Source organism: Passer domesticus, chromosome 7 (genome assembly GCF_036417665.1).
Source record: "Passer domesticus isolate bPasDom1 chromosome 7, bPasDom1.hap1, whole genome shotgun sequence".
Lineage (NCBI taxonomy): Eukaryota > Metazoa > Chordata > Aves > Passeriformes > Passeridae > Passer > Passer domesticus.
The window spans coordinates 429497-500971 of record NC_087480.1 but is presented as its reverse complement, the minus strand read 5'-3'; the positions used below and the strand labels follow the sequence as shown (position 1 = coordinate 500971).

The window sequence follows — 71475 nt, the reverse complement described above, 5'->3', positions numbered from 1 at the left end:
GCCCCTCTTGACCATGAGGAACACGATGGAGACCCCCCAAACCAGCCAGGCACCAGCTGGCCAGAGCTGGCCCTTGCAGGGGCTCAGCACTTTCATTTCCTTGGATGCACCCCGGGCACAGATTCATCTGGTTTTGTTACAATTTTGATTTTTCCTTCCTGGGGATTTTTATCAGTAAAACCCACAATTTGTAATATTGACAAGAAATCCGGACACAAACCACAGTGAAGGCAAAAGGTCACAAGAATATGGCTCTCCTCACTCACTTGGAAATGATGCAAAAGCACCAGTGGTGAAGTTTTCCACATCATTCCACTGGCACAATTAGTCAAAGTTTTAATGCTTCTCATTAATGGAAAACAACAAACAGCTCGTATGGAAATTGTAGTCTAAGAGCTACAAAATTAAGTTAAATCCAAATAACACTCTAACAAACAACTTCAAAAATCATGTTCATCCTTGTCTCTGAAATAATTACTGCACCAACCAATGGGAAACTCCTTCCCCTCAGTAACCATGGAAATATTTAAAGGTTGCCAAAGCCCTGCAATTATGGATTTCCCAATAGTTCCCCTTGTGATGTGGGAACTCAGTGTATTGCACACAGAAAATCAGGGCTTCCTGCCACAGTGTGAAAATGCACTTTAATTATCACAACAGAAAGTGATAGTTGGTCAAAAGACAGAAACCAGAATTACTCAAAATCAATATAAGACTGCCACCAGCTTGTAGGATGTGTGTTATCTGCCTTGTTAGGCTCACACAGAGCCACACACTGTGTCGATTAAAGGTTGTGAAGCCAGGCAATCCAATTTTTGGTGAGTGCAAAGCTACCACGGTTATGAATATGGATGAGGCTGTGGGCAGCAGGGCTCTGTGCAGCCCACCAAACCTTGCTGGAGCGAGTTCAGGGCAAGAGACTCCCCAAAAAACTCCCCCAAAATCCGCCTGGCCCTGCCCAGCTGCTGGAGCTGCTCCCCTGGGTGAACAGGATGAGCTGTGGAAAGCAGCTCCAGGTGACAGGAGGTGACACTGTGCCCAGCACAGAGCTGGCCCTGGGCTCCTCCTCCTCACCTTTCCCACTCTCTGGGGCTCCCTTCCTCCTCTGCCACACGCTGTCTCTAAGGGTTTTCCACCCCATTAACCTCTCTGTTTCCTTGTCCCTGGTGCCAGGGGTCCCTGGTGCCATGCCCACACTCTCTGGGCCCTGCAGGTGCCACTGTCTGCTCTAGGCTCACTCATTCCACCCCACATCAGCTCTGCCTGGAGGATTTACACGGGATCATGCTATTCCATCTGGTGAGAGCCTTCAGAGGAGCCCCTGCCTTCCCTTCCGAGCTGCTTTGCTTGCCCAGCAGAGCTCAGCCTCACACAGGGAGCCCTCCCTGCCCTGTGCTGCCCAAGCAGACCCCACCAGTTCTCTCAAGGAGGTGACTGAACCAGGACTAGCCCACAGCCCGACCAAAGAGCATGCTGAAGGAGCCTGCTGTCACCAGAGGAGCAGCCCAGCCCCGCCAGGGCTGCACAGAGCAGAGGAGCTCCCCACCAGCTCGGCTCTCCTGGCACCCCTGGCCTGGCTCCGTGGGGCACACGTGGTTTCTCAGCATTAAAACCCCCATCAGACTCACTGGTACCTTTAGAAAGCAATGCCAATCTATGTATTATTTATCTTTGACACTTCAGCTCGCTGGACTTAAAAGCTCTTCCCTCAATTTCCTTTTTTTCCTTGTGCTCCTATCATTATCCTTGGATCACTTTGAGTCTAATGGACTCTGCATGTGCCAAGTGAAAAAAAATCTCAAGCATGCTTGATATAAAAGTTGCCTCTCTGTCCTTATAGGAAACCATTGTTCCACAAATCCTTTCAGTGCTGGACTTCCTATCTCTAGGAATATTTCTGGAGGCAGTGCAGCTCATGTTAGGAAGTACATAGAGGCAGCATCGATCCTTTAGCTGCCAGTCCAGTCTCTTTCTTGGCTTCCCTCCCCACAAAAGGCTCCTCAAACATGACAGTGTTGAGCTACACACCAAAGGCAGAGAACACCTCCCACAGAGGCATCTCCTCCCTTTTCTGCACAGCTTCCAGTGCCTGAGCACTTTGCTCGCTGTTCTGGCCTTTTTCCCCACCTCAGAACTCCTGCTAGTGTGTACAGAAAAGCACACCCCAACCCCTTTCTCTCCAAGGAGCTCATTCCCTGTCTGGCTGATGCTCTAGAATACAGAGGTTTATAACAAAGCCACTCTCGAGGGAATCTGCTTGTGAAATGACCTTGCTGTCTTTTTACTTTTTGTGGTTTTTACAGCCAGATTCTGCCCGTACAGAAAAGCCCCACCAAGCTCAGCAGTTCCCAGTTGTTTCCCTGCCTCACTGGCTCTAGAGACACGAGACAAAAACACAATGTCCCTGATTCACAGTGGGCTTCTCCTGGGGACAAACCTCTCAGTGGCAAGGGAGCATGTGATGTGACCTGGCAGCACATTCCCCAAGCTCCCAAAGGGCTGGAATCATCCCAGAGGCTAAGTTCCTTCCAAACCCACCTGGACACCACCAAACACAGACCACCAGAGTCTGGAAACTCGGGGGAGGCTGACTTGCTTCACCTACTGCCTGGTCACATCTCTCTGCACACCCACAGACTGGTAAGATGCTTGCTAGCAGGGTTATTCCATGAAATGCCTTGGAAACATGAGAACCCCAGGTTTCCTGCAGAAGTGAGATGCCTCTGGGTGTGCAGGTCCTACACAGCAGCTCAGCCCTCAGCCTGCAGCTCTCACAGTTGTTTGTGCTCACACTCCAGGAAATGAAAAGACTTTCGTGCTTGACAGGAAACAGTGATTAGAGAGCTGGAAGCATCAGGGCTTGTAAGTGTGGAATTAAACCTTTATTGAATTTGAGATTATTCTGCAGTAGGAAATCGCATAGGCCTTTCATTCAATGTGCTGATTACAGGTGACTCACCTTTCCAGACAAATCAGGGTTTAATCAAATTATGACAGCCTGAAGCAGCAGCATTGCTGAGCTGAAAATGTGGAAGAGGCTGTGAGGGACAGACCCAGAGCAGCACCTCCCAGAGCACACAGGGAGCTCACGGGGACCTGCCCCTCCAGCCTCCCAGGGTTATGGGGAAAACCTGGGTTCACTTACAAATAACACAGATACGGCAAGCATTCCAAGAGAATAAATAAATAAATAAATGCGTAAATAAACTGAAGATATGTTAACACCACACCTCCTGTCTGTCTCAAAGCTCCCTTTACACAAGCAGGAAAAGGGGCTTTGATGGTTTAAGTACGAGCACCTACTGCATTGCCATCAATGCACGCTGACTTAGGTGGGCAAAGATACCCTGAGCAGGGATAATTACAGAAACTAACACTCCACAATGGCAATATAAATGAATTCTCACACTGGATTGGTATTTACCTTCCAGAGTAGAGATATTTTTGTGTAAGCACACGAATGCCTCCCTCTGTTTCAGCAGGACAGCCCGAGGCTTTGCAGGAAGCCTGTTGTGAAGGGTTTGCTTGCTTTGGTCCCAGCAAGTGTCATTTGACAGCTGAGACACCCCCAGGGCCCCCGAAGCAGCAGCCCCTGGGCTGCAGTGCTGCCGTGGCTGCCACCAGCCCTGCAGGGCACGCAGCAGCTCCAGGCTGCTCTCAGCCTGGAAACACTCCCAGGACATGCTGAGCATCTCAGCATCAGCGTGCCAGCCAGACAAACAGAGACATGCCTGGGGTCAGGCCAGGGCTGCTCTCCTTCAGCCCTCTGGGACTGGGGGCTCTGGCTGCCGGGAGCCTCTGGCACCTCGGGCAGCACCCGAATCAGGGACAGGAGCCGGGCTGTGCCCGCCAGCTGCTGCTCCTGTGCAGCTCTGCATCCTCATCCACACATTTACACACATTTCTAAGACAGATTTCCAGTTCTGATTGGCTAAAAATGCTCCTCTCCCACCAAAGCCACTCAGTACAACTCAGGATGGTGATTTTTCTCTTAGGAAAAGAGGGAACTAATTTTTCATGTTATATAAAAGAAAGATAAAAGGGATTTTCCTCAACAGCATTGAAGAGACCAAGCCTGATAAATAGAAGTAAACAAGTATGTGAAGTCTTAGAAACCAGTTGCCTGAAAACAAGGTAATGGGACTGTGTAAAACTCACTCAAAGTGAATCAAAAATTGAAAGAACATATTTCATTTACTCTTGTACAGGAACACAGCCAAGTTCCACCAACTGCTGTGCCAGTAAGTTCTTTGAGAGGGCACACTGGTTTCCAAGAACACTTATTTTTCCCCTTTTCTTTTATGGATGGGAATTCCACGATTTGGGGGACAACTGCAGAAGTGCAGATTTGGAGTGAATGGCTGTAATTTAGCTCTGACATCCCGGCAGCCCTGGTGGTTGAAGGGTGCCTGGGTCTCCCAGGATCCCACCTTTGCAGCCATGCACTGGGACAGAGGAGCTCAGCCGTGGCAGTTCAGAGGAAAGGAAGGAAACAGCCTCAAGGGATTTTACTGCTCCACAAACAAGTGTGAAAACACACAACTGGCTCTCTGCATGAGCCTGGCCAGTAAGGCAAGGGCAGGTTTCTCCATGGGACTGACCCCACTGAACCAGCAGAGCTGGAGAGGAGCAGCCACGAGCTAGCAAAGGCATGATGAGGAAACATCTTCCCTGCAGAGAGAAATGAGGAGGAGAGCAGGAGAGCCCTTCTCCCAGGTGAGAGCAGCCTGAAGGTGCATGCACAGCTCAGCTGTACCCAACAGCTCAGGCAAAACCCACCTGCCCTGCAAGTGAGGCTGCTCCTGCTCAGCTGGATTGCTCCACCACCAAATCCCTGAGGAGCCTGCCTCCAGCTTCCCAGGCAGGGGCTGATGCTGGGGAAGGGGAGGTCTCCCTGCAGCAACTGCCCTGGCTGTTTATGGAAAAGCAAAACAGCCATCAAAGCAACAAAACAGAAAACACCAGGGAGATTTTGAGACACTTGAAACAACAAAGGAGCTGCAGATAAAGAGAGAAAAGAGGGCTTGTCTTTTCAGTCACCCTCAGCACTAGAACAGTGAAGAACCACTAAAAGAGGTTGGAAACATTAATTTGGGGTCCATCAGCTCCATGGAATTAGGAGAGCTAGCAGGGCCAGCACAAGGGACTCATTCCAGGCTGCTGCCAGGGCTCCTCTCACCCTGAGCCACCCGAGGGGCACGAGGCATGCAGACCTCTCCTCACCTTCTGCTCACTTCTCCCACCAGCTGGCCCAGCCGGGGTGAGTCCTGCAGCCCCAGTGAGGAAAAGCCTGTTATTTATCCTGGGTGACACGGGAGTGACACTGCAGCTGGCCAGAGGGCAGGGACAGGAGTGTCCTGCTGTCTGCCCTCTAGAGAACCTGGGGATGCACATCTCGCTGCAGGCTAATTCAGCTGCCTGCCACTTGGCATCTAGCCCATTTTCTGGGAAATTTCACCTCTTGAAGTATTGGCTAGGCTGGTCAGTGCCAGAGCTGGTTTGGGGTCTGCACAAGGTGCAGAGAGCACCCCACAGCTGCAGCCTCGGGGAGCACTGCAGCCAGCCCGGGGCTGGTTCAGGGTGTCACAGGGTGCCACAGGGTGCCCCAGGGTGTCACAGGTGCCACAGGGTGCCACAGGGTGCCACAGGGTGTCCCAGGGTGCCCCAGCCCTCACACAGCTGCCTCTGGGCTGCATCCGGGCAGGGCAGGCTTTGCTCTGGCCACACACCACAGGGAGCCCTGCTCCTAGGTACACGATTATTTCATCTTCACAAAAAGATAAAAGTCTTATCAGGATATCCATAACAAGGACTGGGGCTTGTATGGCACACAAGGTAGAAGCTCTGTTGTTCTCAATTTTACACAAAGTTTTACTTCATGAAAATCAGGCACCAGAGAACTCAAAGTAGAGCCCGAGAATTTATGAACTTCATCTTTTTCTATTTAGTACTTATTAGTCAGAGTTGTAAACCAGTGGTGATATTTACACACTTTTTTATTATGTGTAAATCTCTTTCTTGACTTAAAATAACTTTTGAATGTTTTTGTGTTTTAGAATGATTGCCAAAGTTGTGGGGTTTGGCTTTACTGGCAGTTTTATATGCCTGTAGCAATATACAGTTTAAAAACCAACCTGTAAAGAAATTTATAAAAAGTCCTCCTAGAATGTAAGGTAATTGGAAAGCAATGTTCTCCTTACCGGGAAATAATTTTACAAATGGAACCCATATTTCTGTAAATAAACATCTGCCTTCTCATTAGCTTCACATCAACCTATACTGAAATATACATCAGAGGAGTCTGTCAAAGCAGTCACAAAGGAAAAGCAAGAGCAGAGTTTAAAAACAAAGCCTTCAAAAATCGTTATGCTTTTCAAGTCCAAGCAGTAAATAGGACAGGAGAATGACAGGAGAATTGGTAACAGAATCTCACAACTTAAAAAAACAATATTTTTTTTTAAGCACAAACCTTTTGTTTGGCCAACTGTCCACAAGTGGTTTGCAGGGAAAAGAGACAGACATGAGATTCTGACACACTGTACAATCACATCCCTAAAAAATGCAATCAAGAGTCCCAAACCAGCTGTCAGCCAGCAAACGAGCCCAGCAGACATGGCTGGGGGACCACGAGCAGCTCAGGCTCCAAATGTTTTCTTTTCTGCTTCTTAAGAGCAAAGGATGAATCTGGCTCCTAAAAGAGCACAGGATCAATACCAAAGAGAACATAATTAGAAGATATTAAAAAAAAAAAGCAGCAAAAAGTAGTGTACTTAGAGCAGAGAACAATCTGTCCTTGCCGAGCAGCCTCTCGTGTTGCAGTGCTGAGTCACTGCTGGGCCTGATGGCAGCAGGTGACATTTCTGAGATCTGTCAGATCTCAGAGGAGGCTCTGGAAACTCTGGGGCACGGAGAGGGGCTTGGCTCTGGGTCCAGGCTGGAACTGGGGGAACACTCCTTCCTCACAGAGCTGTGCCCGTGCTCCGTGGCATCCACATCTCGTCCCCTGCCCTGCTGGAGTCACTCCCATCCAATATCCCACTTTCCCTCTCCCCCTGGAGCTGGATGCTGGCTGGGGATCTCTGGAGCATTGGGCTCACACTGGAATTTACACTAGGGGGAACCACTGCCCCTTTAGAATCAGACGGGAGGATACGGGGGATGCTGTGCTCCACTTTCCAGGATAAATGACATTTGGTGATCTGCCCCCACAGCGCCCCAGGCAGTTCTCTCTGGGTGGAAAAGGAGCTTGCCAGAACAAACACAGAGTGCTCCAGCCTCATCCAAGAGTGACTGAGCAGATCTGTAGGACTCTGTGATGCTCTGTGACATCCTTCATGGTCTGGCTGGGAGAGACCAGAGAGCTCAGCTCTGAACTGAAAGGTCTGCCCTGGGTTAAGAACAAAACAGGTTGTAAAAAGCCCCAGGGACTCAGAAATGGTGAGCTTTCCCCAGGGTTTTGGGCTGTGCAGAGCCCCAGGGCAGGAGGAGCTGCTCCCCTCCTCAGGCAGCAGGCAGGGCTCGCTGCTCCCTGGAGGAAGGAGAGCAGCTCCGTGCACAGCCAGAGCCGCTCACCTCCTGCTGGCCCCACAGTGTCCCCGGGCTGCCAGAGGGCCTGGCTGATCCCTCCAGCTCGGGGGAGCTGGGCAGGCACCAAGGCCGAGCTCCAGATATCAAACATTCCTGTCCCATGGGATTCCAGTCCAAGCACTGCCCTGGAACTGGCAGCATCCCAACGCTCAGCAGAACATTTCCTGGAATCACATCTGCCTTGGGAGACTGGGAACTTCAGCACCTCACACTTCTGACACATCAGTCTCCATTTCATAGGAAATTAAGGTTGAATTTATCAGAATTTCTGAATTCCATAAAAAATATTGAATTAGGGAACAAACTCAGTGAATTAGTCTGGAGGGGCTTTTGTCCTTGGCCTGTTTGTTGAGGCAGGGACCACGACCAAGACTTTGTTTCTCAGGAGAGGAGCAGCAATCTTGGAGAGCATGTCCCCACTATGAGCTTTGTTTATGTCTGAAAGCCACCTGCAGACTCTCCTCGGAAGAGAAATTGGGATTTTTCCTTGCAGCTTGCTGAGCTGGGGTTTTCACCCTGCCCTGGCAGCACTACTGGGTTCCACGAGCAAAGCACACAGTGTGTGGAGAAGAATTGTGGCTTCACCAAGGTCCTCTCAAACCCTGTGTGCAGAAATCCCTGAACTCACCCTCTGTGAACCAGCAAGCACTTTGACTACCTCAGACTGGTACCTGTAAGGGACAAAACCCAGAAAAGCTTAATTCAAAGCAAAGTTAATTGCTCAGGAACCCTGCTTGATTTCCCAAGCAGCCTGGAAGAGGAAAACACGGGGTAAAGTTTCAGTGCAAACAGGACAGGACTTTATAGGGTGCTGGAAGTTATTTGGGAACTTGGCTGGCCCTGTGCCCACCATCAGCTATTATTGCACTGTACTTTTGCATAGATTTGAGTTGAACTCTTCAAAAAGCACACCCAAGGGAGCAGTTAGCCAAATTCTGCTCGTTTATGCCATTAATAAACAACATGTTACAATTATTCCCAAAGACAGGCAAGCAGTGCCTCTGGTGTGGGGCACATTCCCTCCCTGCTCGTGGGACAGCAGGGCAGTGCCTCCCGCAGCTCAGAACATCCCTGTGCTGGTGGACACTGCCCCAGGAGCTGCTCTGACACAACCCGAGAACACGTGAGTCAGTACACCTCGACTAAAGAACGCATTCCAATCCTGGCCTAATAAAACCAAAAGCTGCCTGGTTATGAAGGACCAAAAATAATTGTAGAGATGGGAAACCCTGAAGAATGTCCCCAGTGGAACACAGGGGAGAGGCACCTCACGGGTTTGCACCTCACTTCTTGCAGCTCTGTTTCCTGCTTATACCTTATAAAACCAGCTTTTTCCTCAAAACAAGTGTGCAATAAACACCATTTCTCCTCCCTGTATTTTCCCCCCTACTTGGAACAAAAGGCAGAAAGGCTTTTGCAATAGAAAGAGTTCCCTCCCATTTCAGCAGCCAAAGTTTTTAAACGAGAATGTTTCATGCCTCTTTACCCTTTGGGCAGTCCTTTAGCAGCTGCCCTCTGTGTCCCTTGCTGCACACACAGATCCCCTTCCATGAGTCACACCACACAATTTTTACCTGAAACACTTTTCCAGTACCACACATTTTTGCCTTGTTTTAATACCATATTTACTTTCTTTGATTGCCGCTGCTGATATTCTTTAAATTATCATTTTTATAAGCCCTGTGCTGGCTCACAAAGGCTGAAACTCCACTTGGGGGTGCACTGTTTGAGAGGAAGAGCAAACTGCAGCCCCACAGAGTGTCAGGAGGGGATGAATCACTGCACATACCAAAAATCAAAAACACAGCTCGCATAAGACTCACAAGTGATGCATAAAAGATGGAGTTCAAATCCAAAATTGACTAAGTAATCTGTGTTGATGCAGTGTAGTGAGACCAATCTGTTGCAGAGAAAGGAGGCAGCAGAGCTCACGAAGGCTGGGGTGGTCTGAGCCAGCAGGGAAAGGAGCTGGCCACCCAAAGCCCATCATTAGAGCCCATCTCCTGGACCACCCCGCGGGCTGAATGCATTACTGTCAGCAGAGGACAGCTTGGGAAAGGAGCAGCTGCTGGAGACACTGAGTGCAGCATGACCCACTACCTGGGGAATTCAGCAAGACTCAGGATCAAGGCCAGCTGCGCTGCTTAATCCTCTCTGCTGAATATTTTAAACATTTAAGCTGACTGGAGAGTAAAAGCAGAAAGCAGCAAACCAATGAGCTCTCCTTCCTTGGGCCTAAGCAAGGAATGTTTATATTATATATAACATAATATATTTTATTATATTATATATAGATAATATATTGTATATTATATATTATATAATATATATCTTATATAATATATATAATATATAAATATATATAATTTTATATTATATATAATATAAAAATATAATATACAAAAAATAATATTTTTGTCACCCAGAAGATTAAGAAGGGGATGCTTGAGAGTCCTGTGGCAAGTGGAACCTGTGAGGCTGGCCCAGGAGGAGCCTGGCCCAGGGTCTGTGCTTCAGCCTCCAGATGAAGCAGATGTTTTCCCACCAGCTGGCTTTATCAGTCCAGGCAGACTTGGGCACAGTTTTACAGAGCTACAGCAGCAGGGGAGCCTGCAGCTTGTCCAGGCTGAAATTGCACGGCTCACCCACAAGCATCCCTGCAGATGTGCTCCTTACTGGGAGCTGCTCCTGGCAAGGAGGGGATGGAAAGAGGGAAAAGTGGAACCTCTGGTGCTGCTCATGGCCACCAATAGATTTTTGTGGAGGCAGCAAGTGTCTGCTCCTCATTCACTCATTGTTTTACATGTCAGAGCAGCTGAACTGAGGAATACTGCAGCAGGATCTGGGGCAGAAGGAAGAACTCTTCTGTGTAAAAAGTTTCAAATATTAGACAGGACTTGGTAAAATCTCAAGCACTTCGCCAAAGAGCAGACCTTCCTGTAAAATACCACTGATCACACAGAGCTAGACCAGAAGAAGGCAATATGAAGATGCAGGAGGTGTTGGCAGCCAGCTGCCCTGTGGCAGCATCACACACCTCCCAGAGGGAAGGGACTGGTGTCCCGGGAGGCAGGAAGGCAACTGCTGCACTCCGGGGTGCTCTGCCCCTGTGGGCTGGCTGCAGCTGCAGGAAATCCCATCTCGTGCCTGATCAGATTCGAGGGGATTTGGGTTGGAAGTGGAAGGTGTGGAAGGATTTTGATACATGGACACTGTAAAGTATTAGTGATATTAGGAGTGCTGTTTGTTGGCAGTGTAAAGTACACAGCTCCTTTGCATAACTACATGAATTACTCCATTATTCATATTTTTACAGCTAGATAAATATTTTAATCCCTGTTTACTGCCAGTAGCTTTAACTAACTGCTTTCTGTAATCCTGTTATAAATCTCACTCCTAATACATCATATCTGATGGAAATTCTGAGCTTCCCACTGGCACCTCCAGCAATTCAGATTCCAGCTGCCTGCCATGCTCTGCAGCCCAGATCAGCCCTGGTGCTGCTCTTTTGAAGCCTCACTTGAGGTGACATTGTAGCCTGAGACTGCACAAGCATTTCGGGCAGAAATATTGCCAAGAACAGGCAACAGCAGCCTGCAGAGGCACCTCTGACTGCACAGCAAACACACAGAGCTCTTTGGAAGGTGCTTTGGCCACCAAAACACATAAATTACTCTAAGAGTTTGCAGCTCCCTAAAGAACTTTCTGCAGAATTTTTAAGTGGAATTTGAATTACTTCAAAAGAAACTAATATAGAAATATAGTATGTTTACATTCTTTGAGCAAGCAAATTCTCTCTTTTTTTTTTTTTTGAGCAGCTGTGGCCCCAGCAGCAGCTCAGGATAACAGCAGCAGGTGGCACCTGGGGTTTAGCAGAGTTTCACTCCAGGATGTCAGGACCAGCCTGTCCATCCACCCCACTACAGCACAGGGAACTGCAGAGCTTCAGCATTTTTCACAGCCTGCTCCAGCCATCCTGGATAATGGGATCTGCAAGGAGATGGATGCTCCAGAACTGCTGCACTCACCCCAGTGGAGCTCTTGCTCTGCAGCGTGCAGGACACATTCCCACAGCTGGTGACACCAACAGGCTCAGGGCAGCTGAAAGGAGCAAACCTCAGCCAGCATCGTGATGACAGCACCACCCCCAGGTCCCACGGCCTTTTTCCTGGCAGCAGTTTTCTTTAAAAGCCCCCAGGAATACTCAGAGGCTGCTGTGCTTTAGGGGTGTTCGTGCCCTTCCCACACAGGAGCTGAGCTGGTCCCCTCTCACTTCTGACACCTTTTCCCCTCCCCAGGCCACACCTCTGCAGGCATCTGAGACCACGAGGACCCTGGGAAAGAGCAGAATTGCCTGGGAACACCCCACACTGCAGCTCCCTCGTTGGCATCCTCGCCCCGTGTGGCTGCAGACCCCTGGCACGGGTGGTGGCACTGAAGGCACCCTGCTCCAGGATCCCAGCTCAGTTTGTCCCAGCTGAAGGAACCAGCCCTGGGTGGGAGAGCTCAGGTGACAGCCCTGGTGCCCAGCTCTCCCGTGGCACAGCAAGGAGGGCACAGGCAGCTGGGCTGCTCCCTGCACAGCAAGGAAGGAAGGGCAGGAGCCTCCTCTGCAGGCTTGCTTTGGACTGGCTGTGAGTGAGCAGAGCTGGCAAAGCTTTGAGGCACCGTGGCTGAGCACACATATTGGTTATATATATATATATTTTATATATAAAATATATAATTGGTTATCCTGGGTAAATCTAGACCTTCATCCTTTAGTTTGTTAAAGTAAGATGGATCCAAGTCCAGAGCTGGTCCTTCTGGGCCCACAGGAGTTTTCCCTGTGATGCCAGGAAGAGCATTTGCACCCTAATTCCCCAGTCAGGTGGGTGCTGCTGGAAGGGTCCCCATGGCACAGACACCCTGGACCAGAGACTGGTAAAACTGACACTGAATTAACAAACCATTTGCAATGCCTGTCAAGAGCAGAATGGCAATCTAGAACACAAGTCCTCTAAAGATGAAATATTTCTGTTACATAAGAAACGAGAAAATAGAGGAATTTTCTGTCACACTTTGATGCTTCACTTACCACCGTGATGAATCAAAATAATTGCCTGGTCCAGCATTTAGTATGACACTAAATTCAGAGCTGGATCTATTGATCCCTTACGTGAGCAGCTCTTTGAACCCTTTGAACGTGAGAGCCTTCTTGCATCTCCTCACTTCCTGCATTCTAAATCTAGGAGGAAAACACATTTAAATGTCACATTCTGCCAGGGGCTGCCGCTGCATGCAGTTTTTTTATTCATTTTCGCCATAGCACAGTGTCAGTGCTCAGGCTGGGTTTCTCTCACCATTTCAGTTACTGGTGGTGGTCTGGAGAATTTTTTAGCACATGAGAAAATTTTCCATGAGGCTGGATGGAAAGACTACTGAATTATTGAATGCCCCCAGCTCCAGAAAGCCTTTAGAGGGTTGGTAACCTCTGGCTGCTGGCAGCCCAGCACTGAATCCTCTCCATCAGGGCTTTTCCTGTGGAAAACGTGCTCCTGCAGGATCCCTGCTGTGCAGTCCAGCCCAGCCCTGGCACGCTCTGCCCTGCCCTCAGAGAGCCCTGCTGCAGCCAGGCAGCCCCAGCTCTGGCACCCTTTGGGTTCTCACCCCAAGCTCCACCGAGCGCGCGGCTGGGGGACTCTGGCTGTTCCTCTGTACCACGAGCAGGGATGGAGGTCTCTGAGTGTGGATTTTTGATGTGCTAGGACCTCATCAAAAACAAGAGATGAAAGTAAAATGATCTCTGAAGGCTTTGATTTTCCAAGTGTAATTTTCATAGCAATCACAGAGGGGGGAAACTGCTTTACTTGAAAATCTGATTTTGAGATAGCTAAAATAATTGTCAAACAAACACAGTGAGAAATCAGCAAACTTATGCAAAGAATATTTCAAAATTCACTGGCCAGAACCAGAGAAATGTGCCTCTAACAACACTGCAAGAGGAGGGTACTGATTGCATTAGCAGGGAATGATGTTGTGCAGCTGTACTGTTTCACCCTAAATATCTTATAAAGGACTTACAATCCAGTCAGATAATGTGCATGCTTTAACTTTTATCCAGCTCTGACTTCCAAATAGCTTTCCCTCAGGAAGAAAATGAAAAGATTTCAGAAATATGGTTTGATTCACAGAAATAATAAGACAAAACTCCAGCTGGAGTTAAAAGCCCCAATGTATTAAAAGCACAGGGAAATTTCCTTTGAAGGATTTGATACCAAATGAAGGGTTGGCTCTCCTGTGAACCCCAGACTGGGCACATCTCAGCTGAGGGGTGGGCTTGCTCTGAGCACCTGGCCAGCAGGGTCAGAAGGGGGGACCTGCAGATTGCAGCCAAGGGAAGAGCCCTCACCCAGAGCTAGGCAGAGCACATCTCCTGGGAACTGCTTCAGGAGCAGAGGCACATCACCTGCTCTGTCACACATTGGTCCTGACACTATATTTTCCCAAAAATATGATTTTCCTCTTTTTCTACCTGCCCTGCCACCTCTGGTGCTGCTCCTCCTCCTCATTTCCTACCTCAAACACACCTGGAAGCAGCTCCCTGGGGGCTGGTCACCACCAGGGACAGGGTGGCATCTGTGCCCCCTGGGCACTGGCCACAGACAGGAGGAGCCAGCCAGCCTCTGCCAGCACAGCTGCTTCAGAAAATCAGAGAGCACTTCATGCCAAGGCCGTGAGGAAAGAACAAACCCTGGATGTCTGCAGGCCAGGCACACGGCACAGGGCGAGAGACGATGCAGCTGGACAGAAAATCATTCAGCGCGAGGGATTCTCGGCAGCATCCAGCCTGCCCCTTGCTCCTCTGCCATTACAGCAGCAGAACATCAGCTCCTGGGCACTGCTCCACGGGATGAGAAAGCTGTGAAAGCCTGTGCATCACGCAGGAAGCACACGGGGTTTGATCACAGCGTGCTGATCGCATCCTTCCGCTGCACTCCCACCTCCGGGGAGGGGGCAGGAGGTGTGCAGCCCTGGGCTCCTCTCTGGAACCTGCAGCACACCTCAGCTCAGCCCTCCAGGGGCAGGAGCCCACCAGGATCCCCTCTGGCAGCAGATCTGCATCACCTCAACCAGCAGGTGACCCCAGCAGCCCTTTGTACCACCTGGGAGCTGTGACCAGCCCTGCTGTGACCAGCCCTGCTGTGACCAGCCCTGCTGTGAGCTCCCAGGGCTGCAGGCAGCCAGGGGAAGGGTCACGGCAGGCACAGAACATTCCTGCCATAACAGCAACCAGGCTGCCCAGTTTCCACGACACCCCAGCGCTCCAGAGACAGCAGGTTCAATAAATAACCCCTGCAAAAAATAATAATGAAAGTTCTTTCATTTCAATGACACAACAGAAAGTGAGAACACTTTCCAATAAAGTAACAGAGCCCTTAGGTTAACAGAGATTAACAGCAAAGAGGTTTATTAAGCGTGAATCATTTCCTCCTTATTGTCCTCAAACACATCAGAGTCTGCTTTTCTTTTTTCTAAGCCAAATGTGTAACTGGCATTATTAGTTTCCTCCTCCTCTCTCCCTCTCATTTGGTTTTTAATTAGAGCACAGAAGGGGGAAATGCGTATTTGATATGAAGAACTGGGGAGGGGGAACAGTAATTCTGAGTGTTTCAAGGAGTCCTGCCCAAGATGAGCCAGGCTCCTGTGGGGGCTCAGCCCCCTGGTCAGAGCACTCAGGACTGTGCCCTGGGGCTGTGCCTGGCTTGGTGCTGCTGCAGAGCCCTCACAAACCCTGCCCTGGCCCCTGCAGCCCTAGGCTGGCCCTGCTCAGTGCCAGGGAGCCCGGGGTGCTGCAGGGGTGCTCCCCCAGCCCGGCTCACCGGGGCTGCCTCGCCCCAGCTCCTCTCTCCTGAGCTTCATTCTCCCCCTTTCAGTCCCCTGCCAGGGCTGTGCCAGCCCAGCCACGCTGTCCTTCCCTCGCCCAGCCTGGGGACAAGCCCACAGCCCAGTCCCTTGCCCAGCTGAGCTGCACTCGCTGCTCCACATCACAAATTACAGCCTTGGGCCAGGGCCTTTCTCTGCCTCCTTTTCCTTCCACCTTTACCTTGGGAAAAAATTAAGATTAGAATTGATAAAGCTGCAATCCATCACTCAACAAATGCTTCAGGAGGGGCTTTGTGCAGAACACACTAAAATGTAATTGTATTGCTGAGTAATGTATTTCAGGTGGTGTATAGTGTTTGCAAAACACCATCACGTGTGTCTGTGGAAACCACAAAATAGAAATGCCATAAGACCAGGGTTCCATCAGTTCATTCCATGTTTTGCCAATATATTTACTCTAGACATTCAAATGTTTGATTCCAGCTTGGTTTCATTCATAAACATGACTTTATTGCAGAAGCCTTTTTCCAAAGTGGGTGTTACACCGACACTCACTCCCAGCACAATCTCTAACCAGCAAGGTTTTCACAAAATGCATTTGTGAGGGCAGCAGGCAGACAAGGGGTTGGGAGTGCTCTGATGCCCCAGAGCCAGCAGGGCCAGCCCAGAGCTCCCTGACAGACTTCTGACTTAAGAAAATAATAATAAAAGGAAAAAACACAGAGCACAGTATTCCCTGGAAACCAACAACTTGCATCCTCTATGATATGCAAGCTCCACATGCCAGAAAAGCTGAATGTCAGAGCTGTGGAAAAGCCCTTTCCCCCAGAGCAATGCAAGAAGCAGGAGTTCTGCTAACTCCAACAAGCCCTGAAAGAGTCCCCACGTTCCTGCTGGCTCCCAGGCAGCCGGAAGGAGGATCTGGGTTCAACAGGTGAGGAGCAAGAGCCTGCAACCTGCCTTGTGCTTTCAGCAGCCTCAGACACAGCGGGGTGTGTGAGCCCAGGTGTGCCGTGAACCAGCACAGGGCTGCAAGGTGCTTCAGACTCAGCCCAGACCTGGGTGTGCACGGGAGGAGCACGAAAGAGAAAGGCCAGAGCTGAGGAGCCCTCCTGACTGCGTGGGGCTGCGGGGAGGCAGGCAGAGGGCTTGTCCTGCCCTTCATCCCCATCTCACCTTACAGCAAAGATTTACTCTGGAAGACAGTTTCCAGTTTTAAAAACTAAACAGCTGCCCAAATCAGGAACCTGTAACCTCCTCCAAAAGCAGCTGGAGGCTGAACTGGGTGGGAAGCTGACACCAGAGCACCTGGGGGACTGGGGGGGCACAGCCAGCACTGGGAGCACCCTGGCAGGCAGAGCTGACCGTGGCACTGCCTCCGTGAGCTCAGCCTGCACTGCCAGGGTGCCATCCTCCACCACCCCTTGTCTGTTTGTTGTCCCAAACCAATTTATCCTTTTGACTTGCAAATGAACAAAGCCTGCAGAATTTGTAAACCAGAGTTTGCCCAGCAATAGCCCTCATTTTCTATAACAAAAGCCTTAAAAGCATACAAGCAAATTGTAACACATTAGGACTACAAACCCAGACATTACTGATGAGCAGCATGCAAAGGGAGAAGGCTCTGCAGCATTTGATAGACAAAAAATCACTCATATCATTGTAGTATAATGAGTATGGAGGCACTTCAGAAATGCCAGAGCACGGCCTTGATGCATGGTTCTCTGGAGGTAGATTTGATGCTTTTCTAAACAGAATAATTTTTCCACCTAGTATTTGGTGTTAAAGTGCAAGACAGAACCATCACACTAAGAACGGTCTCAGCATTGAGAATCCTTCTACCTGTGACCTTCTGGTATTCTGTAGGTGATAGAAGAATAAAAAATACCAGAAAGCTCTCACCACCCCATCCTTCAGCCATGGGCCCTCTCCTAAAACTCAGCCCCTAATCCCACATATTCAACTCGCAGCCCACCCCAGTGGAGCATACATTTAAATGTTGTTCTACTCCACTGCTCTTACTCCAGCATGGTCCACTCATTTCAGCACCACCATAAAATGGAGAGACTTGCACTCAAGTGCCCTGCAGATTTCCTGTGTCTGACATTTCCTCTCAGACAATCCCAGAGCCTCAGTTACACGGGCAGAGCAGAGACTGGCCCAAATTTCAAAGAATGGTTGTTATTTGGTTCATGAGCATTTGTTTTACCCAATGTGAGCTGGAGGGGGTGGGGGAGAAGGGGCTGCCATTGCATCTGCTGGCTGCATCCCATTGGGAAAAGCTGCATATGGCACATTCTGATTTGAATAACTTAATCACAAAACAGATTTCTTTTCTAGTTGCAGGATGGGCTGTTCAAGACAACTGGTGTTCTCTTAAGGCTCCCAAGTCTCCTTTGGAGGAACAGGGAATCACAGCCAGAAGCCTCAATCCCCAGAGCAGGTAATTAGGCACTGGGAAGGGGCTGCTCCAAGGCAGAGCTGCACGTGGTGCTCCTGAGCATCCCAGCACAGCCTGGTGCCAGCCCACTCACCCCATCCTCCAGTGCCCCCAGACCACCTGGGTGGGCAAACACACTGCTCTGAGCTCGTCTCACCACAGCTGCCTCTGCACACACAGCCTCCCTCCTCCACTGGCTCCTCCTTGGTCAGTGTTCTCTTCCATTCTTTTGTCTGCAACTGTGCCCCCACTGTCCCCTGCGCAGTGCCTGCCCCTCTCACAGCCCAGAGGGGCCAGGCTGCCCATCTGCAGCCAGTCTGGGCACGGGGCTGGGCATGCAGCCTCCTCTGGGCATGGAGCTGAGCACTCCCTGCCGGCATGGCCAGCCCAGCATGGGTCAGCACAGCCAGCTCAACCCAGCATGGCACGGCCCAGCATGGCCCGGCCCAGCCCAGCATGGCCCAGCCCAGCACGGGTCAGCACAGCCAGCTCAACCCAGCATGGCACGGCCCAGCCCAGCACGGCCCAGCCCGGCCCAGGGATGCTGCCACGGGGGCCGGGGGCAGCAGCCAGGCTGTGATGGATGGCCCTGTGCTGCTGGGGGCTCTGCAGCCTCCCTGGAGCCCAGACAGTGATCTCATGTTGCAGACACCGTGACTCAAGCCTGAGTGAGCCCAGCCCCACGCTGTTAACGCAGCACTTAAACATTGCACCGGCTGCAGTTCATGGTGCATGGCTGCACGGGTGCCCTGCACAGCACAAGGTGATGCAGGAGCCCAGCTCTGCAAAACTGCAGCCATTGCAGAGCGCAGTCTGAACCTCTGTCCTGACTGTGCAGAATTTTATGGAATTCTGCAAAGCAGAACCAGAGTGCAGTTCCAAGGAAACAGGACAGGTACCTGGCATCACGTGCTGTGTCATGTGCTACCTGAAGGCAAGGAATAAAGCAATAAAACTCCTGCTCAACCTGATCTACAGTTTTTGTCTAACCACCCTGTCAAAAGGCAGAGGCACTGAGGACTGACCTCTTCTGCTGACTCTTCCTCTGCCCCCCATCCCCTCCAGTGAGCCCAGCCCTCTCCTGGAGTGGGTGGCAGAGGCAAACTCTGCTTCCCTGGAGCAAAGCCTCCTCAGCACAGTCTGAGCTGCTCTGGTGCACTACACACCCAGCCACGGGGCTCCCCAGCTCCTGTGCCTGTGGAGAGGTGGCTGTGGGAGTTAACACTGCAACTATCATCACAGAAATGTTCAAAAGCAGCAGATAATTTTAGCACCAGCATTAAAAAAAAAAAAAAAAAAAAAACCCACCACAGCAGGCTATCTTTTCTCTCTAGAGTTCACACAATGAGAAAATGCCATGGTTGCATGTATTAATACTCAGGACCAGTCCAAATGCAATCTGGTCTAAACTTCTATTTGAATTACCTTTGGTCACCTTGAGCTGGTTTAGAAGTTGGTTTGGGGATTCTTAACAGGGAGGAAAAGAGACAGTGATTTCATTAAAAGCTACAGCTTGCTTTCTATTAAAACTTTCTATGCCTTCATTTTTAAACTAACATTCCCAAAAATTACTTTTCCCTAAATAAAGTGTTGGGGTTTTTTGCTTGGTATCAACCACTGCCTTGTTATATCAGTAGGGTCAAAGCCTAGTGTTTCCTTTTTGGTTTGAGACAGTGGTCTGCTGTCATTTGTAAAGAGAAATGTTCCCTTTATGGGAAGAGCCCGATAACAGCTCAGCAAAAGGCAGTGGCACCTGCCTGGCTGCACGTGGAATTACACCAGCACATCCCCCACGAGCACAGCAGCTGACTTCCCCGGCCAGCAGCAGCTCCTGGGATGCAGTGAGCTCCCAGCAGAGCCCTGATCCAGACCCCTGCCCTGCTGAGGCACCGGGGTCTGCTGGGCTGAAACTGGTTACCAAACACAGCCCTGCCAGAGCAGCCACTGCTGAGAGCCTGTGCCACCCTCCCGGGACAGGGACAGCCCTGCAGGGCTCAGAATACAAGCAGGGACAAAGCCTCCAACACAGATTTTTGTACCCAATACCTACAGAGTGGTAAGCTCTTTTCTTTACGGAAAAGGACTCCTAGGAGAAGGGTTCCTCTACCTCTCCCATGCATCATCTTATAAAGCACTACAGACATTCACACAAATTTATTTCTCTACATTAAACTCCTCAAGACATTGCTTAAGAGGAAAAAATTCACACAAGTAAAATGGTTACATTCATACATTAAATATAATGAAACACAATGCACGTATGGGATGCCTGTGAAATATTTATGTGCACATTTATTTTCTTGTAAATACCTTCTCCATTAAGATTCTGGCTTGATGCTCTGTATAAGATGCCATTTTTCCTGCAAAGTGAAGCCACTGGAGAATGGCAAACATCATTTTTCTCTCAGTTAAGAGGATGACGATGATGCCCAATACATCAATGAAATTCCAGTCTGTGTTGGCATCACTGATGGAAAAGGAAATTGGATTCCACTGGCTAATCCATTGTTAATGATTTCACTTCATAAATACACTTAGGCTTCATTATAACTTCTTGCTATTGGAAATGGTTTAAGCTTTGGGAAAAATATTCTTGGAAGAATCAATTACCAGCATGGTACCTTCTAATATTTTAATTTATTTATTTTTTGCAGGTAACAGACCTCAAACCCAGGCATGGCTGGAAATCACACCAGTGCCATTGCCTCACCCTCCCTGCAGGAAACAGGGCAAGTTTCCTTGGGCTGAATTCCCATCTGTGGGAAGGGCTCAGTGCTCTGTAACTTCACAGAATGAAACTCTTGGATTTCCCCATGAGTCCTGAGCAGTGTGAGCTGCACCACAGGCTCCTCACAGCAAGGTGGTTTGAAGCCAAGCCCTCATGGCAGGACGCGGGGCAGTGTGACACCAAGGCAGAGATCTCTCCAGACACGGGTTGTTCACCTGCTCTTGTCCTCCCCTGGCTCTGACCTGCAAGCTGCACTGCTGCTCTTCCCCCAGGTCCTGCACATTGCTGGGAGCCGCGTTCAGAGCCCTGTTAAACACACACTGAGCAGTGAGCCAGGACCTCCTCACACCCTGGGGAGGCTCTGCTGCTCCTCTCTGCTCCACAGCCTGCCAGAGGCTCACAGCACCAAAGCTCCAGCTCCTCCAGGCGCCCAGGGAAGGTCCTGGCAGGGCTGAGCCCTCCCTCGAAGAGTTATCCGCCCAGAACACCAGTCTGGCAGGAGTGTAAGCTCCTGCAGTCAGCTGGAAAATATTCAATAACCAGACCAGACACTAAGGTAAATTGAATACTAGGTGGAAAATGGAATTGCCCAGGAATATGGCTTATAAACAAATATTTACCCCTAAGGCTTTGCTCTGGTCAGAGCCTCTTGAGGCTCCTTGGGCTTGCACCAGAGCCCAGCAAGGCTAAGGCTCCATGCTGGAAGTGCTTGAAGGGAAAAGTGGGTAATTCATAGTGCAGAATTTCCCAGCACAAAATAAAGTTTCATGTTTTCTATCCAGCTCCACAGGAGAATTTTCAGTATTATGCATTAGCTGAATTTTAGAGTGGTTCAAGTAAATAGATCACAAATAGCAAAGGAAATGTGTTTCAGTAACACAGGTGTCCACATGAATATATGCATGAACCTTGGCACATATTTTTATTTTGCTAAGAATTGAAAAGTTGCCCTCTGGCATCTCTCATTGTTGTTTGCTGTAAATCTCAGATGAAAACGCAAACAGGAAAGGGCACAAAACTCATTGATAATCCTGAGGAAACTGCATCAGCCCAAGAGGCCAAGATTACCCAAACCTGCCCAAAGCGTCCTTGTGCCAATAACGAAGCAGCAGCTGGACAGCTCAGAACTGTGGGGTGACATTCAAACTGGACATCCCAGACAGGGACAGCTCCCAGAGCCCAAGCAGGTGCACTGTGCTGGTAGAGCTGAATCCACACGTGCACCCCAGCAGCACCTGCCTTCGCCTCTCCTTGTCCCTGTCACCTTGCTCATCTCCCCCTCCTCAGCCTCTCTCAACCCAGCAGAGAGCTGCAAGGTTTATAGGCCATGGCCACACTATATAGCCATTTGTGTCATGTTTTGCTCTAGATAATCTCTGATCTGCTTCTTCTGGCATTGCCTGCATTGTGTCTGCATTAGACAGAGTATGGCACCAGAGAAAGTGAAAAAATTCTATTTTAAAAAACAATGACAAAACTGTTTGACAATGCAGAAAGGAACAGAGTTCTAAGTTTCCCCAAAGAATATCAAATGCTTTGGTTATAAAACAGCATCTGGATTCCCTGTGCAAACATTGATCTGATGGGAATGTCAGATGCAAAGGCACTACCAGACACACAGAGCTCTGCATTCAGCCCAACTCAGCCCCTTGGAGCTGGGGAGCCCGGGATGCTAAACCCTCTGCCAGGGCACTGACCCATCAGGCAAAGGGCTCCACTTGGTCACAGCTCCCTCTTGTTGGGAAATTCACAGCTCAGCATAGCTTCCAAATCTGCCAGTGGCACAAGAAATCCTGTATTTGGCTGAGCAATGGCCAAGAACTTTACCTTTACTGGAACAGAATCTTGGGATATGGCCAAGCAATTGGCTTTAACTCCAGCACTTCCAGACAAATAGATGTTTGTCCTGCCTGCACTGCACCTTCAGGTGTGTTTCCACTGGTGCAACCAGGGGTCAGGGGTAGAAAAAGAAGGTAAATTACTCAACATCACTTTCTACACCCCTGCTGAACTGCAGCGGAGATGAGCAAAAAGAAAATTGAAATACTTTAAAGCAAGCACAGTTTTAACTATGAACCACATATTTTGGCCACAAACAGCACTGAAATACCTGGCTCCTTGAGGTGCCAGACCACAGCTAAAACTCTCTGATGATGTATGTGCAAAATAGCCTCACTACCTGCACTTAGCTTTCTTATCTGCTTTACAGCTATTAACTCCTCTGCCAGTGATACTTGCTGAGATTAATTTTCAAGCAACAAAGAGCTAATGTGCTCTCTCCTCTCCTCAGCAGGGCAACCACAGCTCCCAGGTCATGATGCCTGCTTCAGGGAACTGTGCCAGAAGGAAGAAAAGTCCTTCTCTGCAAAGCAACAGCAAAGGAAGAGCTCGGGGAGCTTTACCAAACCAAACCAGCTCCAATTTCTGCTCTCAAAAAGCTTGTCTTCTAAAAAGTTGCTGTTATTTAATAACCCACTCTGCTTGCTCCACAAAGCAGATGCTCCTTTTTAAACCTGCATTTCTTGAAGATGAAACACCCTCACCTCTTACCCACCTCCTACCCTTCCAGAGTTATTCAGGGAGCACAATTATCCAGACAGGCTTCCCTTAACCATCAGGCTCCTGGTACCTCTCCAAGCTGATTCCAACCGGGACTGAGCCCCTGAGCTCCTGCAGCTGATGGCACAGGCAAACTGCCCCCCTCCCTGTGGCTCTGCTGGGGGATGCTCCTGCTCGTGCCCACGTACATCCCTTATCCCATGTGGCTAAATGAGCTCAGTGTTATCAACTGCCTCTGCAACCCAGCCCATTCCAGCCGAAAAAGAACTGAAAAAGAACTGGAAGATGGTGACAGGGCAGGGTGAGAGCTGCCCTGGGTGCCTGGGCAGGAGGAGTTGAGTAGGTCTGAGTGGAAAGCTTGTGGGCATGGGCAAAGTGGAGAGAAACAGCCAGGACACGAGCACCGTGGGACAGCACTGCTGCTTGCAGTGCCCCCAGAACAGCACAACGAAACCTGCCAGGTTACAACGGCAGCACTGCTCTTTTTTTGCTGGCTTTTTCTTTTGTTAAGTCACCTTTCTCCCGTGCAGAGGAGAGGCTCTCTGGAAACCCTGCGTGGCCATCCCTGGCAGCACCCAGCACCAGCAATGACCATCCCCTCAATCCCAGCTGCACAGGCTGGCTGTGGGAAGGAACCCAGAGACAACGGCAAACAGCAAAGAGCTGCACGAGGAATTTAGCAGGCGTTCAAACATCTCATTAATTTAATTTATAGGGAAAAGCTGTCAGCCTTAATTTCAGTTGAACACTGAACCACAGGTGAACCTTGTGCCTGTGAAAACTGCAGGGAGAAAAGCTGCTCATCCAGCACCCGGTGCCCTTATTAACCCGTGCCGGGAAGGTGGGGAAAGCCAGCACAATAACTTCCTGGGAAGCCCAGGAGCTTTCCGGGCAGTGGCACATCTGCAAGCTCTGTGTTTCAGCAGAACCACAACAGCAGCTGTGTTTCCCCAAAGCCATGGTGGTGAAAAGCAGAGGGTGCAGCTGAGGGCTGGGAGCTGCTCTCCCTGTGCTGGCTGGAGCAGCAGGCTCTGCTGCAGGTGCCATTTGCACTTTGCAGGTTTTCCAGCCCCTCCTTCAGGCCTGTCTGTTTGTACCTGCAGCACGGGTGGGATTACAGGACCTCTGACAGCGCCTGTGCTGCCCTGGTGAGCCCTCTGCTCTGTTTGTAATTCTGACGGGCTCGGAGCTGCCTTTCTGCTCCTCTCCTCGCTAAAGGAGAGTCCAGGCACTGCACAGAGGGCTCCCAGCTTGCTTGCTGGGGCAAGGCTAGCAAGCACCTCCCAGAGACAGACAGGTTCTTACTGGAGAGCTCCCTGTGGCTGTGACTGGGGGAAATGGGCACCCCAGTGTCTCTCTCCAGTTTGAGCAGCCTGGGTACATCCCCTGATGGCAAATTTCATTTTTTCGAGCCTCCCACTGAAAGTGACCCTGACCAGGAGGGATGAACAATAAACAGACTGTAAAGAAAGCACTTCTCTGCTGCCAGGCTCCTTTCCCAAGGCTGGCTCAGCAAGCAAACAGGATAAACCAGGAAGGAGGACCCTGCTGCTGGGGGCTGTTAGCATTAAAGGGCTGCCAGTGCAGAGGTTTCTGCAGCTGCCTGAGCTCCCCAGTCCTTTTTGGGCAAACCAGCTGGAACACAACCCCATCTGCCCACAGTCTTACAGGAGCCAGTGTTTGTGCCCCTGCAATGTGACAGAAAACTATTCCCCCACGATTTAAGAAGGCATGGCCTTTTCTCTTGGTGTTTGTAAGCCTTTGCTGTGGAAGCAAGGAAAAAATGGAATATGTTTCTCAAAAGCTCCTGTTATTCCCTGCCAGGTCAGGCCCAGCCAGCTGCCTCCCTTACATGACCAGCCTCGTGCAGGGAAGGAGTGAGCCCAGCACCAGCCTGGGGCCAGCCCTGGCACCCCTCCCTGCCAGCTTACCCCCCAGCATTCAGTGCAGCTCCCCCTCCACTGGTACATGACATCTCTTTCTGCATTTCAGCTCCATGGGTTTTTCCCATCCTCCTTACTCGGTGCTTTGTTTTAAGAGCTCATCCTCCACAGTAATTTCAGAGGTTTCTATTCCTAGCATCAGGAGAGGGAAGGGGGAATCTAATAATATTGATGAATAACCTAGCTCTGCTAAGAAGTCTGCCTTCTCTTTAATTTAAAAAATACCTGCTAGAAAAAGTAAGAAGGGTGCGTCAGCGCAGACTGTAACAAACACAGAAAGTGACAGATGTGGGACCACGTTCCAGGCACATCATCAACACTGGGGAAAAACAGAGGATTGCAGCTTCAAAGAGCAGGGACGGGCTACAAAACAGATCACAGAAAGTGACACCCTGACAGGTGAGCCCTGCTGAAAGCACATTTGGCCTTTCCTTTGAGCAAACACCCACCCGTTTCCTGGGCTTGTCTTTCCTGTTGAGATCCACCCACCAAAGCGCATTGGAACAAACAGCACTGGCAGGATGAGGCTTGCAATGACTTTTGGGCTGGCTGTCACACGTCTTTGCCATGTGACTGAGCCTTCCCACTGGAAACCAGTTCAGTCCCTGTCTGACCAGCACAGCAATAACACAGGCAGACCCAGGGTAAGCAGCACAATGGGTTTGCAAAGAATTGCTCTGGAGCAAGAGGGGACCTGATAAAATGGTGATGGAAGGAAACAGACGCTCAAAGGGATTTCATCAGAGCTCACGTGGAAAGAGGAGAGAAAAAGCAATAAGGGAAAAATAATCTTAAACTGCAACTGATACCTTTTGGGGTGAGTGTAGGGCTGGTTCTTCATTATCTCCTGGGGAAACATTCAATGCCTGGACTACAGCAGGGAGCTCAAGGCAGCCAAACCGGTCCCTGGAGCTTTGACTAAATACACAGTGCAGGGAACAGAGCAGGATGAAAAAGGGGCCCTGGTGCTCCCCTGGCCCAGCCAAGCCCCAGAGCCCTGCTGGGACTGCCCAGCACCCAGCAGAGTGCTGTGGCTCTCCTGCCCAGCCCAGCACCCAGCAGAGTGCTGTGGCTCTCCTGCACTGCCCAGCACCCAGCAGAGTGCTGTGGCTCCTCTGCCCAGCCCAGCACCCAGCAGAGTGCTGTGGCTCCTCTGCCCAGCACTGCCCAGCACCCAGCAGAGTGCTGTGGCTCTCCTGCCCAGCCCAGCACCCAGCAGAGTGCTGTGGCTCCTCTGCCCTGCCCAGCACCCAGCAGAGTGCTGTGGCTCTCCTGCACTGCCCAGCACCCAGCAGAGTGCTGTGGCTCTCCTGCCCAGCCCAGCACCCAGCAGAGTGCTGTGGCTCTCCTGCCCAGCACCCAGCAGAGTGCTGTGGCTCTCCTGCCCAGCCCAGCACCCAGCAGAGTGCTGTGGCTCTCCTGCACTGCCCAGCACCCAGCAGAGTGCTGTGGCTCTCCTGCCCAGCCCAGCACCCAGCAGAGTGCTGTGGCTCTCCTGCCCAGCACCCAGCAGAGTGCTGTGGCTCTCCTGCCCAGCCCAGCACCCAGCAGAGTGCTGTGGCTCTCCTGCCCAGCACCCAGCAGAGTGCTGTGGCTCTCCTGCCCAGCCCAGCACCCAGCAGAGTGCTGTGGCTCTCCTGCACTGCCCAGCACCCAGCAGAGTGCTGTGGCTCTCCTGCCCAGCCCAGCACCCAGCAGAGTGCTGTGGCTCCTCTGCCCAGCACCCAGCAGAGTGCTGTGGCTCTCCTGCACTGCCCAGCACCCAGCAGAGTGCTGTGGCTCCTCTGCCCTGCCCAGCACCCAGCAGAGTGCTGTGGCTCCTCTGCACTGCCCAGCACCCAGCAGAGTGCTGTGGCTCCTCTGCACTGCCCAGCACCCAGCAGAGTGCTGTGGCTCTCCTGCCCAGCACCCAGCAGAGTGCTGTGGCTCTCCTGCCCTCAGTGCTGCTCATCCCAAACAGGAGGCAGCTCCTCAACACCCTCCATGAATTGGATCAGGCACGAGGCAGCAGATGCAGGAGCTGACAGACTGGTTTCTCCTGCAAGTGCATGCCAGGAGACATAATTAACAAGGAAAATGAAGAAATAAGAGGCTGCATTTTTTAAGAATTATTTCTAAATTTCTATTAAGTATTCCTCCTCCATCCTGAGTGGAGGGAAGCTGTCCACCCACAAAGCCCCTCCTGGCTCTCTGGCACTGCTGCAGCATCAGCAGGCATTTGCTGCACTCGTGTGTGGCAGATGGGCATTTATTGCCCTGGGCTGCTGGGAGCTGGCTTGGCCTCACAGCTGATGCTGCTGGGCTGGAGTGCTGGCTCAGGCTCAGTGCTCCAGCCGGGGAAGAAGGCTGCTGCTGCCTTTCCCTGCTTCCACAGCCACTCTGAGCCCTCCTCACAGACCAGGAGAGATTTTCTGGGTGAGGGAGAGGACAGCTCTCCTAAGGTGGACAAAACACTAAAGGGAAAAAAGAAATTTATGCAAGGTGAACAGCAGCAGAGAAGTTTGAAAAACGACAGGGAAGAGTGTGGGTGCTATCAGAAAGGCAGGAAAGAGCTGCCAGAGCCACCTCCAGCTCAGGGAGCAGGGCACAGCCTGGCCCCACTGCCTGCCCAGCCCAGCTGCAAGCCCCCAGTGCCACTTACAGAGCCCTGGGATTCTGGAGCATCAAGGGGAGAGATTGAAAAAAAAATAAAAATCTGTGGCATAAAGGAAAGAATAAGAGGCTGATAAATAATACATAAAACAAGAAGCATAGTTCTTGTAGCCTTTTAAAATAACTCTTACGTGGGTATAATATACCATAAATATCAAAGCTGCAGTGCACCCTGATACGACAAGTCACAGACTAGTCAGAAAACACTTTCTGAGATCTGAATCATGGCCACTTATATATTCGCTTTTATTAGGAAAAAAAAAAGAGAAAAATTAATAGCATCTCTCAGCAGAAAGTTATTTCTAGTCTTCTACTTTGCAAAGGGAACTGTCACTTCACTATTTTGGTGGGTGTAATGGCACATGCTGTACCGACCATATGTAATCAGAGAATTAAATGCTGGCTCAGATATCAAGACATAATGAGATACACACATTTTTTTAATGAGAAAAAATGACTGAAAATAAAAACCCAGTAGAGTGAAAAACACAGATGTCTCTGGCACGATACAACTTTCTGGACATGTAGATCCTAAGTTGCCATTGTTGGAATTACTTAAGACCCTTTTAACTCCAAGTTGCTACCTTCAACATTCCCCCAAAAAGGGTTTGTATGAGGTGTGAGCCAAGCCACTGCCAGAGGGGGCTGGGAGGCTGCCCTGGGACAGGCTGTGACACTGGAGACTCGTGCACGGGCTGGCTTTGGGGCGCCTGCCCTGCACAGGCTGGCTCGGGGGGGCATGCCCTGCACAGGCTGCTTTGGGGGGCATGCCCTGCACAGGCTGGCTCGGGGCGCCTGCCCTGCACGGGCGGCTTTGGGGGGCATGCCCTGCACGGGCTGGCTTTGGGGGGGGCATGCCCTGCAGAGCCCCCTCTGAGCCCCTGGAGGAGGGAGCTCCTCCACCAGGGAAGGTCCTGCTGAAGCAGAGTTCACCTGGCTGCTCACCCCAGTCCAAATACAACCAGGGAGCCACACCAGACACAGCCCAACCTCCTGCTGGGGGCTGCCTTTGCTGGCTGGTAAGAGGGGGTGCTCGGATGCACAGCAGCACCACCTGCACCCCCAGGAGCAGCAGGCACGGCTGCAGCAGCCCTGCACTGCTGCCTGCAGGGCTGGGCCAGGACTGGGGCTGGAAACCATCCCTGCAGCTGAGCTCAGGGCACAGGCCCCTTCTGTTCTTCCCTGCCCCTCGGTGCCCTCTGCGCCCACCTCACAGAGCCCAGAGCTGCCGGGCCGGGCAGGCGGAGCAGCGATGGGCAGGCACTGCCCCACAGCCCTGGCAGCTGCACCAGGAGCTGCCCTCAGCCCCTCTGAGAGCCCCTGGGCACTGCTGCCAGGGCTTCCCTCCTGCACCAGCACCGGCACCGCCCTCCCACATCACGGCCTCTCACCTTCACCTTGGGAGGAAGGGCTGAAAATACCTCTTATGGCCATTGCAAAAGGGCAGAGAGGAAACACAACAGTACTTATTTTTGGCTGCAGAACTCTGATTTTTTTAGCTAGTCATAAAATCTTACCACTTCAAAGGGGTCCCTGGATGGGAGTTTTTAGAGGAGCCTGAGCTCGTGGCTAAAGCTGCCTCTGTCGAGATATCACAAGCCACATGTGGCTTCAAAGTGCCTCTGATAGCAGTCTCCAGGACAATGTAATCCATAAGTTTACATTAAATATTTATAGGACACTACTCTGTACTCCTCTTGGTTTAATTTGTCTTTAGAATTTATCCCAATGTATTAGCAAATTTCATTACTTAACACTGCTGTTCCTTTAGTAGGAAGCCTGAGCTGAACACACAAACAAACAAACCTGTCTGCACTGGCCACTTCACGGGACCAAACCAGCCAAATCCTGCCTTGGCCGTGCCAAGGAGCAGAAGTGGGTTTTGGAGCTGTGATCAGCTCAGCACACTCATCCCAGGCAGGAGAAGAGTTCCTCAGAAACTTGATATGGAGAAGGACAAATGCAGATTCCAAAAAGGAGAGTCTGTTTTTGCAGAGTGAATTATTAGGTTGAGGATTTTTTCCAGAACACTTACAATGTTTCAAATTTAATAACAGCTTCTTAAAGCTATAGGATGAAATTTCCCAACGAAAATGGAAGGAAAATGTTGGAAATTAAAACATCACCATCCAGTCTAGCATTTGGGTTTGTTGGTCTGAGATGAAATGAAAAACAGCACAGGACATTTTGGCAACTGCAAACCGTTTTGCAGATTTGTAGTTTCAATCAAAACACTTTTGTGTAAGGCAGAAATTTATATTTCAGTTCAATCTCACTGACTGACAGGCATGAGCACCACTGGGAACAGGACGGGGACACTGTGTCCCACACCCAAAATGTCATTTGTAACTGGGAAATGCATCAGGTGGGGAAAGGCAGGAGCACACTCTGGTGTTCCTGCTGGAGATCCTGCAGGCAGTGGGAAAACCCTGCCCCACTATGGATAGAGCTGTTTGTAGAGTGAAAACACCTACCAAGTTTAAGCACCACTTTTTTCCAGAGAAAATTCTCTTTTCCTGGAGCATCAGACTGAAAATTCCTGAAAAGGAACTCTGAAATGACAGAGGGCTGCACAAAAAGCCAAACTAAATCCAAGAAAAAGAGATCTTTGTGCAAAACCCGGAGAATTTAGCAATGAATGAACTCAGTGTGAGCGTGGAACACTCAGTGCAAGGCAAGGGCTGACTCAGCTCCAGCTGCCTTTCAGGAAGCAAAGCAGATGCCAAGCAGTTGGAGCAAACAGCACGGAAATGATGCTGGGAGCAGAGGCAGCGCTGCAGCCTGCCCTGGCAGGAAATTGGAGTTTCAGCTCAGACACCCACCTTTGGCCTCTGATCCCCAAAGGGAAAAACAAGCCACTTGGGGGAAAAGCTCTGTGGATGGAAACCTGAGCTGTACAGGCAGTTTTATGCCAGTTAAGATAGATTCAGTGGAGTCCCTTGTCTATTCCACACCCTGTGTCGTTTGTGACATGTGCATTTATCATTAGCACCTGAAAATGGACCTGTGGTGTTGAATGAATTACCCCAATTTAGTTTATCATTTCTGGGGCTCCCAAAGCACAGTCCCCCTCACCCCCCTGCTCTGTCACAGTCAGCAGCAGGTCTCTGCTAAGGTTTCCCTGGTGGAGGTTGGAGTGGCTTGGAATAATTCCCCATCACTCTGGATTTATATATAATGCTGTAATCACACACATTTAATGATTCTGGATATTAAAACAGGAATTTAACACGCTTGTAAGTTTTTTTTAACATTCCATTAGATGCCATTAAAATATTTATATCTGGGGTGCAAGTTTTCTTTCCCAAAGGGATCTCCTTTACAAATAACTGTAACAGCAGTTGTGGGTCACAGCAGAGTCCACTGCATTACTTTCAGGGGTTTTTAGCATTATTCCAAAATTCCAAATTATCAGCAAATTAAAATAGAAAATTATTAACTGAGAATGAAACAAGTAACACCCAGACGTCCAGACTGTTAGCATTCACAGCAGCTAACAATCAGAGGCAGGGGAAAGCAAATTGAGAGTAAAACGAGGAGCAGGTGCCATCTCGTGGCTGCACAGGCAGGATTGGGGTGCTGTGGGCATCATTCCTGGGATTTAAAGCAATCACTCAGCTGCAGTGCTGACACGCTCTCCCCTCTGGCTGCAGACACTGCCTCCAAGATTTACAGCTTCCCTGGAGCTCTGGCTCCCACCAGAAGTCCATAAAACTTTTACCACCCAGTTCTTGCAGCAGAGCCATAAATTGTGCCAGTTTTGTGGCAGACAGCACAGTCTGGGCTCAGGCAGGAGCTCTGCTGTGGGCAGGGACCATTCCCTCTGCCAGGGCTCCCAGAGCCAGGCTGGCACCACCAGGAAGCCAGAGCTGCTCCCTGCACTGCTGCCAGGCTGAGCTGGCCCTTGCAGGGCTGGGCTGGGAGCAGGGTGGCAGCAGCTCCTGCACTGCTGCTGGGGGAGCTGGCCAGCCCCTGCTCACCCCAAGGGCCTGATCACTGCTGGAGGGACCACGTTCCATCCCAAAGCCAAACCCTCACACGCCTGAAAACAGCTTTTCCTGCTTGGCACAGCCACCAGCAGTCATGTCACACAAACACCACCCCAAAAAGAGGTCTGTTGATGGCTGAGACAGGTCAATAGTTATTCCCATTAAAATGCTCCTGTTGGAAACCCTTCCTGCACCTCTTTCCCAAAACAGAGAGCAAGGCAGAAACAAACAGAGGAGGCCTTATTCCTCAGAAGCAGATACTTCCTTCTCGGAGGACTTCTGCAATCTGCCTCAAGATCTGGTAACTCCCATCAGCCCTTTGGAATGAGAGCTTTGAGTGCTGTGCAAGGTGAGATTACACAGTGTGCATTTATCCAACAAGGAGCAGCTCATAACTATATTTTTGTTCATTTGTCCATTATTATTTTACCCTCTGTTCCCCACTCCAATCTTTTATAGTAATCAGAGGATGGCACAAAATTCCTCAGCAGCTGGTTAAGAAAAAGAAATCAGCAGGTACTCCAGCTGAGGAGAGGAGAATTTGGGAGCAGGTCCAGTCCTATTCTCATGCTGCCCAAAGAGGAAAGGCCAGACCAGATTTCCCTCATGGCTTGAAACTTTATTAACAGCCCTGTGGCATTGCCTGAGTGTGCAGAGATATGAGTGAACCCATTTTTCTGGTAGAGAGCAATGGACACGAGTCAGAGCTGCCTGCTGCGCTCCCTCACCCAGCACAGCAGCCCTGAGCACAGCCCTGGGTCCTGCTGCAGGGCAGGCTGTGCCCAAAACCACCGACCCAGCCTGCCCAAAACCACCTCAGGAGCAGCAGCCACACTCTGAGCACAGCCCTGGGTCCTGCTGCAGGGCAGGCTGTGCCCAAAACCACCAACCCAGCCTGCCCAAAACCACCTCAGGAGCAGCAGCCACGCTCTGAGCACAGCCCTGGGTCCTGCTGCAGGGCAGGGCAGGCTGTGCCCACACCACTGACCCAGCCTGCCCAAAACCACCTCAGGAGCTGCACCAAAGCTCCTAAAGCCACGGATAGCTCCAACTGGAGGCAGCACAAAGGAATCAATATTTGAAAAGCTGGGAAATGTCCACTTAGATTAATGCTGTGCTGAAAATAGGACTTCTCTGCAGGTCACTGCTGTAGCATTCAGGGCACTTTAATGGGGTGATGCTCCAGGTACACAAAGCTGCTCAGAAAGAAACTTACAGTCCATCACCCATGTGCTGCTGTTTGTCTGTCAGGATTGCCTTTACAAATACCTGGTTTTGGTGGACTCACGTGCAAGTCTTCTCTCTTGGCTAAGGCTTGTGAGAGCCTTACTGGGATGACAAACAAAGGCATCAGCCTTGAGAGCCAGGAAAGGTGACCTGCCTACTGCTACAGACACATCAGCCTGGGAGAGAGTCCAGGCAGGAGCACAGCAGGGCTTTTAACCAGATCAGAGCCCTGCCATGCCTTCCTGCAGAGATGGGGTCAGCCCAGCCTGAGACAGGGCTCAGTGAGAGGAGAGGTGCTGTGGCACAGAGTGCTCAGTGTCAGAGCAGCCCAAGGGCCACAGCTCCACTGCCACACGACCCAGAGCCACCCTTCCAGCAGGGAAATGATTTTATCCATTTTTACAGGCAAGAGGCAGAACCAGTAAGGTGCTTATAGGCAGGGTTCAGCTGGAGTAATTACTGCTAAAAATCACCATCTACACCTTAACCCTGGTGCTCTCAGCGGGACAGAGATTTCCCCAGGTCCATAAACCCCTGGGGCTGCCAGAGCTGTCCAGGTGCGAGCCCAGGGCTCCCCAGGCAGGGCAGGGGGCTCAGGGATCCCCCGGTACAGACAGACAGACGGACAGAGCGTGCCCAGCCCACCGGAGCGAGGGAGGAACTCCACTGTTCAAAACTTGCCCAAGACTGCCACCTACTAGCACACAGCAGAAACGACTACAACTGTTTCATGTTCCAGGCAGAGCAGAAGACAAAAACCCCCCTAGAAATGCACTTATAAAGTTGTTTAACATGAAAAGCATCTTTCTTTTTCTCTTAGTTTTGGATATAATACCTTGCTGATATGATACCCTGCTATGTATAACCTAACAGCCCCCTTAAGGATGAAGAAATTCCTCTTTTTTCCCTCCTAGCTAGGACTCAGCTATGCATTAACCACTTACATAGTCATTCTTTGAACATAAAGCCAAGCATTTTTGTAACTGGAAGATTTAGGGGTACCTGGAAAGGCGTTTTCCCACGGGAGAAATCAATGCAGACCTCTGGAGCCAAAGTGGATGGCCTGACCAGAGAACTATCCCGATTTTATCTTGTGGCCATCTGGAAATAATTAGCTTCTTGTTAACACAAGATGCAGCTTTTGCATTTGGTGTTCAGCTGATGATCTTCAGGTGCCCTTGCTCAGGACTCCTCACAGCAGCTGACCCAGTGAAAACTCAGGTGTGCAGGCTGGCATTTGGATGGTGCTGCATCCACAAAGAGCTTGCAGGAAACAAAACTCAGGAAAAGCTCTGTGTGCACTGCTGTACAGCCCAGAGCTGCAGAGGGGCCAGAGGAGCCCCGGAGCTGCTGCAGGGCTGCAGTCAGCCTGGGGGAGCTGGGGGGCTCACCTGGACAGGAGAAGGATCCAGGGAGAGCTCAGAGCCCTGCCAGGGCCTGAAGGGGCTCCAGGAGAGCTGCAGAGGGACTGGGGACAAGGATGGAGGGACAGGACACAGGGAATGGCTCCCACTGCCAGAGGGCAGGGATGGATGGGAGATTGGAATGAGGAATTGTTCTCTGGCAGGGTGGGCAGGGCTGGCACAGGTGCCCAGAGCAGCTGTGGCTGCCCCTGGATCCCTGGCAGTGCCCAAGGCCAGGCTGGACAGGGCTGGGAGCACCTGGGACAGTGGCAGTGTCCCTGCCCTGGCAGGGGTGGCACTGGACTATCTTTAAGGTCCCTTCCAACCCAAACCAGTCAGTGATATGTTATTCTGCTCTTACTGTTTCACAGCTGAGCTTTGATCCTTTTGGCTGGGTTTGCACTGGGTCACTGACAGGAGCAGTGCCAAACCAAACTCCATCAGCTTTGCTCACAAACACCTCACTGATTGTCCTTTCTCTGCCTTATGGGACAGGGATTTTTAAAAGGGGCATTGGGGGAGGCAGCAGAAACTGAATTTTGGTCTGGTGATGAATAAAGGGTGATCCCCCTGCCCTGCAGCGTGCACAGTCACTTAGAGCCAGTGTGCCCTGGTGTTGGCAGCTGCCTGCCCTGACAGGCGCTGCCAGTGCTGCCAGGCAGGGCACACACAGAGCCCTGCAATGCCCTGCACTCTGCCATCAGCGCAGGAGCTGCAGACAGGCACAGCATGCCTGGGTCCCGGCCTCTCCCTTCCCGTTCCAGCACTTCTGGAAGGAATTCCCGGAGCCACTAGCGGTCGTTGTTGTCCCGTGCAGGTCTGGCTGCTGCCAGCTGCCTTCACCAGGCACAGCCCAAATTCCAGAGCAGGCACCAAACCACAGCTCTGCCCGTCCAGCAGGAGACGAGTTACCTCGTGCTGTAAATATTCAGTGTCAAGGAAAACACGGAGTCTGACAGCAGCTAGGTGTCGTGTGCCCAGGGAAGCTCCAGAGGGCCCGACAGATGCTGCTTTGTTTATGGAGTTTGAGCAAACACCGGTTCTGATGCGGCTGCTTTTGTCCCGTGCACACCGGTGTCCCCCCCGATGGCAGGCAGCTGCAAAATCCCGGGCAAGCACGGCACGGTGTTTTGGGGAGCTGGCAGTGCTTGCTGAGGAGATGCTGATCCCCAGCTCCCCCCAGCCAGTCTCTGCAGTACAGGGTTTACAATTCCAGCCCAGGCTGACAGAGGGGCAGGGGACAAAGCCCTGAGAAGGGCTGAGCCTTGGGTGTCCGGCTGTGCGGAATTGCAGAGAGGAGCAGGGTGCTCTGCGCTTGTTCCAGGGTGTGCAGGGTCACCCGGCTGCCCTGCAGGAGCTGCTCACGCCGGGCAAGCACTGCAGCCTCTGCCCTTCCCCAGGCCAAGGGCACACTAAGGGTCAGCACAGCCACGAGGAACCAGCTGAACTTCACATTTCCAACGGGGTGCACCAGGGAAACCTCAGCTCCCGCGGACTCTGAAAGTGGGAGATTGCTAGAGGGTGGGTCAGGGAGAAATGGAGATACAAATTCAGGGAGAGGATGAATACAGCAACTGCCTTCATTTGCTCCAGTTTCCTGCGTTTGACATGCTGAACTGAGTTACTGTAAAAACCTCAACTTTAGTTAAATCTCATGTTACTGTCACCATCCCATTATAATCACTAGTCAACACTAGAGGGATACCATACTCTGCCCTCTTTCTGCTGGCCTCAAAATAACATTTCAGAAAATAGCAAGCCACAGCTTATTTTAAAACTACTTCAAAAATATAAAGATTTAATTGCACATTCATAACTGTATGGGTGTATAAACAAATGTATATTCACACACACGAATTCCTTTCACATGAGCAGGAGCTTTTCAGCTGACTTCAGGGGGGACAGATGACACCAGTAGAGGAAAAGCCACCCCTCCACTGGGCAGGGAAAGCAGGAACTTTCTCTGGGACAAGCATGACATGTCACTGCCCATTTCAGACATTCAGCAGTGCTCCCGTATTTTGCCCATGCCATGTGTTAAAGAACACATGAAACACATGAAACACACGAAACAGATGCACACTGAGAGGCTCTGACTGGCCGAGACAACCTGAAAGAAGAGCACTTAAAACAGACTAAAGTCACTTTGAACAATGTGGGAAAAGTCGCTAAACAGCTGACCTGAGATTCAATTCAAATTTCACTGTTGTCACTGGGAATTTCTCCAGTGGCTTTGCTGAGGTTTCGATGAAGTCTCAAGCCTATAAAGTGAGGAATGGGAGATCTCTGGTTTGCAGAAACCCTCACATCACCTCCACCAGAAGCCTCCCCAAGACTCTGGAAGCAGTTGGTACTGCCACAGACTATAAAAGAGACAACATCCACCTAATTTCCAAGTGTTTTCCCCAGTCAGCTATAAGAAACCAGTCTGAAGCAGCTCTCTGTTTCCTAAAAATTTCTTCTCTCATCTCTTTGAACTTTTCTGAAGAGTTGTACTCTACTCATCCATGCTGCAGTAGCAGATGTAGTCAATACATTCATACCATTTATGTAGTAAATGTTCTAGACACTCTATTCCCTCACGTGCAGACTGTCCCAAAGGCTGTGTACTCATTAAAAAGAAAAAAAAATTAATTTATTTAAAATCCAGTTCTACATAATTCCATTTCAGTGCAATCTATATTCAAGCAAGCATTTAAATATTCTATTAAAATGGATCCATCATCAAATATCATGAAATCCAGCAAAATAATAGCTAACATCTTAGTGCTAAGCCTCCATCAGAGTCACACTGGTGCCTTGATACCCCCTTCATTTACTTCCAATTCTGGCACCTGTAACCATGGCAACATATATGGAAACATTTCAAGCAGAACAGAGCTGACAATCACAATAACAGCGCGAAATACCTGAGGTGGGGAAGAAGAGGAGAGGCACAAGCAGGTAGTTGTTGAAATTAAAAGCTAATGACAAGAAAACAGCTGGAAACAAATGCTGGCTCACACTGCCATATTCTCCAGGCAGATGCATTTCTGCAAACCTGGTCTGTTCCATCTTATTAGCTATGGAAAGGGAGGTAAAAGAAATCTTTTTTTCAGCAAAGAGTAAAAGTGTGAACTCTAAAAAGTAAGTTGCTGCAAACAGAAAACAAATGTTTATCTGTTGCATGAACATCCAGGAGTATTCAGCATTAACTCATGACAAGCAAGTATTTTTTTCCAAAGGCAAACACAAATGTGCTTCAGAGAAACACTATCCATCAAGAAAGAAAGAGAAGTCACCTTTTAAAGAGATTCTAAAAGAATAATTCCATTAGCCTACATCAAAGAACAGGTTTGAAATGAACATGAGTTAATAAACCATATATGTGTAAACTGGGATAACTTCCTAGACATTTAAGGGAACTAATTAGCATTTGAATGCTGTGAAGCAAGAAAGGGAAATTCTATCTTTAAACTGTAACAATCAAAACTAGAAATGAGATTGACCTGTGTGGGAGAGCCTGGCAGGATGCAGCTGCAAGGTTAGCTTCGAAGGTTTATGGGGCTGGAGCTGAAAAAACACAAAGATCAAGGCCATCACCATCCTGCAGGGAGGGCTGGGGTTTTTTATCTGTTACCCCGTGAAGCTGAATTTAGAGAAGAGAATTAAAGAACAAGAGCTGGACTTACATCAGCCTCCCTGTCGCAGCACCTCACAAGCCAAAAGCTGTGAAGCAGGCATCAAAACCACCAGGAAGCAAGACTCCCTAGAAAAAGGCAAGAAAAATAAGACAAGACAAAAGCAAACTTGGTATTGAACTAGAGAGTCGGGGGAAGGAGGCAGAGCCTCTGGGGATGGCTCTGGCAAGGAGCTGCAACCTCCAGAAACCAACACGAGCTCCTCCACCAAACCTCAGATCGCTGACTGCTGCCCAAGAGGCTCCACACACACTCCAAAACTGTGTATTCCATTTAGCCAGCTGCTTTTACATCCCTTTTTCCTTCATCAGAAGGAAACATAAAAATTCTGCAGCAGGTATTGGGTGGGATAATTCCCATCGTGGCGTGGGAAAGAGTGGAACAGGCAGGAGTGGCTGCAGACTGTAAAAAGGCCTGAACCCATCAAACATGTAAATGCACACGGAATTCAGGATTTCCAGGATCAGACACTGCAGCCAGGCACTGTCCCTTGTCGGTGCTTTGGGGAGGGAGGGGATGGAGAGTGTGGCTCTCCACTGCTCCCTCCCTGGGCTGTGGTGGGGTGTGAGTGCTGTTCTCCTGCTGGGAGCAGCTGCATCACCCACGGGGGGAAAGGACCAGAGGAGCCCCCTGGGGCAGGGCTGGAAAAGCAGAGACAGCCCAGGGGGCTGAGCAGGGCTGGCACTCCCAGGGGTGACTGGGACCTCACCCCTCCAAACCCAACACTGCCCTGGGCTGTGTGCTGCCTTTGCCCTTGTCCAGGGCTGCAGACCCACAGCCCATCATCCCATCAAAGGCAAATGCACCAGACACCTCCAGTGCCCCCTGCACGTGGCTGTGCTTCCATGCTGGCTGTGCTGGTGCCCTGGGAGTCCTGATTCCCATGCTGCTGATCCAGCACTGCAGCAGCAGCTGGGACAGAGGAGCTGGGAATGCTCAGTTTTGGGGCAGGCAGCAGAAAGGTGGCCCATTCCTTTCTTACATGGTCTTTTAGTCATTCTAATCTTATTGTGCAGCAAAGGCCAGTGCAGGATTCAGTGGAAGATCTGGATTAGAAATGGAGAACATGGAAATGGAGAAGACCTGGGATGTGAGTTAGCCATAACTCTGGGAAAAGAGTTCGTGTCCCCTTTCTCACTTGCATCTCAGAAAATGCAACTGTCAAGGCACAGTGCACAAAAGCTGTCATTCACTGTCACACAGGAAGCACCTTACTCTCCTTCCTCTGGGGAATTCCCTCAGTCACTGGATTTTGTAAAAGAGAATATTTTCCTCCTACCATTGTGTGTCTCATTGACTCCTATTTTCTTCTTTGTCATTTGTAAGACTCTTCTCCCTGACCCCCAAGAAGGATTTGAGCTTTCAGCCAATTTCTGTAATGCCTTCAGGTTAACAGGGGTTCAGCAGCAGCAGAGTTTACCAGCAGGTTTGGAGCAGCACGAGCCCACAGGTGTGGGAGCAGCAGGGAGGGCTGAGGAAAACCTGGTAAAGGCACAGGGCAAAGTCAGCCCCTGCTGCAGAGTGCTGGACATCCTGCTCTGGGGAGCTCCCAACGGAGCCCTGGGCTGCAGCTGCACAGGGCAGCACACCTGGGCCCTGCACACCTGGGCCCTGCACACCTGGATCCCTCACACCTGCACCCTCACACCTGGGCCCTGCACACCTGGATCCCTCACACCTGCACCCTCACACCTGGGCCCTGCACACCTGGATCCCTCACACCTGCACCCTCACACCTGCCCTCCTCCCAGCAGCCAAACCCTGCTCCCAGAGCTGGCACACTGCAGGGCTGGCACAGTGCAAGGCTGGCACAGTGCAATGCTGGCACACTGCAGGAAAGGCACAGTGCACAGCTGGCACACTGCAGGAAAGGCACACTACAGGGCTGGCACAGTGCACAGCTGGCACACTGCAGTGCAGGACTGGCACGCTGCAGGGCTGGCACGCTGCAGGGCTGGCACGCTGCAGGGCTGGCACACTGCACAGCTGGCACACTGCAGTGCAGGGCTGGCACACTGCAGGAAAGGCACACTGCAGGGCTGGCACACTGCAGGACTGGCACACTGCAGCCTGCACCCCTGAGTCTCAGCTGTCCCACCAGGCTGACCCCACAGGTGCCAAGGCCAGAAGGGAACACCTGATCCCCTCCCCTCTGAACAGTCCAGCCTTCCCCCGGGCCCCCAGGCCCTGCTGAACTATTTGTACTGTCACAGAATTGTCTTGAAATATATATCCTGTCATGAATTACAGAATTTAAGTGCTGGAAAAGGTACCATGCCCCTTGGGATGCTCCTTCAATGGTTAATTAATCTCACTTTAAAACCAGCTCCTTTCTTTCTAATTTTCGCTGACTTCTTCCATTTCTAGTTACACGATCTTGTTACACTTTTAACACAGATATAACAGCTTTTCTATCTTTACTCAGGTGCTGACAGACCAAAATTTTCAGCTTTCCATTTTTTCAAAGAATCTAGTTAATGTTCCAATAAAGAAAACCTTTTCATTTCAAAATCCCATTAGATCACTTCTATAGAGAGATATCCATTTATTCTTAGACTCTAGGAACTACAGCAGTGAAACCATTTGCATCCAATGTTCCTCTATTTTTATATCCATTTCCACCTAAAAGCAAAAGAGCGAAAGTCTTAACTCACTCTGGATTTTGATTTCACATCACACCTTGAAAGCTAATTATCATTTGGAGTCAAATGGCATTTTTAACAGCTATAATGAAAATGTTGATATACTGGGCTTAAGGAGTTCTGACCAGCACACAAGCTGTCAATAACCTAATATTTAGTTTATTTATTTTTTAATTTTGCAGTGTTTGCCATCCCAATCTGGGAGAAAAAGTTCATATGAGAATAACACTCACTAACCTCTAATGATTTGGAGCCATGAAAGCAAAATGCTGTGTCTCAAGTCTGACTTCTCAGAAAGTAAAAATGAGCTAATATTTCAGAACAAAAGTTCCTTCAGATTTGAAAATTTAACCGTGTTCATTGCCATTACTTCAATTTCTGTTTTTCTCTTTTGTTTTCACATTGGCTGGGTCATTTGGGGTGTATTCATTTGGGTGTGCACCCATACCCCCAGTCAAGATGTGGCAATGGCAGGGCACTGATCACTGTCCCTTCTTCGTCACCCTGGCAATCTCTGTGTCAGGAAGCAGCAGGAACAAGCAAGCCCCTCTGCCCCTGGCCTGTCCCTGCTGTAGGGCTGGCAAAGGGCAGGAGCAGAGCCCAGGACTAGGGCTCACAGCTGTCCCACTCTTCCCTTCCTACCTGTGGAAAATGTTTTATGGGGTTTTTTATTTTAAACTCGTGCTTTATGACTTTGGAATTAGGGATGAATCCTATTAGGGAGACAAAAGGCTCCTTGTAGTTCATAGCTGTCTAATAGTGTGAGAGATAGAGAGACTATTATATTTGGCACAATATTTAGAGAAATTAATCCTCAAGCGCTAAAGATTTGAGGGATTAACAGTCTGAGTGACAGCTGAGCTCTATCCCTCGATTGTGCCACAAAACCATTTGCCTCCAAGTTGAACATGCTCCTCACTTCCACCAAGTCAGCACAATTCCTGCTTTTATTGCACTCGGGTCCCCAGGGGAGATCAACAAACTCATAAATCCTTATTTCATGGTGGTTTTCAAAATCGTCATGTTATTTTCATTTCTAAGATTTGATATGTGCCTTCCACTCTTTGTGAAGAAAAAGACATATCCCCTGTATAAAATAGGCTACACTTTTAAAGCTCCAAGATTTGATTAAAGAGCTTTGGAAGTGTCCTTCTCAATAGGAAATGCTGTGAGGTGGCCATGCATGCAAGCATGTCCACAAAGCATCATCCAGGCCCTCCCAAGCATTGCTTGGAGGAGTCCTGACTGCGGGAGAGCTTGGCTCTGAGTTCCCCCGCAGGAATGGGGCTGCTCCCCTGGCTGCAGAGGGCAGAGCAGCCCCCATCCCCGGGCTGGAAGGGGATCCTGCAGCCGGGGGCTGGAATGCAGGAATTGCTGCTGGAGGCACTGCCACGGCTGTGGCATCAGAGGCTGCCCAGCCCAGGAGATGAGGTGGGGAAGGAGAGGAGATGTCGTGGTTGCCATGGCAGTGGCAGCATGGGGCCATGGCAGGAGAGCAAGAAACATTCACTGCAAGCTTGTTTGTGTGGCTTCATTACAAAGAAATCTGTGAAAACTGCTGAAATAAATTTACAATTCCTCTTTCCAAGATCTCCATACTCTGAAGTCACAGAGACACACAAGTACCAGCACACTGGCAAGGTGCAACTTTGCTCTGAGCTGGGTAACTTTGCAGAGACCACTGAGGTTACGAGGTTTTGTCCAAAAGGATCTTAAATATCACAGTGTGCATGTGTTCCTTGCTGCTCAAACCTGAGACATTAGCAGAAGAGGAGCAGTGTCACCCAGGCAGCTGGCAGAAACCACCCAGTCCCACCCAACATAGGGACACTTACTGCCCTGCACAGAAACCCTTGCAGGGAAACTGCCCATGGCAGGATGCTTGTGCCATCTGTCTTCCCAGCTCTCAGGTTATTCCCAGGGCTGTTTTGGACAGGTAACAGCCACCTGCAGCTCCTGGGATACAGGAAAGGGCTTGTGCAAAGCATCCCACAGCACCACGAGCCGCTGGAGACGGGGCTGAGAGCTGGCTCACACCTGGTCACTGATGATTTTTGGGAGCACACAATGAGGACATGCTTGCAGAGCAACAGGGAAATGGGGACAGCTGCACATCAGCATGAGATGCTCCTGCAAAGGACTCCTGTGGGTATGAAGAAGGTCCAGTCTGAATGGAAAAGCCTCCAGAAGGATTGGGGATTTTCTGTGAGCAGAGGAAGCAGCAGAGCCTGCGGGTGACTCTCACTGCTCATAAGCTGCTTCCCTGTCCAGCATTTACAGGACTCACTGCTCTCAGCTGTGGATCAAATCAGGATTTTTACGAATAAACCATAAAATTCAATATGTTTAGGGTAGGACCAGAGCTCAGAACTGTCCCAGCACAGAGCTGGGATGGGAGGAGAGCAGCCAGCACTGCCTTCTGCCAGTGCTCTGCGTGTCTTTGGGGTGTCTGTGCCTTGCCCATCCCCTGCAGGGTGAGGTGTGCGATTAAAACGTGCCCTCAGTCCTTGGCAATAGATAATGTTTTCTTTTCCTTCCTTAAAATCTTATTTCAGCCTTAATTAGCTCACAAGCCTGTTGTTCAAAAGCTGAGATTTCCTCTCTGGGTTTTCCCCTGCCTCAGTTCAGATCACATCTGAAGACAGAGCCATCCTTTCATGAGCAGAACATTTCTTTTGCTTGCATTGCCAGCACGTTAGGCCCTTATCAAATCTCTTCCCCACTGTAACATTTCTTTTCAAGGTAGCTCACTAACCCTTACCTGTTTTTCGCTTTTACCTGCAAATAGCAAAATACCATCAACTGGAAAAGATAATTCCTCACTTGTGAAAGTGTTATTTTTTTATCTATGATATGGGCAATACAAATGTCACTCCAAGGCAGTTGTATTAAGTAGTTTCATGTCACATGACACAGTGTGAATTGACACATGCTGTGCTGTTGTATGAGATCTGGGGTTACTTGTTTGAAGAGACTTTTTTCTTTTCTGTTTAGGAGAAGATATTACGTACTATAGATATTACATGATCCATCCATGAGCTAAAAAACAGACCCACATAAAGGTATAATTTCTGACATTCAGAGCAAAATAAAACCTGCAAAACATTGCTTACTTTTCATATAATACTGATAGTCAGCTTATTCCTTACAATTTATTAAAGAGAGCAAAAATAATGTGAAGAGACCACATCTGTTATTAAATACAATTCACGTAGAAAAGGTAAAAGCAGATTCCAAATGCCAGACTAAACCAGGGGTCGGCTTCATTCAGCAGCTGGTAGGCAGCCACTCTGGAAAACCTCTTACAGGTTTCAGCATTGTGCTCTTTTTCGGTGATCTATGGAAAAGCCAAGGAGCATCTCTGGGAGACAGAACCACCCTGAGTTCCTCTGGAATGAGAGCGGCCCATCCATGATTTCCCTGGCACATCCGAGAGCTTTCCCGGGACGCCTCGCTCCCACCGAGTGCTGAAACACTGCGCCGAAACCCGCCTGCAAGAGCTCCGACCTCAGCTGCTAACAGCGCGCAAAGCACCGGCACCGGGGCCTGCCCGCCGTGTCCCGCCGCGGGATGTCACAGGACGGCGGGGAGGGAAATCCCTCCGGCCGTGCGGGGCAGCCCGGGCAGAGCGCCCGCACCGGCATCCCGCACGGCCCCGCACGGCTCTGCCCTCATCCCGCACGGCTCCGCACGGCTCTGCCCGGCTCTGTCCTCATCCCGCACGGCCCCGCACGGCCCCGCACGGCCCCGCACGGCTCTGCCCTCATCCCGCACGGCTCCGCACGGCTCTGCCCGGCTCTGTCCTCATCCCGCACGGCCCCGCACGGCCCCGCACGGCCCCGCACGGCTCTGCCCTCATCCCGCACGCTCCGGGCTCCGGCACGGCCCCGCACGGCTCTGCCCGGCTCTGCCCTCATCCCGCACGGCCCCGCACGGCTCTGCCCGGCTCTGTCCTCATCCCGCACGGCCCCGCACGGCCCCGCACGGCCCCGCACGGCTCTGCCCTCATCCCGCACGCTCCGGGCTCCGGCACGGCCCCGCACGGCTCTGCCCGGCTCTGCCCTCATCCCGCACGGCCCCGCACGGCTCTGCCCTCATCCCGCACGGCTCTGCCCGGCCCCGCACGGCTCTGCCCGGCTCTGCCCTCATCCCGCACGGCTCTGCCCGGCCCCGCACGGCTCTGCCCTCATCCCGCCCGGCTCTGTCCTGTCCCGCCCGGCCCCGCCCGGCCCCGCACGGCCCCGGCCGGCTCTGCCCGGCTCTGCCCTCATCCCGCACGGTCCCGCACGGCTCTGCCCGGCTCTGCCCTCATCCCGCACGGTCCCGCACGGCTCTGTCCTGCCCCGCACGGCTCTGCCCGGCTCTGCCCTCATCCCGCACGGCTCAGCCCGGCCCCGCACGGCTCTGCCCTCATCCCGCACGGCTCTGCCCTCATCCCGCACGGCTCTGCCCTCATCCCGCACGCTCCGGGCTCCGGCACGGCCCCGCACGGCTCTGCCCGGCTCTGTCCTGCCCCGCACGGCTCTGCCCTCATCCCGCCCGGCTCTGTCCTGTCCCGCCCGGCCCCGCCCGGCCCCGCACGGCCCCGGCCGGCTCTCCGTGAGCCGCAGCCGCCCGCAGCGCAGGGCGAGCCCCGCTCCAGCCCAGCGCCCATCCCTGACACCGCGCTCGGGGCGCTGCCATTGCAAGCAGAACAAACTCCTGCTTTCTCAATATTGGCTCCTTTACTGCCGCCCCTTACAGCTGACAACACAGGAGAGAACTTCATAAAGAAAGTCTCATGATAGCTGTTATTTATTATGCAAATGCTCCCTGCCATGGCAACATTGCATGCACTAGTTTGCTTTATTCGCCCTGATACGTGCATATTCAAATCAGGGCTGCATACATTGTGCCTACATATTACAAAGATTTTGTTTTCCTTGACATTTTCAGGAGGACTGCAATTAATACAGCCTGGTTAAGCAGACAGCACCCAATTAGTTATCATCCATTTTCAGATTGGGACACTAGACTAAAAAACATGGAGCTGGCTTCTTATTCAAAAGGAAAATACATCCAAACTACGGGTTTTCAAAGACACATTTAACTCACAATGGCCAGGATACTCACTTGGCCCTTAATGTGAAATGGAGTGTTAATTTTTCTCTGTCACCTCTTAATTGCTTCCTTATTATACCGTTCAAGCAGTTAATTGCTAGACTGACTGAAAGAGTGTTTTCAAGGGAAAGGAAATGCCACAGCATGAAAGAAAAAAAAATAGAAACAGCACACTAGTGTAATTTGGCCTGATATAATGTTAGTTGTGGTATTGCCTTTAGTGGTAACTAAAAAAATTAACGGGAAAAGCTAAACAGTTTCCTATTGCCAGACAGGGCAGAAGCCGTGTCAGAGTTTTGGCGATCAGCAGTTCCTGGGATCACACTCAGGGACTCCATCTATTCCATGGACATGACGTCTGCACTCGGGAGATTTCCTTCTGCTCCTCCCCTCACAGTAAGGAACCTTTATCTATTTGTAGTGCGGGAGCTGCTCCTCAGGCCCGCCTCTCTCGCTGTACTCACCGATATCTGCGGGCTGCTCAGAGCATCCCGGGGTGCCCGGAGCATCCCCGAGCTGCCCGGAGCATCCCTGACCTGCCCAGAGCATCCCTGACCTGCCTGGAGCATCCCTGACCTGCCCAGAGCATCCCCAAACTGCCTGGAGCATCCCCGAGCTGCCCAGAGCATCCCCAAACTGCCTGGAGCATCCCCGAGCTGCCCGGAGCATCCCTGACCTGCCCAGAGCATCCCGGGGTGCTCGGAGCATCCCTGACCTTCCTGGAGCATCCCTGAGCTGCCCAGTGCATCCCTGACCTGCCCAGAGCATCCCCGAGCTGCCCGGAGCATCCCTGACCTTCCTGGAGCATCCCTGAGCTGCCCAGAGCATCCTTGACCTGCCCAGAGCATCCTGAGCTGCCCGGAGCATCCCTGGCCTGCCCAGAGCATCCCTGAGCTGCCCAGTGCATCCTTGACCTGCCCAGAGCATCCTGAGCTGCCCGGAGCATCCCTGGCCTGCCCAGAGTATCCCCAAACTGCCCGGAGCATCCCCGAGCTGCCCAGAGCATCCCCAAACTGCCTGGAGCATCCCCGAGCTGCCCAGAGCATCCCCAAACTGCCTGGAGCATCCCCGAGCTGCCCGGAGCATCCCTGACCTGCCCAGAGCATCCCGGGGTGCTCGGAGCATCCCTGACCTTCCTGGAGCATCCCTGAGCTGCCCAGTGCATCCCTGACCTGCCCAGAGCATCCCCGAGCTGCCCGGAGCATCCCTGACCTTCCTGGAGCATCCCTGAGCTGCCCAGAGCATCCCTGAGCTGCCCAGTGCATCCTTGACCTGCCCAGAGCATCCTGAGCTGCCCGGAGCATCCCTGGCCTGCCCAGAGCATCCCCAAACTGCCTGGAGCATCCCTGAGCTGCCCGGAGCATCCCTGACCTGCCCAGAGCATCCCAAGCTGCCCAGAGCCCCCCGTGCCCCCAGGCTGCAGGAAGCACAGTGCAGACTCTGGCTCTCCAGGGCTCTGTCCGTGGCTGCTCTCTGAGCTCTCCAGAGCCTCCTGAGCAATCACCATCAAACCTTTTCCTGCGGGCCCTGCAAACACAAGGAGCTGCCGGCTCTCATTCCCAGGGCTGTGAGCTCACCTGGCCGCTGGGCTCCCTCCCTGCCCCAGCCCAGCAGCGCTGGCACTCCCAGGCACCACGGCCAGGCCTCTGCACCCGAGGCAGCAGGACAGGCTTTACTGATGCCACGGAGGGACAGCACACACTCCAGATGCAAAGGCAAGAACTGCGGGCCTTTATTTAAACAGCAAGTGATTGCAGGCTCTAGAGGCAATCCTTGCATGACAGTGCTAGAACTCATGATCAGTAGTGTTTCCTCCCTCCTCTAATTTTTATTAGAGAATAGGAATTATTAATGGAGGAAGGACACAGGAGAAAAAAAAAAGTGTATACCAAAGATACTGTTGGATGGTAGATTTAAATATGCACATTAATTCATAAGCAAAGTGAGTTAAATATGAATTTTGAATTAATTTCCTAAATGTAGCTTCCCAGTGGACAATAGAAAAGAGATGATCCAGTTATCAACTCGTGCTTATTAGCATTCAAACATGCTGATTAACTCGTTAGTAAGACTACATTTAAAGTCCTCCGTTTTGTTTCTTTCTATAAACTGTTGGCCTTTCATTTATTGGAGGGGGAAAATACATTTATTTAGGACTGAAAAGAATGAGCCAACTTTGGCTGAAGAATAACAAACTTCATAGAACATAAAAAATATGCCCTTTCATTTTGCAGGAGTTTAGGAAGTGGCACTGTCATCTGCTGACTGGGTGGGTGAAAAGCATATGCCTGACAGTGGCAGTTTCACTGGGAGAAAATCATGAGCAGGAAATATCAAAGCAAAGTTTAGCTTTCAACCAGAGAGATCTCAGAACTGCACAGAGGACTCCAAACAGCATCCCTGAGGTCAGAGCGAGGGGCTCTCCCTGTGTCCTGCCAGGGGCCGGGCTGCCCCTTTGCACACCCTGCAGGCACCAGCCACCAGCTCCGGCACAAAACACCCTCGGGACGTGTGGCATGCCTGATTTCCACTCCCGGGGCTCAGACAGGAGCCTGGGCACCGAGAGAGGAGCAGGTGTGAGCTGAAACCTTGAGCAGCTGCAGCTCCACCTGCGGGGCACACAAACACCAGCCTGCAGGAGCAGCCCTTGGTGACACTGCTGTCACCTCCAGGACAGCCCGGCCACCACTCGGAGCCCACAGGAAAAGCGAAACAAGGCAGTCTCACTTTGCAGGACTTCATCCCTCTGATCGAGTGCACCACGGAGCTGGGGAGGGCTGGGAGCCCCAGCAGAGCCCCAGCAGAGCGGGCTGGCATGCAGGGAGAGGGGTTTGTCACTGCAGAAACTTCCTGGGACAGACAGAAACCCCAGCAGAAACCCCAGCTCATCTTCCCACACAGGCAGCAGTGGAGAAGGGACTGTCCTGTGAGCCAGGCTCCCCCTGTGCCAGGAAGGACTGGCAAAGCTGAACTAACAACCACAGCACTGCTCCATTAACCTGCAGAGCCAGGACTTTCTCACCTCAGACATCAGGAAAAAGTTTCAAAACTCTGGATAATCTTTTAGTTATTATTTCAGTGTTTCTTTAGTACTTTATTTTACTATCCCCCTGCCCTGAGAAATTGCACAATGATAGCTTTGCAGTGCCTGGAGATTTTCAGTTCTTTTCATAGAGTAATGCTCTGTCTTGGCCACGTCTCAGTGTCTTATCCAGCCTTCACTTCCACCCAACCCATACACTTCACAAGCTTAAACTGATTTTATTCTTCCACTACTCTTGTGGAATATTTAATAACAAAATGCTGAGGCATAGAATAAATTAAATATTCTACCACAGATAACACAGACCATCTCTCTCCTCTGGCCTTCTAATGTCTTTGTGTTTAAACACAGGAAGAAATTGTTAAAAACTCCTCGAAACACAACAAGAAACATCTCTCTCTCACTGGTATAATCAACAAGTCTTTAAATTTCAGTCTAACTACACCAAAAGGTCTCATTTTGCAGAATTCCTGACACCTTTCTGTGAAAACATTTGATGTCCATACAATGCCTAAGTGTGTGTATACATTACCCCCTATGCAGCACCTTGCTGTTATTATAGCAGAGTAGCAATCTTTCTATATTTCTGCCATTTTAGAGAGCATAAATAGCTTCTCTGAATAGGATGTAATTAAATTGAACAACCTGATGTCTTATTTTCATACAAATCCATTTTATTAAACTGTCTGTTTCCATTCTTGTATATTAAGATTTCTACCTAAATCTCTCTCATTTTTCTCTTTAACTTCCAATTTGCCTTTGTCTAAGGATACTGACAATGTCCTATGTAGCCTTGAAATCAATTTAGTGAGACAGTCTCTTTGTACAACAATTTTTCAATCTGCTACATTTGCATTTCTATACCTTCTTTTAATTCACAAAGAACAGCATGTCTTACCCAAAGGAAACGGGAAAACTGAGCTCCAGGAATATTAAAATCTTCTACAAATTGGTCAAACGATTTTAAATGCCCATCCTTAAACAAATCTTTAATACAAATGGACCCTTTTTGTTGCTAGGTTCTAAAGGCTCCATTTTAAATACAAGTGGAAGGTCCTCATTATAACACAATAGAGTTAAGGGAGACAATTTCTCATACCAGCCCATGAATTTATGCACTTTCCACACATTTTACAGACTGGGAAATAGTTGTTAACATAATCTTTTTCTGTCACACCATTTTTATGTATATTTTATGCCTGTGTTATCTCTCAAGTTCAAGTTCTGCATATATAGATCCTTGTACAAATGTGAGAAGGAAATTACTCTTGTCAGGTCCTTATCACTTAGGGTTGTGATGTGTTAATCCCACTCCCCTGTCACAATTCTCTCAGAATCTGCTGTCTCCTATTGGAGCAAGGTTTCCATTTAGCTTCCCTGTACCTTCAGCTCCACTACAATCTTTATCAGTAAAAGAAATAGTGTTCATTTCTCTTTACTAAGTTTACATTTCAACTAAGTAAATGAAAGAGCAAAATAATAGTCATTTGCATAAAAGAAAACAGTGAAGTATTACAAAGGGCTGAAATGTTAAACTGAAGTTTGTCCTACAGGATTGAGAGCATGAGAGATTTAGATTCCAGGAGGCAGAAGCCTCACCTGAACCTGCTGCTCTCCCCACACACAGCCAGAGTGTTTGGAGACTCAGTCCAAGCAGGACTCGGGGCCTCCCTTGGTCCTGAAAGGAGATGTCTCTCCCAGGCAGAGAGTGCAGGACAGAGGAATCATTTAGGATGAATTAACCTCGCTGAACACTGGGCTGTGGGAAAGCCAGATGTCTGAGCTTTTTGCCTGTGATTTCTCTGTTTTCATGGAGACACACAGCAGGGCTCCCACCTAACACAGGTGAGATGGATTTCCCTCTGGAGGCAGAGAGCTCGTAGGTGGAGGACTCTGAATGACAAGCTTAGACAAAGTGCCAGACCCGTAGCTAGCTAAGCAAAAGTAGAAAAACCCCTTTGTCCCATGGGTTTGCTTCCATTCATAACTCCATCAGTTCCTCTGTGTGACCACCTGTGGCATAGGTACTGTCTGAATAAATAAGGCACATCTGAGAACAAAACCAGCCTTGAACTCTGCTCAGTTAGTCACTGCCTATCACATGTAAACCCATAGAACAGGTTTGTGTAACACTCCTGTGCCTGGACCCACAGCTGCCCACTATCATACCTCAGTGAAGGGCTGAGGTGCAGCTCTTCTCCTCCGAAAGCAGGAAAACATCAGCAAATCCATGGCAGGTGGGGAGTGGAAACACTAACAAGGCAACAGTAAAAAAGCACTGCGAGGGAAAGTGGTGCCAGAAGAAACTCCTTTGACTCCTTCCTGCCACAGCCTCTCCCCCTCGTGCCCACTGAGCATCTCCCAGCAGAGAACAGGTCCCAGGGGTGCTGCTGAGCCAGCCCCGAGGCAGGGAGCCCAGGGCTCAGCACAGGGGACACTGCCCAGCCCCAGCACCACTGCCAGGCACAGGCGGCCACGAGAGCAAAAACCATTCAAAGAGTCACACAGTTCTACAAGCAACTGGTTATCACTTCCCTCCTCTCCATCTGTCCCCCTCAGAAAAGCTTAGTATCTTATTTGGGTGGTGTTTGTCCGACCTATTCCCACTGATTTTTCCATCACAAAAACACCACAGCTTCCTGTCTGTATTTCAACACTTTGCTTTCCTTCCACTCATTCACCAGCCTTGCCTTCTGGTTTCCATTGGGCTGTCAGATTTTACTTCCCCACTCCAGCCCAGATGATTCTGCAATATGACCAAACTAAACAACTGGGGCAAAATGCAGTCCACGACTGTTCTGCTAAAGCCTATGGATTTGCTTTAGGATTGAATTTGCTCTTCTTGTGTGAGAAATGGGGGATTCAGGAGGAGATAAAAGAAGAATGAAAAGCAAAACTGACCTTGATGGTCATATTTTCTTTAATCCACGAGGGCCACTAGATGAATGCACACAGCCAGCCTGACAATGCTGCCTGCATTTAAGCACGGGTGGGTGTAAATATAGGTGAGGGCACTAATCAGCCAGGTGGCTACATGTTACCCTGAACACAAGCAATTAACTAACAAGGGCAATTTTCTCCCAGAGGTTAGTTATTTCATAGCCAATTAACCAGGCAGCTTCACCCCACTTTGAACTGTGTGTAGAGTAAGAGCCATGTCTGCATCTGGACCTTCAATAGATTCCCTGTAGCTTTAGCCATCAGCCCTATTCATCTTTTTCTAAAGTAGTTACAGCATCCACCTGCCTTTCAGTATTTAACTCCTTCATTTGTAAAGAAGCAAGCAGAACATTTGAACAAAAAGATATTTTTATCTTTATAATAGGCAAGGCAATTTTAGCAGTATATGTCTATGAAACTCAGCATTCAGCCTTGTGTAGTGTCTTCACACAGTGAAGTGAAAAATCAGTGAATGCACTTTATTAAACATACACAGTGTCTGCAAAGCTGGCCTTTGGACAGAGAAATCCGTGTTCCTCCGTGTTCAGAATGTGGCAGGTCCAGGGAAGACTGAGGGAGTGCTCAGGTGGAGAACACATCCAGCTCACACAGCCAGCGCTGCACTCTCTTTATGTAAGGCATTCATAATATAATTACACCTTAAACATGAATAGAATATGCAGAATAGCTCTGAACAGATCATATCACAGGCTGTGCATGTAAGCAATATCAGATTGTGCTCCCAGCAGGCACATGACAGCGTGACAGACCTGGGTGGGCACACCCTGGGCAGCCCCGGGCAGGTGAGTCCTGGCAAGCAGGTGAGGCAGGTGAGTCCCAGAGGGCAGAGCAGCCCCGGAGGGCAGGGGAGCCCCAGAGGGCAGGGGAGCCCTAGGAAGCAGGTGATTCCCGGGCAGGGCAGCCCCAGGCAGGTGTGCCCCAGGCAGGTCCAGAGCTGGAATCTCGGCTCTGGCCAGCCCTGCCCTGTCCTGCCACCTGAACTCTCCTGTATCCTCAGGCACCTTCTGCCCCGTGCCCAGCCCATGAGCAGAGCAGGGCTGTAACTCTGGTTACTGTGGTTATTCCCATGTGGTTATTGTGGTGATTATTCCTGTGAAGTGTGTCCAGCTGGGTGAGGTCCTACCTGGGCACCACAGCCCCACTCCCTGTCACGGGATCTACCTCTGCCAGGGTGAGCCCCACCAGAGAGCTGCAGAGCCCTGCACAGCCCTGCTGCACAGCCTGCAGAGCCCAGGGACCCCCAGGGACCCCAGCACAGCCCTGCTGCACAGCCTGCAGAGCCCAGGGACCCCCAGGGACCCCAGCACAGCCTGCAGAGCCCAGGGACCCCCAGGGACCCCAGCACAGCCTGCAGAGCCCAGGGACCCCCAGGACCCCATCACAGCCCTGCTGCACAGCCTGCAGAGCCCAGGGACACCCAGGGACCCCCAGGACCCCATCACAGCCCTGCTGCACAGCCTGCAGAGCCCAGGGACCCCCAGGACCCCATCACAGCCCTGATGCAGAGCCTGCAGAGCCCAGGGACCCCCAGGGACCCCAGCACAGCCTGCAGAGCCCAGGGACCCCCAGGGACCCCATCACAGCCCTGCTGCAGAGCCTGCAGAGCCCAGGGACCCCCAGGGACCCCCAGGACCCCATCACAGCCCTGCTGCACAGCCTGCAGAGCCCAGGGACCCCCAGGACCCCAGCACAGCCTGCAGAGCCCAGGGACCCCCAGGGACCCCATCACAGCCTGCAGAGCCCAGGGACCCCCAGGGACCCCAGCACAGCCCTGCTGCACAGCTTGCAGAGCCCAGGGACCCCCAGGACCCCACATCCCCCTGGGGGGAACAAAAACCTTTCCCAGCTCTGTCCTGGCCCATCTAGAGGAGAATCAGGGAACAGTTCCCTGTCCTGGTGCTGGATCTCAAAGGTGCTCCTGAACCCCTGTATCTCACCCTGGAAACCTCCTCAGTGACCAGGCAAACCGAGTCAGGCTGTGGAGCTGGAATAACTACAGGGTCCATAGCTGTTATGGAATTCTCTGAGCTTTCCTTTGCATTCTTTCTTAGAGATTTTAGTATAAGAAAAATCTCAGGTATTTTAAGAAGAAAAAATCTACCCTGTGAAACAACACATTAGACAAGACACACACCCTCCTTCCATGAAAGGATTAAGAGATGTGATGGAAAAGGAAGTATCCCTTGGACTTTGCCCTTTCTAGGTTGCCAACTTCTTGCTGAAATAAACATAAAGGCAGAACACAAACAAAATTTTGAATAAAATCAAATAAAACAGTAAAAACACGCAGAAACTGAGCAATATTTCAGTAGTTGCTTTTCACTCCGGACAGGTTAATAAATTGAAATAGATATTTAAGTGAAATTTCCCTGTTTATGGTTATGATTATCAGAGAAGAGATGGTTATAATTTGGCTGCATCAATTCTCACCCCTTGCTATTCTCTGCATATCTCTCTGTAACAAGACTGTCATTTTAAGTATTATTTATTTACCAGACAACCACAGTATTGTCTGACATGTAATAGGATATTTCCATGAATTTTATTTCCTAAAAAATAGCAACATGAAATGTAAGTTTTTCAATCTGCTACAATAAGTAGCAAAAGATCAAAACTAATCAAACCCATGGTGACAATTAGGTAGATAAAATCTGACAATTCTGTCCACTACAGCCACTATTATTTACCTAAGAAATTTATCAATTGCACAGTAAGTTACCATTATAGAGTTTAGACAGAGAATTGGAAAATATATGCAAGCTATACAGTTTACATTTTAAAATTAGCTGTTCCTAGAATGTATGGGAAATGAAAGCTCAAATTCATGACCCTCCCACACTACAGATTGAAAAAATATGTTGTATCAAACATCCACATAAATTATAAAAGCCCCTTTAAAATGTCAAGTGTAGATCCTACTGTGCTTAGGATGTCAGCATACCTCTGAAAATATGGAGTGATGAGGCATGGATACAATTTATAGCGGAAATGAAGCACGCTTTTCAACTGGCACGCACAAAAAAGTGTGATAAATCAAACAAATCTTCCCTTTTTAAATTGAAGTTGAACTGCCACTGTATTGAGTTCACACAAATTGTCCAGATTAGTGCTATCTGATTACAGTATTTAGGGATCCACAGCTGTAATTTCATATTGCCTTTTTTTGTTGTTTTTTGACAGTAGGATTACAAAATGTAATGCTGCAGTTTTAGAGAACAGATTCATAAGCTGAAATCATCAGTTCAGCCATTTGCATTAAATGGTGCTGAACAGAAAATGTTTATTAGTTCAGCTGTGACACCCCTGGTTTTTGTAAAAATCAGTAAACCAACACTTTTCGGCTGAGCCTGCAAAGAGATATACCTCTCATTGCAAACAGAAAAATCTGCTTTTCTAGATCTGAACGTGGGACTAAATCTGCAGTGTTTCCTCTTGGTTAGTAACAACTTCCCAGAGAGCTATTTTTAAAAATGAGCAACAAATGTGTATAAAATAATTTACACTAAAAACTTGCAGCTCTTGAGGAATGAAGAGAAAGAGTGGGATGGAATAAACACAATTAGCACAAGAGCATGTGCAACGTGGTTTCCACACACAGAGAGGAAACTCGCGGAGTTCCCCAGTGAAAGGCGAAAAGCCTCTGCTCTGTGGCTGTCCCGCAAACTGCTCCAAGTGCGGCACTTCCCCTGAGGAGGCTGGAGGGGAAATGCGCCCAAAGCGCGGCTTTGGGCTCCCGCTCCCGGCTTTGCCGGCCCGGCCCGGCCCGGCCCGGCCCGAGCGCGGCCCCGCGGGACGGGACAGCGTGTGCTCCCTTCGGAATCTGCCCCGGGCCGCCTGCAGCCACGGGAGCGGCGCCGTGCGGGGCCGTGCTGTGCTGTGCCGTGCTGTGCGGGGCCGTGCGGGGCTGGGCTGTGCTGTGCCGTGCTGTGCAGGGCTGTGCGGGGCCGTGCTGTGCCGTGCTGTGCTGTGCTGTTCTGTGCGTTGCGGAGCACAGGGCCGTTCCGTGCTGTGCCGTGCTGTGCGTGCGGAGCGCGGGGCCGTGCCGTGCGGGGCTGTGCTGTGCCGTGCTATGCTGTTCTCTGCGGTGCGGAGCGCGGGGCCGTGCCGTGCGGGGCTGTCCCGTGCCGTGCCGTGCCGTGCGGAGCGCGGGGCCGTGCCGTGCGGGGCTGTGCGGTGCCGTGCTGTGCTGTGCCGTGCCGTGCGGGGCCGTGCTGTGCTGTGCAGGGCTGTGCGGGGCCGTGCTGTGCAGGGCTGTGCGGGGCCGTGCTGTGCCGTGCTGTGCGGGGCCGTGCTGTGCTGTGCAGGGCTGTGCGGGGCCGTGCTGTGCAGGGCTGTGCGGGGCCGTGCTGTGCCGTGCTGTGCTGTTCTGTGCGTTGCGGAGCACAGGGCCGTTCCGTGCTGTGCCGTGCTGTGCGTGCGGAGCGCGGGGCCGTGCCGTGCGGGGCTGTGCTGTGCCGTGCTATGCTGTTCTCTGCGGTGCGGAGCGCGGGGCCGTGCCGTGCTGTCCTGGGCTGTGCGGTGCCGTGCTATGCCGTGCCGTGCCGTGCCGTGCGGAGCGCGGGGCCGTGCCGTGCGGGGCTGTGCGGTGCCGTGCTGTGCTGTCCCGTGCCGTGCCGTGCGGAGCGCGGGGCCTTGCCCGCGAGATGGCAGGCTGGGATCTGCTCAGCCTCTGCCGCCGCCAGCAGCTCCCCTCGCGAATGGCAGCAGCCCCAGGTAGCAGAGGTGACATTTGCTTTACATTATGATACACGCTAATTAATCATTAGCGATCCCAAAAGTATGTCGACTAAAAATGCTTTGCCGTGGCTCATCACAGTGGGGGCTTTCAATGTTGATACTGCTGCGCACACATGTGCTCCGCGGCTGGCTCTGAGATACCCACGGATTCGGCGTTTCAGGCTACAGAATATCTTTTAAGTGCTGCTAATTATTGTTTGCTAAAATGCCTTACAGTCGGTAATGAACTTAATGTCTTGTACTTTCTGTGATAAACTCTGGAGGTCACAAAACCATCGCTTGACTGGGAGATGAAATGGGAGTTTTACAAGCTAAAGCTGCTGCAGAACTGGCTGGAACTTTCTGTGGCACAGCCCAGGCTTCTTGGAGGGGCTGGCATTTTTCCAGGCGTGTTTCAGTCGCTATGCCAACAGTCTGGGCCATGCCCCTTCACCCCACAACCCCGGCACAGCGCAGCAAGGGGACTGCAGCCGCCAGGGCTCTGCAAAAGGGGATGCCTGCCTGCACCTCAAATGTGACCACAGCTTGGTGTCACTGCAGCGGGGACACCGGGCTCACCTCTGCTCCCCAGGATCCGGGCTGGAAAACAGGAGGTGGTGAGGAGTGTGGGCAAGTTCACGGTAATAAAGCTGAACAGGACGGTCAGGGGGTCCAAAAGCACCAGCAGCTCTCAGTCCAGCCTCACGTGCTTTTAACCCTAGATAAAAGCTCCCAGGGCAGGCAGAAGAAGGAGGCAAAGAGATCTGGACCTTGATTTCAACCAAGTATAAGATGGGAATTTTTGGAAAAGTAAGTGCAGACCTTCTCCCTAGGAACCCTCTCCAGTGGCTGCCAAGCTGCTGAGCTGTCTCATTTCTCCACCTCCTCACTGCTGCCAGAACAACCCAAACCCAAACATCCCTGAGAGGTCCTGCCCCGGCAGCCTGCTGTCAGCAGGTCCATCTGCAGTCACCCTGAGCAGACACCCTCTGGAAGAGGAGGAGACGAGGGCTCACCTTAGTGCTGTGCTTGGGGAGTACTTCAGCAGATTCTTTACGTGGAGCAGGATGTCCAGGTGCACACCAATGAAGGGAACCACAAATGGCCAAAATGTTCTGTAAACCAAAACATCCTCAGCTCTAAAACAGTAACAAAAGCCCTTGTTTTAAAGAGAGCCAACCAAAATTCACATTCCAGGTAGGCTGACACCACTCAAAGCATCTGTGAGGGTCACCTTACCACAGGTTCTTACAACAGAATATTCTGAGTTGGAAGGGACCCACAAAAAACCTCAAGTTAAGTGAATGACCCACATGGGAATCAAACCTGCCACCCTGGTGCTTTTTAGCATTGTGCTCTTATCATCTGAGCCAGTCTCTGGGTCTGCACTGGATGGGAGCTAAGCTGTCTAGAAAAATATATTCTAAACACAAAAAACCAAGCCTTTGAATGTGCTGCAAGACAAATATTGAAAGGTGAGCACAGCCTTTTCAAAGGTGATGAACTGAATATCTGTGGTGCTTCTCCTCAGGGAAGTGAAGGTGGAGCAACCCACAAACATTTGTTACAGGACTTTTCTCTACACGCTGCATCACCCGTGTGTCAGAGGGACCCATGCCAGCCCAGATGTCAATTGTTTCCACCTCCACAATGCCCTGGTGGGCCCACACTCATCTCTGCTCTCTCCTGTAAAAGCTTTGGCTCACATCCCAAAATCCTGTTCCTAATGTGAACAATTTGTTGGTGCAAGTCAAGGCTAGGTCAGCATTTAACAGCTAAAGAATGGCAAAATCATTACTGGTCTAATGGGTCAGGAAATTAGTCCTGTTCAAGTAATGGAACTATATTAAAAACACAGAAAACAAAATAAAAAGGATAAAGGGGGAGTGAGAAAGAGGCCAAAAAAGAAAAAGGGGAATTTCCAGTTCTGTGTGATTTCAGGACCTGAGATTTTAACAAAAATATCAAATACCATTGAAGATTTGAGACATCTGTGACAGTGAAGATTTACAGTTTACTTGACTTCTTGCACTTTTAGTCCCACTAATGCAGAGTTTGGGGATTATAGACAATAAACCAAGATTATAAAAAATGGGACTTAGGGGCTGAGTCCCTGGGTTCACAGAAAAGCCCTTCCCGTGGACAGGTGATTTCTGAAGGGCTGAGGCACCACCACCTTCAGGACGTGCAGATATCCTCCTCTTGCACTCTGATGTTCGGGGCACAGATGGCTGCAGCCCTGCAGACACCAGCTCCCACCCATGGTCTTTCCAAGCAGAATTTGCCACAGGCAGAGCATGGAGGAAAATCTCTCCTTTCCCCCTGTGGCCACTGTCACGGCCCACAGTGTCCACAAAGCTCTGCAGCCCTCAGACACATCTGCATTCAGCCACTTACATCTGCCTGTAATGTTTCTTCTTAACTAGCAGCCCTCTAAAGATTTTCTAACTCAGCAATGAAGTCCTCAATATTTTGACATGGTTACTGTGCGTTCCAACACACTTTGCCTCTCTTATTGTCAGTTCTTCAAAAGGGAAGAGAGAGCAGTAGTCAGTGTAGAGCATTTTAACTGCTACACCAGTTGACTTTCAAGCCTATTTGGCTCTGTTTTAAAACTTTAGAATTAAACCCTGTTCTATTCTCTCCCTCTCTCTTGCCAACCATAACACTTATTTAAAATTCCCTCTTTTCCTGACGTATTACAAGTCTGAAAGCCCCCATGGCAGTTTAAACCTTGGCATCTTTTCAGCAGCCCCCTGATTTATGAGCTTAGGGTTTCTACATTCTAGCTGCTTTACACTGGGGCTTGAAAATGTAGCAAGAAAATAAAAAATAAATAAAAAAGAGAGCTGACTTCTAGCAGCGGGATAGTACTCCTCAGGACGTGCCGATTTAGTTCCCTTCTTACTTGTGAAACAAATGGTGTTTTATGCCTAACACAATCAGGACCATTCTCTATCTGTTGCTTTCTAACCTTCCCCACCTGTGTGAAACCCAGCCAGAGCTTAATGAACATACTTGGAGCTGTCTGGACTGAATTAGTCCCAGTAGGAGTTACCCTTCAGGTACTCCACAGTCTCTCACGGCCGTGTAACTGCAGAGGAATACAAGAAACCTTTACACTGTGGCTAATTAAATAAAGGTTTGCCCCTGCTAAGTGCATTTTTTCCCTTCCAAAAGCAAGTAATGTCTCATGTGTTGAACGATTTTGGAAGCGTTTGCAATTATCTTGAAAATTTGGGAAGACAATTTTGGCATGAAAATGGGGGCAGAATGTGATTTTAAGCAACATTTGTCTTCCAGTTTTAAACCTTCTTCACTTCTACATATCAAATTATTACAATAATTACCTTGCAAACGTAAGGCACTACCAAAATAATGTTTTTTTTCAAAATTCACATACAAAATTTTTGTTCCTACTATTCATGCCTTACATTTGTATTTTTCCCACTTGAAATTCTAGAAAAAATATCTTTTTGGCAGCAGATTCTTTGAAATTAAATTACAAGCTGGCTACTTTGACCATATTTCACGTCCCAGAGAGCAAATCTTAAAAATGTCATGAAGACATGCTAAAGTAATTTCCTTCATGCTAATTATTGGTTGTAGAATATTGTTGCAGAGAAATAATTCAGCAGCCTGAGATTGCTTCCAAAGTACCTATGGTGGGTTCCCCAAGTCAATTTATACACTGAAATTTCTGCTGCTGGCTTTCATTCTTCTGTCTGATGTATGAGACCACTCCATATGGTTCCCAGCCTGAATAAGCACAAAATTTCCATTAAATTAATTGGAGCATTGATATGAAGCAGGCATATCATGTTTTCCAGTCCAGCTTAGACCAAGAATAGGATCTCACTGGATTGCAATCAAGTGGACGGCCAACCATCCTCAGGAATGTCCACAAAAATCCAGATTATGCGAGTTCTCTATCTGCAATCCCCTCCCCACGAGGTTTGGTGTGAATCCTCCCGTGGTGCTCGGCTCCAATCTCCTCCACACACCCAGCAGGACCCCAGCACACCCAGGAAGCCTCTGGTCAGCTAACACGGGGATCCAGGGGGTTCAAATTCCCTGTCTATCATAAAGACACAGAAAATGCTTCCTCCTGCACTTCGCCATGAAACACCATCAGGAATGTTTGCTGAATTTTATTCAGAAAGAGCCTTGCCGGTTCCTTGCCTTGAAGATAAAGAAACTAAATTTCTGCCCATGACAGCGGCCAAGGCGCCTGCTCTGGGTGCAGAGAGGTGGTGAAAAAACTGTACAACACAGCCCAAAATATCCCTCCTTGTTTGGGAAAGCAGAGGATGAAGCAGGGTACTCCACAGAGGATGCTGAATCGGATCAGAGCGTTTGAAAAACCTGACAAGGCACAAGGGTGTTATCTAAAGTAGGAAACGGGCAAACCAAGCATACCAGCAGAGAGGAGTGCTGTCAGCTCCGTGTCAGTAACCAGGTCTCTGACTGTGAAGGACAAGGCAAAAATTCCAGCTGAGCCCTGCACAGGCAGGCGTCCCTCTGGGGGACATCAGGGACACAGCATCACAAAAGGGGGTCAATAAAACAGGGAGCAGAGCTCAAACAAATCAGCAATCACTCTGCCTTACCCTGGCACTGAGCTGAACTCCAGGGGATGCTGGGCATCCCAAAAAACAACAGAGGGGACACTTTGCTGGGGGCAGGAGGAAGGGCAGATAAAATAGAAAAGCTTGGGCAGCAGCTGAGAGGCTTCCAGGAGCCACACTGGTGAGGCAGGATGGAAGAACAGCAGCAGGGGGGTCGTGCACCACTCTGCTGATCAACAAGGGATTTTTTCACACCTCTGAGGCGTGCAGGCTCAGTCTCTAGGGACCATTGCCCTGGGGACTCTGCCCAGCTCTGGCTCTGTCACAGGGACTCACGGAGGCGAGGGAGGCAGCAGCTGAAGTCCCACGGCCAGGCTGTGACGGGCAGGGCACTCCCGTGGTGCCAGACGTGATCCTGGACCCTGGCACAGCTTTAAACCTTCAAACCCCAGCGTCCCACTGCACAGAGACCTCCTGTCTGCAGGTATCAAAACCCCCATGGAAGGATCTGTACCAGCTCTGAACCAAGATACAGAGCTGGGAAAGAGTGAGTCTTCTCCATGGTCACTCTACCCAGTGACTCCAGTCCTTGGTCTTCTCTACCCAACCAAATCCCCAAACTCCACCTGCAGAATCAGCTCTCCTAATCAGCCCTGGCCACGATGAGGAAATGCAATTTTAGAGAAGTGCACTGGATGAGGGCAGCGTTCCTTGGGCTGTAGAGCTCTTTGAGGAACTGCTCCTTTCGGATTATAAACCAAGATAACTGCTGAAAGTTACCTTTCTTGCTTAAAAAAATACCAACAAAGTGCCCCTTTACCAGTGAAAATGACATGCAGAGTTGAAGAACTCACTCTAGCTGAATCACTAAGTACAAAGGGGCATAGTGTAATTAAGTTCAGTGTCCTTGTGGGAGGGAATGCAACAAAACCTAGCACTGTGACATTAAGCTTTAGAAAGGGGATTTAAAAAAAAAAAAAAAAAAAAAAAAAAAAAAAAAAAAAAAAAAGAGGAAGCCAGTCAAAAAGGCCCTGAAGTCAGAAGTGAGGAAATTAAAATCCTTCAACTCAGCATGGAGGCTACTTAAGCAACTATAATAGAGTCCCAGAAGGAATGCGCAGCTTTTCAAAGAAACATGGAAGGCAAGAAAAATAAAATTAGCATGGGAAAACAGCAAGGTTCAAGAGGTTATTTAAGCCAAACAGGTAGAATTCAAAAAGAAGTGAAAACTTATCTGAAGGGAAGGAACACAACCCATGGAAGGTTCTCCTCATCATGAAAACAGTTCAAAATTGTGGTGACTGAGAAATGGTCTGGGCTGGGGTGTGTGTGGGAGAAAATAATTAATGAAAGTAAAAATTAGTAACTGGAAAATGGATTTCCAGGGTACTTCAATGGATAATAACAGTGAATAAAGTGATTGCAAAGAAAAATTAGTTACTTTTTATCAGCATGTAGGCCACTGTGATGCAAACTTCCCAGGGTGGTGGAGTCTAGGAAAAAGAGAAGGGTTAAAAAATAAAGGACTGGAAAAAATAAATGAATTGGAACCCAAGAGGTCCCTGGAGCCAGCTGGAACAGGCAACTGCTCCCTAGGGGGGTGTAGCTGGGCTCCAATCACAAAGTATGATTTTACAGTGAGCCCACATGGAAAGTGGAGAAATTCCTGCACTGAGACACTCTTTCTATCTCTGACATGCTGCACCAAAAGCCTCTTGATGTCTCATGCAAACCAGAGTGACCCGTGGCACTCTGAGGAGCCTCTGGGAATGCCTGGAGAGCCCCAGGCAGGGCAGCACCAGTGCAGAGAGCAGCAGAGCATCCTCCCTGCCACGGCCGCTGCAGCCAGCCTGCAGCTCAGCACTGCCTGTCATCCGTGTGGTCCTCCAAGCAATTATCTCTGCATTATTCAACGGGAGAGCACAGCATTTACTGGATTACTGGCTCTGCACTGCCTTAAAGACACAGCTCGGGGTTTGGGAGCCAGCTGCACTGCCAAAAAGCAACAAGCAAATATTTCTCTTTTCTCCTCCCTTTTTGAGCTCCACAAGAAGGTTCTTTAAAAGAAAACAGAAATGGTGGTGCTACAATAAAAATGCAATATATTCTATATCTTTTATGCAATATATTTGGTGACCCAGTCACAAAACCAGAGGTGGCCATGGCTCATTAGAGTGCCTTATGCAGACTCCAGCTGAAACAGGCAAATTATCTTTCCATAGGCCAAACAAGGGCCATGTGGGCGTTTGTGGTCAAATATTGATTTCTACACATACTAAAGGACTGACTCATGGTGTGCCCAGCTGCAGCACATGGCAAAATTCTGAGTGGTTTCTGCTACTCAAAAGGCACATGCCCCCGAAGAAACAGAAAAAGAAGGGAGTAGAGGAGCAAGTGGCCCCTGCAGAGAGGGCTGCAGGCAGGGAGGTGATGCAGCTCACACTGCAGAGCCCTGGGCAGCCAGCACAGGTGACATCCTCCAGCCAAGCACACGGGAGAGCCCTCGTGCCTGGGTGGTGTAAACCAGAGCACCCCGAGGCATCAAGTTAACACAGAGAATGAAGCAGGAATGTAGAGAAAGGGGAAAAGAGCTGGAAAATAGCCCCTCCAGTGTTTTGGAACCGGATGCTCTGCATCTGGAGAAGGTTCCCTTTGAGCTAAGTGCCAGTCAGGACAGAGCCAGTCAGCTGGGATGGGGAGACCTGCATGGGGGCTGCATGCTGTTAGCACACACGTTTAAGCAGCTGCTGTTTCATGGTCCAAATGGTGGCTTTCCATGAGAACCATTCCTACCCTGGTACGTGCACGCGGACCCAGGGACAAGGAGCCACACTGGCATCCATGGATAATGACAAAGCCTCAGAACAAAGGCACAGAGACCAGCTGGGGCTGAGGACAGCAAACCTGAGTGCCTGGTCACCCTCTAGAGACAGCTGCAGCTTACCTGTCCAGTTCCAGTAAAAGAGATCAGCCTGACTCTGCCTCATGAGCTGTGGTAGATCCAGGCTATGACACTAAAGGAAGGCAAAGATGACAAACAGTTTATTTGGGAGACAAGGCATGTCCTCCACCAGTGCATGCAACTTCATATCCCCTCATGTCACCTTCCACTGATAAACATTCAGACACTGGCACTGGCTGAATAAGGAACCCTTTGGGCTGGCATTTTCATGTCAAGGCAAATGGCTTTCATAAGGACTTCCCCAAAGAAAAGCTGGAGCTCTGTGTGGCTAGAAGAAGCTTTTACAAATATTCCTGGCTACCACTGCAGCACACACTGAGCACAAACATGCACCAGCTCAGGCAAAGGGTCCCTCCAGCCCAGGCACTTGTCCCCAGGAGGGGTCAACAACAGCTGAGCTTCACAAGAGTCAGGCACAGGCAGCACATGGTGGTGTTCATGCAGAATTCCCCTCCAAGACTGTTCCTGGGGAATTCCAGTGGCAGAGTTTTGAGCTGGGAGGGTTTTTTCTCCCAGCTTCTCCCAAGAAGACAGGTATCCCTGGGTATTCCTCAGTCCCCTCACTGCCTGTGGTTACAGCCCTAACCCCAGGGTCCCACCAACAGCAGCAGAACCCAGCCTCACACTGACCCAGGCTGGTTAAGCTCACACCTCAGTATCCTGTGCTTTTGTCAGTGGGATTTCTGCTCTGCTGGTTGTAGGCTAAGCTTTACTAATGTTTACACCACGTAAATGAGGATTTCAGCAGAACTAAAGGAAACTACACTGGAATTATAGAACTGTCAGAGAGCAAAATTTAGTTCAAAGTTGCATTAATCTTTTTATCAATCACGTAACTTGCTATTAACTAATAAACTCACTCTGGCTATGCTTATCCAGAGCCAGGAGCAGGGAAAGGTTATTGCAAAGTATCACTGAAACTCTGTTTGTCCAGCTTTGGGTTGGCTGACTTCCACGAGGAATGTGTTGAGTTAATTGAAAAGGTTTTGGTTAAAGTTTGCCAGCAAGAGATCACAGAGTTCTAGGCAACACATACTGTGAGTATGAACTCCATTCAACCTTTGAAATACCTCTGTGAAGGCAGGAAATTGAAATATTGTGCTATATTGGCAACTAAACAGTCATTTATCATCCATGCTAAGTTTGGAGCACAGTGGAATGATTTTTAAACTCTGAGGGTCCTGATTAACAATTACAAGGTGTGTTTATATAGACACAGATTATGTACTGAAATATAGTTTTACAAAGAATATGAGATAATCAACAGCTGCATCCACCCTCCTATTTGCCTAAGATCAAATTTGGCCTGTGCTCAGAGGCACAAACACTATATTAAAACACAACAGAGTTAAGACACCTACTGACAAAAGCAAGGAAATTCACAGTTGAGGGGGAAAACACGCCATATGTTCTGCAGTACCTAGGCACAACAGGGAGCATTCAGCTCATCATTAAAGAGGCACCCAGTTGTGCCTAGGTAGTGGAGAACATATGGAACACTTCCCTGCTCATGTCTGAATTTCCTTACTGTTGTCAGCTTATGGATCAAGCTTGACTTTTTACTTTTTTTTTTTTTAATACAGGGAGCAGGGGACTATTTTTTTGTTTTAAATATAGTTATGGCAACTTTTTTAGGTAGTTGTTTAGTTTGTGATATACCATTTAAAATTTATAATTAACAGCCCCACAGACTGATAATTATTACAGATCTGATTATTGCTACAATACATAAATTATTGCAAGTTGGCTTCCAAGAAGAGTTTAGGATCACTGGAAACCAAAACTTGTGCAAATGAAGCAGTGATTTGCTCGGGGAGTTTCTGGACAGACCTCTACAGAACATTACAACAAGCAGGACTAATTTGCCTTACTGTATCTGAAAAGCAGTGGTTTTACACTTCAGCCCTTCCCTCTAAGCTATCTCAAGGTTTTAACTGCTTAAGACAATGCAATCAATCTATTGTGTTTATATTTTAATTAGCAGACTGTTAGGAGTCCCCGGCTGGAACTGCCAGGCACTGTGCTTGGTAGTGTACATCTATTTATGAGATCCAAAGGGCTTATAGGCAAAGCTGCTAAGGAGCTAAAAGAGAAAATATAATGGTTATTGTTCCCATTTCAGAGCTAAGCAAGAATGGACTAGGACTGGGATAAGCAAAAATGGACTGGCACAAGCTGAAGTGTGCAACAGGATCCTGCTCTGGCCCTTCTGCCTTCAAAAGTAAAGCAGTCAAAGAAAACCCCAAACAAACAAACAATCAAACAAACCCAAAAAAAAACAAACCAAAAAACCCACCAAACCAAACCAGATCGAACCAAACCAGACCAAGCCAAACCAAGCCAAGCCAGACCAGACCAAACCGAAGGCAGAAGTGCCTTTGGGCAGAGGATTGGGCACGCGTGGCAGGGCTGTCCCCACAGGGCAGGGGACAGGCAGGGACAGCACGAGAGGGTGGCATTGCTCGAGCCACCTCTGCTGCCACCCGTGTGTCCCTTCGTGTCCCTCCGTGTCCCTTCGTGTCCCCCCTCACAGGGAGGAACTGGTGAGACACCAGGAAAACGGTGTGCCCAACGTGCACAGAAACTGACCTTGCCTCAACTTTCTTTTTATTATTGCATTTTAAAAAGTAATATACACCATCATAAAGAGAGAATAAAATGAAATTATGTGGTATGTCAATTTTTTTAAAGAAATTACACAGAAATCTGGTGTCTTGGAAACTACTACAGTGTCATTAAAATGCATATAAGTTTGGTTCTCTCATTCAATCTATACTGAGGAGGAGAAGAGGGGAGGAGTGGGGTTTGCACAAACAGTAAGTCCTGGTATGATCTCACGTACTGGACAACCAGGTAAAAAGGAGATTTAAATCAAAACAATGAAACAACTCAGTCACAGTATTAAAACTCATTTAGGTTCCCCTTTCAATCCTTAAATCACCTTCCTCCCCGTCTAACAGACTATTAAAATGCTCTCATGACCTGAAAAGAAAGCTAACTCGTATTTGTAAAAGTAGTTTTAAGCAGTCTAACAGATTAAACAAGAAAGCTATACATACATATACTAAGCTCAGTGAGTTACCTGACTGCACTGACATTGTCAGGGCTGTGAGTATCCCTGGCAAGCTGAACCATTTCATGCATTTGTATAAAAGTTAGGGTGGAAGACGTGTGAGGAGAACACTTGCCATAAGCAGAAAGACACAAAGGAAAGTGCAGAGAGCAGTGCTGCTACACTAAATTTTCTGTGCCAGCCTGCTCAGCTCTCCTGGGAAGCAATGCCTTTCCCTTTATTAAAGTCCTTGAGAGAACGGATACTCTACAATTCAGATTTTAATCGTCCGTGTTGACGTTGACTACTCAGTTATTAAGCTGTCTTCCAGAAGTTCACAGGAACCCTCCCCTGAAGAGCTGTGGAGCCAACCCAGCCGGGTCCCCTTCAACTGTCCTCTGCTGCCTGGGCTGGCAGCCCCGTCCCCAGGGAGCCTGCAGCCTCTGCTCTGCCCAGGCACAGCACAGAGGGGCTGAGGCCAGCTGGGGAAGCAAAGCCCCGTGCCCTCTCCTGCTGGAAGCTGGTCTGGATCTCAAGAGCCAGCTCCACCAAGCTCTCCTCCTCAGCACTGTGCACTGACGTGGGTGACACAGCTGAGAGCTCAGTGATGCTCTCACCCTTTACTCTGGCACTCATAGCCAGAATTAGGTTTTAAAGAGCAAAGGAGGCTGACAGGACCCCTCACAAGAGCTCTACCTTCCCCTCAATCTTTAATCCTTCTTTAGAAAGTAACAAAAACTCACTAATTACTCCAAACCTTGGAGATGTCCCAATCACTACCTTTTGAACTGCATTTCTGTACCTTTTTCACATGTCAATAAGCCCTTCCTGAATGCCTGTGATGCCCATGTCAAGACCTACATCAATCTCTGTACAGAAACACAACCAGCATTGGTCTAGCTCTGGGCTTAGATCCCATCTCTCCCCTAGGCAAAGAAATAGAGCCTGGGCTGCAAACCCAGAAACATCGCAGCTGACAGGGAACAGTCTCACAGTGGCTTAAAATATTGTGGTCACTCTGCTCCAGAAAACTGTGCAAAGCTGGGGATCAAGCCCCTCCCTGCAAAGGGTGCCAGGCTGTCCTGCCAGCGGGCACAGCTCCGAGGATGGGATCTGCACCCACCAGGAGGAGACAGCTCCTGTGCCACCCGCCGTTCTGCCGGGAGCAGCACTCCTGTCCTGCCTGCCAATTAGTCAGACAGAAGTTATATCAAGTAACAGGGTGCAGAAATGTGACCTTTTGTCTGATGAGGTTTTCCAAATTGCCGGTCATCTGGAAAGGGTCAGAAGTTTAGCAAGGGCTGCACCAGCAGCATGGCAAGGCAATAAACTGTCATGCAACAAGTGCAGATATTAGCTGTGTGTACATTTCAAATCCTGAAACAAATTCACTGAAGATTTAGAACTTCATTAAGGTCAGAAGGGTTATGCTGTAGTTGATAGGCACATTTGTTTTATTAATTGAGTCATAACTTCTGGCAGTCTGAAAATAGATTGCAAAACATGGATCAGCTGCTTTTGATTGCCATGAGAGATCTGAAAACCTGCCAGTAAGTCTGTTTGCAGCTCCTAAAAATTTTGGCTTAAAATCTGTTTTAAACTATTAACAATTACTTTTTTTTTTAAGCATGCGAAGAGGGAGGGCAAGACAGAAAGAGAAAGAGAAGCACATGTTTGCTTTAGACTCGGAGCACAAGAGTTACTGATGGAAGCACCCTCCTCTCAAGGAGGCTGATTATTTTCTAGACAGCCCCAGCTCTCCCATTCCCTGGTGTCCCCAGCCTTGGTGTTTATCAATTCATGCAGCTCTCAGTGTGCTTTAGAATGAAGAACATTTGGTCAGCATCCTGCTGGAAAAGAAATGTGCAAGCAAAAGGGGAAGATGTCCTGTGTGCATGCCTTGTTTTAAATCTGTTGAGCACACAGGACAGGAATACCAAAAGGAAGCAGAGCAAAGCACGCCAGGTCCTGCACTTGCTAAGATCTGCCCCAAATACGTGCCAAAGTACCACCACCAAAATAGAGAACAGCTGTTTTCCTTGCACAGTCCCAAGCCCAAAGTGATCACATCACAACTCTGAGAAGGTTTCAGCTATGCAGATAGTGTTTCATACGTGAGTTTCTTAAGCTTCAAACCCAGCGAGTCTCTCCTATTATGCCACCACAGCACTGGGATGATTTGTCAGCTGCTCTCCTAAAAGCTGACACAGCCAAAAGTGGCTGGAAGCCAGACAGAGCTGCTCAGTTTGCCCTCCTGTGAAAGAGACTTGACTCATGACAGTTCATCCCAATGACATAAAAGGTTACAGATTTGGCACCTTCATCTCCCCGACTGCAGAATCAGCCTTTGAAAGTTGCTCTCCCAACCCTGGGCAGCTGTTTGGTTCTTCTGAGCCCACACCCCATCTCAGTTCTCCTGCCTTTTCCTCTTTTTGTCTTCAGGAGGCCAGGTAGCTCCTATAGGAAGACAAAAGTTGGTCTGAAAATTAATGCAAAATACTTTTTGGAAATAGACTTAAATTTTGGTTCCCTGATCTCAGCACAGCTTCAGGGTGCTCTGGGTTCATACAGAGCTTGCATCTGGTGCTGCCCTGAGCAAGAACCAGACTAGAGAACCACCCACACTAGCTCTTGCTTCTGGCACCTCATAAATGACTTCACACTGCATCTGGAATTACACTATCCTATCTTCCAGCAAATTTGCCAGTCTCACAATACAATAAAACCAGCCATCTGGGCACCTCAGGTACGCCAACATCAGCTGAGACACGCCCTCATCTTTCAGCATTTTTATTTCTGTTCCTGCAGCCCTTGCAAGCAGCACTGTGCTGCTGCCCTCCTGACATTCCCTCTGACATTCTCTTCTGCTCAGGAGGCAGAAGAGAACAGGGCTGCTCTCAGCTCAGAACTGGGACACAGCTCCTGTGGGCCTGGTGCCCCTTCCAGCGGGGCCACTGCTCTGAGCAGCCTTGTAAATCAGAGTGGGAGATGTGGCCACGGGCAATCCTGGTTTGAAGCAGAGCTGGGGGTGTCTCCTGTGACACACCCAACGCTCAGGGTTTATTCAGCCAAAACCTGTGAACAGGAAGCACCTCAGGCTGTCCCAGCCGTCCTCACAGGACAGCCAGGATTTGCTGAGTCAGGCTGGAAGGACGGGACTGGGGGAACCTCCAGGATTTTGGGTTGGTCTGGGGTGGTGCCTTGCCCTGAACACCATCTCATTTGTGCACACACAACCTCCTCTGCTGCCAAGGGCTGCCCAAAACAGCACCCCAGTAAGACATGGACCAAATAAATACAACTGCTAAAACACACATTTATCACAGTTTATCACCCAAGCTTTAAAGTCTTTTTCTGTTACAGGTGCAATTCAATGCTCAACTCAGAATTTTCTACCTAGGGATGACAGATGTGGTTCACCTCTTCATGGGGCTTTTTAGCACACTGAGTTTGATACCACTGCTCTAACCAACACTATGCCTTGCTTTTCATTTTGGGGTTTCCAATCATCTACTCATGGTTCTGACAGAACTCTCTTGTGACTCTGGAAATTCAAGTCAGGTTATGAGAAAGTACAAAAGCAATGAATATCTGGTTTGGCTTGCAACAAGGAAGACCAGGAGAGGACACGTGCAGCTATTTCAATTCATAAAAACCTTGTGGGACTCATGAGTTCTCACTTCTCCCTTGACATTAGGGCTCAAGCCATTTCCATCTCTTCAGGCTGCTCTGCAGAGCAGGATGCACAGTAACTGGGACCTTACATTAGGAGGGATTTATTTATATTACACAAAAATGATGCTCCCTCCTCAAACACTGTAAGCAGTGTGTTTGTATTGAAGTCTGGAGGCAGGTAGCAGGCTGAAGGACAAGGACTGACTTCAGCAGATGCCTCCTGTGGTGAAGAGCATTTGGGATTCTCAGCAAGCTCTCCAGGGAACAGGGTCTGCTTGGCCTGTCCTGTGTGCAACAGGCCCCTTTTGGAAGGCATTTGAATATCATTTGGAAGTGGCTTTGCATTATTTAACAGTTCCTGCCAAATTGCATGTATTTATTTCAAGCCTGCCCAACGTCTGCTATTTACAAATACTGCCATATATTTAAAAGTGAGAGTCACTCCCAATTAGCTCAAGTGTTTAAGAAAATCATCATATATTCTGAATGATGAAAGATCACAGAAGGAGGTCTCCTAATGGATGGCAGGTGTGGGAATGAAAGCATCTAAAGACTGTGAGCCAAAATCTAAGAAGTCACAGAATATCATAATTCACTTTAAATTGCACCTAGGTCACAAAGTTAAATAAGACCTTTGGCTCAGAAAATATTTTAAACTACCACCATTCTTATAACAGAAAAA

At 49.8% G+C, this 71475-nt stretch overlaps 2 long non-coding RNA genes across 2 annotated transcripts; both read right to left on the bottom strand.

Annotated features, from left to right (window-relative positions):
* Positions 1 to 11982: 11982 nt before the first annotated feature.
* On the bottom strand, positions 11983 to 34087 carry LOC135304072 (uncharacterized). The gene is made up of 3 exons (XR_010365503.1): positions 33994 to 34087; positions 12665 to 12814; positions 11983 to 12079 (listed from the first exon to the last, which is right to left on the bottom strand). It is a non-coding gene; the product is annotated as an uncharacterized LOC135304072 (long non-coding RNA).
* A 3801-nt stretch (positions 34088 to 37888) lies between these two features.
* On the bottom strand, positions 37889 to 52577 carry LOC135304071 (uncharacterized). Its single transcript, XR_010365502.1, has 3 exons — positions 51761 to 52577; positions 38066 to 38142; positions 37889 to 37946 (listed from the first exon to the last, which is right to left on the bottom strand). It is a non-coding gene; the product is annotated as an uncharacterized LOC135304071 (long non-coding RNA).
* Positions 52578 to 71475: the final 18898 nt, after the last annotated feature.